General features: G+C 41.3%; 1 protein-coding gene, 1 non-coding gene and 1 pseudogene across 2 annotated transcripts in view; 1 reads left to right on the forward strand and 2 right to left on the reverse strand.

The window, feature by feature from the left end:
* Nucleotides 1–5,384, reverse strand: part of LOC103697680 — a 7,307-nt gene extending 1,923 nt beyond the window's left edge. Inside the window, exon 1 of the mRNA XM_008779585.2 lies at nucleotides 5,021–5,384. Within this exon, the coding sequence (XP_008777807.1) occupies nucleotides 5,021–5,130 (110 nt within the window). The 5' untranslated portion in view covers nucleotides 5,131–5,384. The remainder of the gene's footprint in view (nucleotides 1–5,020) is intronic.
* A 22,251-nt stretch (nucleotides 5,385–27,635) lies between these two features.
* On the reverse strand, nucleotides 27,636–56,371 carry LOC120110751 (annotated as a pseudogene).
* Nucleotides 32,927–33,035, forward strand: LOC120110955. Its single transcript, XR_005512075.1, has one exon. It is a non-coding gene; the product is annotated as a small nucleolar RNA R71 (small nucleolar RNA).
* Nucleotides 56,372–67,659: the final 11,288 nt, after the last annotated feature.

A 67,659-nucleotide genomic window follows, 5' to 3' on the forward strand; every position in this document is an offset into this window, starting at 1 on the left:
GGATTTCCGCCACTATACCCAACAAAGTAGCATGGCTATCTACCAGTAGCCCAAGTGGGTACACTACCAAGGCTGAAGTCAAGTCCCAAATCTCAATTAAGAACATGATGTGAATGTATATTAGGGACACCGATGACTTGGATTTGAACATATGCATGTATGTTGCATTTCCAATTTCTACTATAAGTATTTATAATTTCAATGTTATCCTTAGGTAATTTAACATCTATTATATACCCACACTATTCTTTAGACATGTAAGATAGACAAAATTTAAGTATATCACATTTCAACATCAAAAACAAACTCAAAAATCCTATTTTCCACTCAAAACTAAATAAACATCAGAAAAAAAAGGTTTTTTGTGTATGTGTACGAATGGATATAGTATGATACCAATATTGTACTATATCGGTCTTCCACTTATATGCAGTCTAATACTGAGACAACAAGCCTTGGTTATCGTAATAAATATCAAAAAATACTAGAACGATTATTGAAGAATAACAATGATATCTTAATAACATGACCAGAATTTGAAGAGCTTTTAAGAAAATTTCAAACAAAACTGGGCACAAGCAAATTTGATACCAGAAGCAGAAAATATTTATAGAATTTTAAAGGGCACGAACTCCTAATGGTCACATAAGCATTATCCAAATACCATAGATAGTCAAAGGCTCAAAGCTCTCAATCATTTAGAAACAATGGCTTAAAATTAGTTCTATACAGATTTCATGAAAAAACATGTAGAGGAGATGAGTCAAATCATAAACATTTGTTGTCCTTCAATTGTCAATATTTAATGGGTATCAGCTAAGAGTTTGTGTACAATGGCAGGGTGAAAATGCCCTGTATTTGGTGTGTTACAAGTCGCTCTCCTAAAACTAAGGTTGCAAAACCAAGATTACAAAGATACGCATTAGAGGATGGTACCAAATTAGGCCAGCTCTTCATATAATTCTTCCTTCTACATCATCCTTCAAATCCCAATGAACTTCATCAACAATATTCTTTTATGCACATGGTGGTGCACATGATCTTTTTTATCTTGGTTTTTCTTCCATAAGTTCTTTTTTACTTTATGTACTTCTGCTTCTTTATAAACACCAAACGTTACTTCTTTAAAAACATCAAACGTTGCTTTTTTCAGGCATTTGATGCCCCAATACATGCAAAGGAAACCAAAGAGACAGAAGAAAATTGAGTAACCAATAGATCATGATACCTCATCTGGACATATCTGATGCCTCTTTTTTATTACTAGTACAATCTAGAATTGTTGTTTGACTTTAGCATACCAGTGATATTCTAAGTCCAATTTTCACTTAGATTAGACACCTTTTAGCTACCAAAGTTAAGTATGGAAGAAAGAACAAGGGCAGATACAATTACAAGAGAAGAGAAGCAAAAATCACAAAATTCTTAGGGCATGGAAGCACCTATGAAATATTTCTACATATTAACATCCAACACCATAAAATAATAAAAAATCTACCTAACAAGTTAGTAAATTTAAATAAATTATGATACGAGGTTTCTTAAAATTGATAAAAAAAATAAACAACAGATCTATTATTGAACTATGATCAATTTTGGTTAAGTGTTGAAACCAGCAAAGTTACGTAGAAGGGGTTGAAGCATTAGACAATCTGCAATAAAGCAGGAGCAAGGTTTCATGGGTGTGACACCCTAAATTAAAGTTACTGACTATTTTCTAATTAGAGCTTTGATGAACATCATGATTAATCATAAGATTCTTTTTTAATAACACAAAACATGGCTGATTTTCTAGATTTATTGTAATCCATCTTCAAAATTTTCCTTTAAACAAGTTCAACAACCTCAATACTCTGGAAACAACTATTAAAAAAAATATCAAAAGAATGCCAAGAATGCCAAGGTATCGATCGTATTTGCAGTCCATATATAATCATTATCTATATTTTATTCTGTGAATAATAGTTTTTTTTAACTTTCAACATTTAACATCATTTACCATTTAACATAAAAAAACAAATAACATGAAATAACAAATAATATATATATATATTATTTTTTATTTTTCATTATTATTGTTTATTGTTCTTTTCGAAAGAGATAAGAATTGGTGAATCGGAAACAATTATTAATTATAAAAAAAATCTCAATTTGTTTGTTTTCTTATGGAACATACATATCAATATGCATGGATAATACCTTTTCTTCCACTTACAGTTACTATGTCAATAGGATTTGGACTTATACTTATTCCGAAAGCAACAAAAAATATTCGTCGTATATGGGTTTTTCCTAGTATTTTTCTGTTAAGTATAGCTATGGGGTTTTCGGCCAATCTGTCTATTCAACAAATAAATGGAAGTTTTATTTATCAATATCTATGGTCTTGGACCATAGATATTGATTTTTCCTTAGAGTTTGGGTATTTGATCGATCCACTTACTTCTATTATGTCAATACTAATTACTACTGTTGGAGTCATGATTCTTATTTATAGTGACAATTATATGTCTCACGACCAAGGATATTTGAGATTTTTTGCTTATATGAGTTTTTCCAATACTTCCATGTTGGGATTAGTTACTAGTTCTAATTTGATACAAATTCATATTTTTTGGGAACTAGTGGGAATGTGTTCATATTTATTAATAGGGTTTTGGTTCACACGACCGATTGCCGCAAGTGCTTGTCAAAAAGCTTTTGTAACTAATCGTGTAGGAGATTTTGGTTTATTATTAGGAATCTTAGGTCTTTATTGGATAACAGGTAGTTTGGAATTTCGGGATTTGTTCGAAATAGCTAATAACTTGATCCATAATAATGGGGTCAGTTCCTTATTTGCTACTTTGTGTGCCTCTTTATTATTTGTCGGTGCAGTTGCTAAATCTGCACAATTCCCCCTCCACGTATGGTTACCTGATGCCATGGAAGGACCTACTCCTATCTCGGCCCTTATACACGCTGCTACTATGGTAGCAGCAGGAATTTTTCTTGTAGCTCGGCTTATTCCTCTTTTCATAGACATACCTTATATAATGAATTTCATTTCTTTACTGGGTGTAATAACAGTACTATTAGGAGCTACTTTTTCTCTTGCTCAAAGAGACATTAAAAGAAGTTTAGCCTATTCTACAATGTCTCAATTAGGTTATATTATGTTAGCTCTAGGTATAGGTTCTTATCGAGCGGCTTTATTCCATTTGATCACTCATGCCTATTCTAAAGCTTTATTGTTTTTGGGATCTGGATCTATTATTCATTCAATGGAACCTATTGTTGGATATTCACCAGAAAAAAGTCAGAATATGGTTCTTATGGGTGGTTTAACAAGATATGTTCCAATTACAAGAACTACTTTTTTATTAGGTACACTTTCTCTTTGTGGTATATATATATATATATATATGGTCCTTGCCAACTTTATTTAAAATTTTTAAAATAAAGAAAGAACCCTGACGGACTCCGGTTTCAAAAGAAACAGGGGTCCAGAGGTTCTTATCGAACAGTTTTATTCCATTTGATCACTCATGGGTATTCTAAAGCTTTATTGTTTTGGGATCTGGATCCATTATTCATTCAATGGAACCTATTGTTGGATATTCACCAGAAAAAAGTCAGAATATGGTTCTTATGGGTGGTTTAACAAGATATATTCCAATTACAAGAACTACTTTTTCATTAGGTATACTTTTTCTTTGTAGTGTATATATATATATATGGTCCTTGCCAACTTTATTTAAAATTTTTAAAATAAAGAAAGAACCCTGACGGACTCCGGTTTCAAAAGAAACAGGGGTCCAGAAAGTGGAGCCCCTCCTCTGACCCTCTACGGCCCTCTGGCAGCCCTCCCTCCCTTCCTCCCCCTCGCTCTCTCACTATTTTCCTCTCTTTCTTTCTTCCTCTCCCTCTCCTGGCGGTTTCCAATTTTGAATGCCAGAACCATCTCGGTTCGCTGCCAGCACGGCTCGATACGTCCCAAATCAGGTGGTCCGGGACGGTTTTGCATTCTTTGATCTCATCATTTATTTTTTGTTAGTTATTGAAATACACCAGGTACTTCCTGAAAAATTAAACTAGTCTAGTTTGGGTCGCTGGCATGCCAAATCGAAAGAGAATATTCCCAAAACAAATGAAGTAAGGAAGTAATAACTCATAGCTAGAAAACCAAAAGAGGTTTGATTACATCAAAACATTACAGGTACTTGACTACAGGACATATATTCCCCAAGATGGAACTGTTGCCATGCCAGAGAATAAAAACATAACACGATGCATTCACCCAAGGAACCATCATAGTGGTTGAAGGTAATGATCAGTTAGAAATTGTGCAGAGAAGAGCCAGATCGTGGCTTGAGTCTTCCCTTTTAAACTTGACAACATTTTAAAAATCTAAGTGATATGGATCACAATTGTAATTTATTTGATTAACTAGTATATCTTCCACAAATATCGTCCAGCCCGATTTCACAATATATTTTTTGTTAGTGAATGTGTGTAATTTTATACCATTGGACTAATGATGAAATACTATCCAAGACTCATAACCAATTCCTAAAATAACAAACACAAGTATAGTGGTGAGGAAAAAGAAAAGAATAAGCAGGCAGCCTGCTGCATACAACAGCAGATTCGTCCAGGTTCATATGCTGACATCTTAAAGAGAGCAATTTCAAGCCTGAGATTTACAGTTAATTCAGAAATTTGAATTTTAGCCCAACTTTGAAGGAAAAAGAGAAAAGAAATTCCAGCTCTCAGCATGGTTAACTTCCCACACCACCAGTAACAACTTGATTTATGGGAAAGAAAAAAACAATTAGTTCTTACATTTTATCATTATTAAGAAGCAGCCAGAGTAACCCAAGTAAACTCATTTTTCCCTGGCAAACCAAAAAACATGATCCAAGAGGAGACATGTAACTAAGAAGATCCATATGATCAAATTCGATGGAGTTCAAAAGAACTAATTAAGAGATTTTAAGTAAACAGGAAGCAAATCCAAGAGGGGTGAGTTGGTGGGCACCTGGAAGGGATGTTGGAGGTGGAGGAGAAGAAGGCGGCGGAAGCCCACTCGTTCTTGGACCGGATCTGGTACTCCCTCAACTGCTCCGCCAGATTCGACCGCGTTATCATCCCCAAATCTCTTCCCCTTCTTTTCCGTTCCTTCTTTTTTTTCTTCTTCTCGGCTACCTGCAATCGATCGTGTTCTGTTGGAGAGGATGGAAGGAGCCGAACGCGACAGCGGTTTACGGCCGCCGGTAGCTCCTAAGAGATTCCAAATTCGAGCCTTCAGATATCGGAACGGAGGTTTTGGAACTCCCTGGAAAAACACGGCCAGCTTTTGGAAAGGATCGTACCGACATAAGGGTATTAGTGGGTCCGATAACCCACTAACCCCATCCAAATCCGATCCAAAAATTTAGGTTTGTAACCTACCGAGGTCCTGTTTGGAAGAGTTGTTGGCAGTAGAGCTTTTCGAACTAGAGCTATTGAAAGTAAAGTTTTCTGAAGTAGAGCTTTTATAAAAAGCTATTTGCTGTTTTGTAACTAAATTTTTAAAATGTTGTGGCACTTTAATATATATTTGGTAAATAAACTGAAAAAGTACTTTTGAATTTGATAGAATTATAACTCAAATCTTAGTGGATACATTTATTATGCATATATATATATATATATATATATATATATATATATATATATATATATATATATATATATATATATATATATATGAATGCTAAATATCTAATTATAACTAGATATGACTATTTAGTTGTAAATTGAGCGTAGGCGTGGGTTTAGATTTACCATATGTACTTTGGCTCCATTGATACTCATAATTAACAATAATTATTTTGGTGAACTATTAGTAATAATTTTCAAGTTATTCTTAATTTCTTTACCATGCTAACTTTTTTTAAGCAAAATGGTGGGAACTCTATACTATATCACTTCATTCCAAGCGGCCCTCAAACCAATAGTTATTAAATATAGACCAAAGGCCAATCCATACAAGAGGCCGGCTACCAGCTTTGTATTAAAATCTAAAATATTAAGAAAGTAGATGTAACATAATATTTGCATAAAATATTTAATTATTTACTTTAAACACTAAATTTTAACTAATTTCTTTAACAATATATATTTTACATTTCCTAAATAAAGAGGTCACTTATGTAATATCCCAAGCTGCAAAACTGTTAGGAAAATTTGGGCTAAAGTACTTCAGTTTTTTTTTTGCTAATAATAGAAAAGGCTAAAAGAAGTGTTATTCTTTTTCACTTGTGCATGTCTATAAACATCCTTGCAATCTAGGACAATGTGGGTGAGCAATATAAAGGATAAGTGAAGTCACTTTTGTTTTTGCCTTTGTCCCATACTTCGCCCAGTAATGCTAGAGTTGAAAAGACTGCTTTAACCTAGTATTATAGAATACCCTGCTTTAATCCCTAGCTTCACCCCTCATTAAAGAAAAGTAGTAGCCATTTTCTAATGGAGAATACTGCTGCTTCTCTTCTTGTTTTGCAAGGATGGTTGCCAGCAATTACTACTACCCATGTATGGATGAAGTGTGCAGTTATACCTATTTCACCACTACCTCATATATGGAAGATATATTGTAGTTATACCTATCTTACTACTATCCAGAATATGGAAGGAGTGGCACAACTATTCGGAATATGGGACTAGTGAAGGAAAGATAACAATCATATATGACAATAGTAATTCACATAATGCAAATTAATAAGGATAAGTGTCCAAAATGAGGAGTGGCACCTATCTTACGAGTTAAAAGGAACTACTTATAAATATCAAATTATAATATGAACAAATGGCCTTTTAGCCAATCAAAAATTCAATTTATTTTGATCCTTACTTTTGGAATAATATGTTTTAGTTTCCTAATAAGATTCTAATTTATCTGTAAGAGTAGCAATAGAATATATTGTAGGCACGCCCGTGCACAACCTACAGTCATGCTTATTTCTCTCTCTATTTTTTCCATCTTCTTATGTTTTGCCGTTGTGTTTGTAAGGGAAGGAAGTGGATGGTACCCAAACCCCCCTACTTGGTTGGTGAGGTAGCAATCACATTCATCCCTCATTTGCATTTAGCATTATCATTCTTAGGAACAATTAGGCGAAATAATTAGGATTAAATATTTGGATTAATATTAGATAGTGCAAGGATTGCCTCTAGGGGCTTGGAGCACAGAATAATTGTTAGACTTTGTTTCAAGGCTAAGAATGGCCTCCTATGATATCTCTAGGTTCTTAGAATAATTCAAGAAAAATTAATTGAAGACTCAAAGGATTTTAGAAATTATTACTATCTTGGCATATTTGTATTGTAGTTTATTAGTTCTTTCAGGATAATTTTGGAGTAGTTAGACTTGGTTGTAATCTGCAGTTGCAAGATATGTGCCTTCTACCTAACCAAAGTATTTTAACTATATATAAATATATATGAAACATATTTTGTAATAGTTATCATAAATATCTCAAAATTATATAGTCTTCTTTGTATACATGCAAATTAAATCAAGCAAGATATTATTATGTCATTGAAACGTTTACTGGAATTATTTGAATCGTTATTATTAGCAAGATATTATAGGATGAGCGGCCTTTTTTATTTAAGTACTCAGATCAAAAGATTTAAGTAAATTATAATTTATATTTTCAAGTTGTCCTTAATGGTTGGATTAAGCGGTTAGGGTTCAGGCATGACAAAATTTTCTACTCAAAATAAAAATATTAAAAATCAAAAAAATTTAGAAAAGATATTAAACCTTTTTCTTCAAAATAACATTACTTTTAAAAAATCAAAAATTTAGAAAATAATATTATATATAACATTATATTTTCTCAAAAATGATATTATATAAAAATTTTAAAAAATCTCCTTGCTCATCCTGTTTCTTTTTAATAGTAAATTTTTCAAACTCAGAAGAGTAGGTCATCATGTTAATTGCCTAAAGCAGCAATTTAAGAAAATTAAGCAATAACAAAACAATTATATACATACACTTAAGCTTAAGTATATTTTGTTATACAACATGGCAGTCTTGCTTACTTCGTTGCCACTCATGTGGCAGCTAAGCATCAACTTTTAAATTTCAACAATAAAATACTAAAGGTAAAAGTGACCAGATATGGGACCGAGCTTTGTGCCATATTCTTCATCAAATTATGCCATTTTTGCCTCGTCGAGGATTCATGTAGTATCAATACTAGATAATCAAGGAAGGATCTCCAACCTAGAAAGCTATAAAAAAATATAGTGCCAGTTTTAAACATACGAACAAGATGGTATGATTAGAAAATGTCAAAATATATAATCAAAAAATTTCAGCAAATGATGGACCACTATAAACATATCTCGTTAGCTTAGACTTTTGCTCTAATGAAATTTAATTGTAGGAAGTCTTAATACAACCTAGTCAGTATTGATCTAATATGGCATGTAATATTACCAGCATTATTTGATCAACAGCAAAACTAATCGGCAATATTTAGATAATTATATTTCTATTTGTATAGCTTCTCACCTTAGACTCAAGTACAACAAAGAGGGTCAATTATCTTAAATATTTTATTTTAAAGTTAAAATATATTTGAAAAAATTAGAATAGTAAAACTTCATAGATAAATTAAGAAAGAAATAAAAAATATAAAAAGGCATCCCGAACAAGTAACAGGATAGTGGATCAAGATGGCTACCAAAATAGGACAGGATGTGGGGCGTCCCATTCTGTGGGAAAATTGTGACACCTCTATCCCACATGAATTAAAAGCTCGCTTATTAGGCTAATTTGCAACTAGATCTCAACATATGAATCATGGATGGTCATGACTCTCTATTTGATTAGGGATGTATTCCAGTAATTTATATAACATGTAAGGCTGTAAATGGGTCGGATCGACCCGAGATCCGACCCAGCCCGACCCGCGTAGATCCGATCCGATCCGATCCAAATTTTAGGACCCGCGGGTCCGGATCGAATCCTAAAATTGGATCCGAATCATTTTCTGGGTCGAATCTGGATTCACCAAACGGACCCGACCCGATCCGAATGGATCCGAAGAGAGAAAGAAAGAGGGGAAAAAAGCAAAAGACTCTCGGTCTATTACACTGTTGATACCTTTGGTGTCTCGGTAGCCGGCTTTTTTTTTTCTTTTTTTCCTTCTGTTTTTTTGGTTTCTATTTTTTTTAACTTTTGCAGGGAGGAAGTGAGGGAACACCGAACTGAATATGGGTCATGTGCCAGTTTTCTGCAATGGAATTGGATTTTGGAAGAAGGTCTAGGATTTTTTTTGTTCTCGTGAGAGGGGAGCCGGGAGACACCAAGTTCCGTCCAATCAGTCATATGGACAAAGACTGGAGGACAACTGCAAGTCTTTCAAGTCATGGGTCACCCAGCACCTCATAATTATGATATGACCAAATTAGATTTGCCCAAATTTTTTTCCAAAAGTACAAAAAATTGGACCCGATTTGAATCCGAACCCGATCCGACTCGGATCCGACCCGACCCGATCTTCAACCGGATCGGATCTGGATCCAAAATTAGGACCCGAACAAAAAATTGGATCGGATCGGGGTCACCCAGGACCCGACCCGATCCGATCCATTTGCACCCCTAATAACATGGTAAACATTCTTCCATTTTTGAGTTGGTGTAGTTTCTTTTTTATTTTGCTAAAGAAAGAACCAAAATCAATAGGTTGTATTTATTATATTTTTTCTCAAGATATCAATTAAAATTTGAAGTAGGTGTGCCAGTGTGAAGATTAAGCGGTGAAAACATGTATAAACTAGTGGGATAACATCTACTACTCTGCTTATTCTTTATTTTATTTGGTTTAGTTGATCAAATAAGATGAGAGAAGCTGGGTTAATATTTAGTCTCTAACTTTTCCTTTCTTCCCACCTAAGGTTTATTTCTATTACTCAAACAAGCATGAAACGTATGCTTGCATATTCATCCATCAGTCAAATCGGATATGTAATTATTGAAATATTTTTTGCAGATTCAAATGATGGAGTTGCAAGTGGAAAGGCAAAAGGGAGCTTGACTGCAAGACCCACCTGTCGAGCAGGGATGAAATTCAGCCTTAGTGATTCGACGATGCTGAATGAAAAGGCCATCGCTCAATAGATAAAAGTTACTCTAGAGATAACATGTTGATCTTCCCAAGAGTTAATACAATATTAGATAAATTTATCTTTAATTTTTAATTTTATCAATAATGAATCAAAATTTTATCTCTATTTTTCTTCTACATGTGTCATGCTCGATCCAACAGTCCAAGCCAAGGATGTGATAGATGGCCCTACATCTATAGGGTTTAACCCCACGGGACATGTAAGGCTTACCTTTTTATTCATATGCATTCATGTCATTCCAAACCCGGACAATGGTAGAAACAAGTAATTTAATGCATCTATTCAAAAGAAATAGTCTACAATCACTAATCATAAGATTACGTCCAAATCAAATTTATTCAAGAAATAGCTAATCAAAGGTCTTCTAAATCCTAAGCTCCTCACTGCTCAATCCTAATCCCCATCTATTCCTCGGCATCTGAAGAAACTGGAAGAGAGAGGAATGAGCTTTATAGGCTTAGTAAGTTAGCAAAACCTCTAGTTCAATCAAATATGTTGTACAAGAAATATAAATTTTCAATTCACATGATTTCTCATAAATAACAACATGCTAATGAATACATAAACTATGTTATATCTATCAACATAGATTTCAAGATATATAATGGATTTGGTCAAAATAAATTTTCAAAAACAAATATGGATGGACCATCCACTCTCCCTCTCCTAATATTTACAACTATGGCCATAATCGGCCCGTGGCAAGCTCCGAAAGAGACTAGATCCTCACTAAAACATTCTGTTCATTGGTCATGCGCTAGTGAACACCCCATTGATGGCTCGAAAAAAACTAGCTCGAATATCTCATGAAAAAATATGCTTCCATCAGCATGTGCTAGCAATATGCCTCGACTAGCCAGGTCTAAAAAAAACTAGCTCTTGACTACAACATACCATCAGCCGGCATACACTAGTGATTACCCCACTAGAGGCCTGAAAGGAGACTAGATCTTGAGCCTATATGATCATAGTCAGACTAGAGAGATAACAAAATCAACACATAATATATACAATATCATCGCATTTATTGATGCCATAAAATATAGTTCATGCCAAATTAAAAATTAACATACTCAATCCAATTATTTTACAAATCATTTTCCCACATCGTATATATGATACTTAATTATGCAAAATATAATAGCAATAGATTAATTTTTAAATAATGCAAATCAGATGATAGAACACTAGGGGTGGAGGTAACTTACAATTTTTATTCTAAAATTTCTCAAAATTCACCGATCAGAAAAATTGTCCAGAAACCTCAAATAATCAAGTATCTTATTGGACTTCTACAAGGCATTATATAACTTGATATATCCTATGATAGGGTCTAGCCTATGTCTAGACCATTAAATCTAGCTTAACGTCCACTACAAAAATTCAGGTTCTTATCGACAAAAAATTCAGTCATAATTTTTTTTACTTTCATTATTAAAAGATTTTAGTAATGGTTGTGTCCACCCTTTGCTCCAAGATATCTGGACAATGGTGAGGGATGAAGGGGCTTTTCAGGCCAAGCATATTTTCTATGAAGCTAATAGGGTTGCAGATTGGGTGACCAGTTATATAGCCAGTCACTCCGATAGTACCCTATGGGCCCAAGATGAGAAATTGCCCCAGGCACTCCGAGGCATTTTGTTTTTTAATTTTATTAGGTGTATCCATACCCGTCAGGTATGATCCACCCGCCTTAAGGTATGATCCCCATTGGGCGACCAGCTCGGCTCGGCACCCCTGCCGAGCCGATTGCCTTGGACCAAATGTTCAACTTCCGTCTAACCCTCTAAGCCTGAGGGACCTGACAACTCCACTACAACCTGCCACTATCTCCAAGCCATCAAGGCATAAGATCTCCGCAGGTATTCGGCACGACCTGCCATTAATGCATGAGACCCCCTCAAGTCTCCGATGCACTCAGTCATTTAATGAACACAGCTCAAGGCGATCTCCGGATCACCGAACCATCAAAGTGTATGGCTTTCCCTGACCGCCGGTTCACTCGGTAATAAATGCACTTACCATCCACGGACCCCAGGCCTACCACGGCCGGCGGTTCAACCACCCCAACAGGTCCGATCGACCGTGACAACTCCCTGGTTCCGGTCTGATTCGGCCTTATTTTCCACCACGCCATTAATGGGCCAAATCGTGCCCAATTATTACAAAACAGGACAAACCTCCTGTCACCTCCCAGGTAACAAAAATCCTCCTATAAAAGGAAACCTAGGAGGAAAAGGGAGGGGGGGAGAAAAAAAACCGAAGCCTGAGAGAACCCTACTAGACTGGGTGGAAAGAAGTGAACAACACAGACAATTGAGAAAACTGATCCTCTAGATCTTATCCAAATATTCTCTCTGTCTTCTACACATACTCTCTTCCCTGCTCTCTCCACATATCTGCCCCCTCTGACTTAAGCATCGGAGGGCCGGCGCCGGGGAGCCCGGCCACCGGTTTTTCTTGCAGGACTTACGCCCCCCAGGAGGACGCCACCTGCCGGCACGCCATCGACCACCGCTCCTGCGGCGGAGCTCCGCCCTACAGGAGAACGCCAGTAGACGGCGCACAGTCATCCACCGTCCCTGCGACGGAGCCCCTCCTTCTCCGGCTTCGCGGCGGCCCCCGGGTCCAATTTCCAGCAACAGTTGGCGCTAGAGGAAGGGCCCGAGTTCGCTGCCATGAAGCTAAGAAGCAAAGGGGTTTCCAACGCCTCTCGACGTCTTCCACCCAGTCCTGAGCATTCCGTCCGGAACTCACCACCTCCGGCCGAGTCAACCCTCAGGTTCGGCCGGAGCAGTTTGATGCCCTGGTGCAACAAGTGCAAGCCTTGGCTACCGCTGTCCAAAACTTGCAACCCAGAGGCATCCCAACGGCACCGCCTCCTCCGGCTCCAGCTCAACCGGAGCCTCCTACAAGCAGACTTCCCCTTCGAGGTCAGGACTCCCAAGTCCAGGCCTCCCTCTGGAGAGAGCACCCAACCAGAGGCTACGGAGGCTGGCCACAGCCTTCAGAAGCTGAGTCGGTTTCAGGGCAACCTGCGCTCGAACGAACCGCTGCAGCGATCCTCCAGAATGATGAACTCGACAAGAAGGTCGAGAAGCCGGAGCGCCAAATCCAGGCACTCCATGGCAGAAAATCGGGGCGTGATGACGACTTTGAGTTTACTACGAAGTCGCCCTTCTCCCCGGAGATTGAAGATGAACCGTTTCCGCTACGGTTCAAGATGCCCCAGGTGGAGCCCTACAACGGCAAGGCTGATCCCCTTGACCACCTGGAGAGTTACCGGGTCTTAATGGCCCTACAAGGAGCCTCGGAGGCCATGATGTGCAAAGCTTTCCCGGCGACACTCCGAGGACCAACCCGGCTTTGGTTTACCGGGCTGAAGCCGAGTACTGTCTCTTTCTTTGAGCAGCTCGGCAGACAATTTGCTGGCAACTTTGCTGCCAGCCAACCCCAGCGGCGGACATCCGACTCCCTCCTAGACATTAAACAAAAGGAGGGAGAATCCTTCAAAGAGTACTTGGACCGATTCACCGCCGCAACATGGGAGGTCCGGGAGCTTGACCAGTCCATCGCAATGTCAGCACTAAAGACTGGAGCCCGGTCCTACAGATTCCTCTTCTCAATCGAGAAGAATTTCCCTGCGGACCTCACTGAGATGTTCGCTCGGGCGCGGAAGTATGCCAAGGCAGAAGAAGCCGTGGCGGTTAGGCGGGGCGGGACCAAGCAAAACCCCAAGAAGAGACGTCGCGAGGAGCGCGACCAGCCCAGAAGCCCATCTCCGCGACGAGCTAAGAATCCGCCCCGCCCGAAGAGTCCACCCCGGTTGAGAGGACCGCCACAGCAGAGGTCACCACCCCGCCCGAGGTTCCCACTGCAGGCCCGTGCACCCGAAGGGAGGTATGAAAAGTATACTCCCCTCAATGCTCCTCGGGCTGAAATCCTCATGGAGATTGAGAGTCGGGATTGCATCCGGCTCCCACCTCCGAAGCCAGACACCAGAATCCGGCGTGATCTTCGGAAGTATTGCCGTTTCCACCGGGATCACGGCCATGATACCGAAGATTGTTATCAGCTCCGAAATGAGATCGAAGCACTCATTCGCCGAGGGGTGCTCGATCAGTTTGTGCAAGGCCGGCGTGAAGAAAAGAAGCCAGCCGAAGGAGCAGCACAGCCTGAAGGTTCAAATGCCAACAGGCCCATCGCCGGCGTCATCAACACTATCCGAGGCGGGACCTCGGCTGGGGAAGCCTCAGGGGAAGAAGCCTCCTCGAAGCGCCCGCGCACCTCTGAAGCCATCTCCTTCTCAGATGACGATCTAGAGGGAGTCGAAATTCCCCATGATGATGCCATGGTCATCTCCATGATCATAAATAAATTTGATGTAAAACGCATCCTGGTTGATAATGGAAGCTCGGCGAATGTTTTGTATTTTGGTGCTTATTGTAAGATGGGGATGACAAAAGAACAGCTACGGAGGATGAATGCTCCGCTAGTTGGATTCACTGGGGATTCAGTTCCAGTAGAGGGCGAGATCGACCTTCTGGTCACAGCCGGGCTCGCCCCACGTGAAAGTACCGTGGGTATGAGCTTCCTTGTAATACGCCTGCCCTCGGTTTACAACGCCATCCTCGGAAGGCCAGGACTCAACGCCCTCCGAGCAATGGTCTCGACTCACCACCTGCTGATGCGATTCCCCACCAGCCAGAGAGTCGGTGAAGTCCGAGGGGACCAAATGGTGGCAAGGCGATGCTACCTAGCAACCCACGAGGCAAGACGACCAGCCGAGGTGCCTGCCCCAACGACTGACCAGCCCTCAACTGAGGTTATGAAGGCACGAGTCAACCCCCAGAAAGAGCGGGTAGAGCCTGGTGAGTTGTTAATTCAAGTTCCCTTACGAGAGAACTTTCCCGAGCTAACCGTGCAGGTCGGCTCTGGCCTTGGCGAACACGAGAGGAGTCGCCTTGTCAACTTTCTGCGGGACAATATGGATGTCTTCGCATGGTCGCCTGCAGACATGCCGGGGATAGATCCGGAGGTCATGGTCCACCGGCTTCAGGTGAAGCCGACCTGCAAGCCCGTGCGACAAAAGAAGCGAGGCGCCGCCCCTGAACGACAACGAGCAGCAGCCGAGGAGGTCGGCAAGCTCCTTGAAGCCGGCTTCATCCGGGAGATATCCTACCCGGAATGGCTCGCCAATGTGGTCCTCGTCAAGAAAGCTAGCGGAAAGTGGCGTATGTGCTTGGTCTACACCGACCTGAATAAAGCCTGCCCGAAGGACAGCTTTCCACTTCCCAGCATCGACCAGCTCGTGGACTACACCTCGGGTCACGAGCTGTTGGCATTCATGGACGCCTTTTCCGGATACAACCAGATCCGCATGGCGCCAGAAGATGAGGAAAAGACAGCCTTCATCACCGACGGGGGAACCTACTGCTACAAAGTGATGCCGTTCGGCCTAAAAAATGCCGGAGCAACTTATCAAAGGCTGGTCAGCCGGATCTTCAAAGACCAAATAGGCCGAAACATGGAGGTCTACGTGGATGACATGCTGGTGAAAAGCAAGGCGGCACAAGACCACATAGCCGACCTCAATGAAGCATTCTCCACACTCCGAAAGTACCAGATGAAGCTCAACCCAGCTAAATGTGCATTCGGGGTCACCTCCGGCAAATTCCTCGGCTTCGTCATTACACAACGAGGAATTGAGGCCAATCCAGAGAAGATCCGAGCCCTCCAAGGGATGACGCCTCCCAGGACGGTCAAGGAGGTACAGCGGCTCACGGGCCGAGTGGCAGCCCTCGGGAGATTTATTTTCCGCTCGGCCGAACGCTGCCTTCCATTTTTTGCAGCCCTCAAGAAGCCAAAGAACTTTTTGTGGTCGGACGGGTGCCAGCAATCTTTTGAGGAGCTCAAGCATCTTCTGGCTTCCCCTCCCCTGCTCACGAAGCCTCAACAGGGTGAGCTCCTCTACTTGTATCTAGCTGTCTCCCCTGTAGCAGTAAGCTCGGTCCTGGTCCGAGAGGAGGAAAAACTTCAGAAACCAGTGTATTACACCAGCCGGGTCTTAAGGGACGCTGAGATCCGATACTCCAAGCTTGAGAAGACCGCCTATGCTTTGGTCATCTCGGCTCGGAGGCTCCGACCCTACTTCCAAGCTCATACAGTGGCTGTGCTGACTGACCAGCCGGTCAAGCAGATCCTGCAGAGATCAGATCGTACGGGTCGGATCACTAAATGGGCCATTGAGCTTGGAAAATTCGACATCGAGTACCGGCCCAGACCGGCGATCAAAGCACAAGCACTCGCAGACTTTATAGTCGAGTGCACCATACCGGATGAGGTCGAGCCTGAACCTGAGCCACCGCTGGAGCAGACCCCGAGTTTGACATGGACTCTACATGTCGATGGCTCTTCAAACTCGGGGGGTAGCGGAGCAGGATTTATTCTCACCAGCCCGGAGGGGGTGGTCGCCGAGCAGGCCCTGCGCCTCGAGTTTCCTGCTTCCAATAACATGGCGGAGTATGAAGCGCTCGTCGCCGGGCTTAAGCTAGCCAAAGAGCTAGGAGTGAAGGACTTGAAGGCCTTCAGTGATTCTCAGCTCGTCATCAACCAAATTGTGGGCGACTTCGAAGCCAGAGACCCGACCATGCAGAAGTATCTCCAGAAGGTACGGAATCTCGCCTCGACCTTGGACTCTTTCCACATTCAACATATTGCCAGGTCGGAGAATCTCAGGGCCGACCAGCTATCAAAGCTGGCGTTCTCTCGCATGAGCGAGCTTCCCAAAGAGGCAGTACTGGAATATCTCCAAAAGCCCAGCATAGGCGAGCCCGAGCAGACCCTCTGCACCGAGCTCGAGCCAAGCTGGATGGATGAACTCATCAGCTATCTGCAAGACGAAACTCTCCCCGCTGATGAACGAGAGGCTCGCCGAATCAAGCGCCTCGCCACCCGGTACATACTATACGAGGGAAAGCTCGATCGGAGATCCTTCACCTCTCCCCTCCTCAGATGCCTTCGCCCAACGGAAGCTAATTATGCCCTGCGCGAAGTCCACGAAGGGATTTGTGGAAACCATCTGGGAGGGCGAGCATTGGCCCATAAAATTCTGCGCCAAGGATATTATTGGCCGACACTCCAGAAGGATGCTATGGATTTCGTCCAAAGATGTGACCGGTGCCAAAGGAACGCCAATGTTCAGCGCCGGCCCTCGGCTCCTTTGACTTCTATCAACTCCCCTTGGCCCTTTGCCCAGTGGGGAATTGACATTCTAGGGCCATTTCCACTGGCCACCGGGCAAAGAAAGTTCCTGGTCGTCTCCATCGACTACTTCACAAAGTGGGTAGAAGCCGAGCCCCTCGCCCGGATCACCGAGCAGAAGATGCAGAATTTCGTCTGGAAGTCCATCATTTGCAGATTCGGGCTTCTCCGCATCCTTATCTCTGACAACGGTCGCCAGTTCGACAACATCCATTTCAGAGAGTTCTACTCCGAGCTTGGCATTGACCATCGCTTCACCTCGGTCGCGCACCCTCAAACAAACGGAGAAACCGAGGTAACAAATCGTACTATTTTGCAGGGTCTCAAAACCAGGCTCGACAAATCCAAAGGACAATGGGTCGAAGACCTATACAATGTCCTGTGGGCTTACCGGACTACGTTCCGCGTCCCCACCGGCGAGACTTCCTTCAACCTAACATATGGGACGGAGGCCGTCATTCCACTAGAGATTGGGCTCCCCTCTCCAAGAGTCGAGCACCACGATGCCAGCTCCAACTCTTCGCAGCTCAGAGGCAACCTCGACCTGATCGAGGAAACAAGGGAGGTCGCCCGAGTGCGTATGGCGAGGTATCAGCAAAAGACAGCTCAGTACTACAACGCCAGGGTCAAAGTCAAATCTTTCAGACCAGGGGACCTTGTCCTAAGAAGAGCTGAAACCTCCCGACCAACTGAGCAAGGGAAACTGGCCCCGAATTGGGAAGGACCATACCGAGTCACGCGCATTCGCCGACCCGGAACTTATCAATTGGAGTCTCTAAATGGGACTCCCATTCCGCGGAGCTGGAGCTCTGAAAATCGCCGCGTGTACCACCAGTAGAACCCTAAGGGGTTTCCCATTATTCAACCATTGAATTTCATTTTGTGAATTTCATTTCACAATAAACTGATGGTTTGCGAACCTATTCCGAGCTCACCAATTTTCCTGATTATCTCATGGCATCAGGTTTATTCTTCTTCCTCGACCACGGTTGGGATGCCCCGATGCCTCGGGATGATGGAGTACCTGCGTGGACTCCCTGAAGATGTCCGTGAGATTCGTGGTGCACTCTCCATCAACCAACGAGCTCGGCTCGTTCTTCTATCCTGGCCACGGTCAGGATGCCCCGAGACGTCGGGAGGCCCCGGTTACCGGAAAGCTCGAGACGTCGAGATATGAGTAGCGGTCCTCTCTGACCGGACGAGCTCGGCTCGTGCTCCATCGATTATTGAGTAGCGGTCCTCTCTGACCGGACGAGCTCGGCTCGTGCTCCATCAATTATTGAGTAGCGGTCCTCTCTGACCGGACGAGCTCGGCTCGTGCTCCATCGACTATTGAGTAGCGGTCCTCTCTGACCGGACGAGCTCGGCTCGTGCTCCATCGATTATTGAGTAGCGGTCCTCCCTGACCGGACGAGCTCGGCTCGTGCTCCATCTACTGAGTAGTGGTCCTCTCTGACCGGACGAGCTCGGCTCGTGCTCCATCGACTATTGAGTAGCGGTCCTCTCTGACCGGACGAGCTCGGCTCGTGCTCCATCGACTATTGAGTAGCGGTCCTCTCTGACCGGACGAGCTCGGCTCGTGCTCCTACCCCGACCTCGGCCGGGATGCCTCGAGACATCGAGATGCCCCGGTTCATCGGGATGCCCCGATACGTTGGGATGTGGTCTTTATTGGCTAAACAAGCTCGGCTCGTTCTCTACCAGCTTCAGCCAATGAGCTCGGCTCGTTCTCCATCGCCGGATTTCTCTGCCGACGTCCCCAAAGAATGGAGTCCGAGCAGAGAAGCGTCGTCAGTCGCCTAGGCGCAAGGACGCACACGGTACAAGGTACCCATTTATTTAATGTTTCTACATTATCTATTCTATTTTTGGATTTCTCTGCCGACGTCCCCAAAGAATGGAGTCCGAGCAGAGAAGCGTCGTCAGTCGCCTAGGCGCAAGGACGCACACGGTACAAGGTACCCATTTATTTAATGTTTCTACATTATCTATTCTGTTCTTGGATTTTTCTCTGCCGATGTCCTCAAAGAATGGAGTCCGAGCAGAGAAGCGTCTTTAGTCGCCTCGGCGCCAGGACGCACACGGTACAAGGTACCCATTTACTTAACGTTAATGTCTTTATATCTATTCTATTTTTGGATTTCTCTGCCGACGTCCCCAAAGAATGGAGTCCGAGCAGAGAAGCGTCGTCAGTCGCCTAGGCGCAAGGACGCACACGGTACAAGGTACCCATTTATTTAATGTTTCTACATTATCTATTCTGTTCTTGGATTTTTCTCTGCCGATGTCCTCAAAGAACGGACACCGAGCAGAGGAGCGTCTTCAATCGCCTCGGCGAAGGAATGCTCATGACACCAGTACATTATTATACTAAGTCCGGTGAATTTCCGTCACGAGCTGACAAGCATTCGACCCATTCGTTGGAAACGAATCTGGTCCGCCCCGGCAACGCGAGGATCGAAGTTCACTAACTTCGCAAAAATTTAAAGTTCTAGAGACCGCCTTAGGGCTCGGTCGAATTCTGGACTGAGCTCAGAAAGACTCTCCGAGCCCAAATCCTTGGTATAAGCACAAGCGTTGCTATACCACTGGTTGAAGGACCGAGCAATGGAGCTCGGCAAGCCAAACTCAAATTCAAACCCTATGGCGGGTAAAGCTCAGGCCCTAGAGCCCATATCCTCGGAACCTAAAACGGATCCGAGCAGAGAAACTTGGACTACGATAGACGAGTTTTCCGAAAAAAAAATGTGTATATTCATTTCAAAAAGGCTCGTAGGCTAAATACAAAATTCGGGTTCGGCCCTTACAAGTACGGGAGGCCATCCCGACTTTACAAAACAAAACAAAATTACACTCTAAGGCCTGAGCCCGACCACTTCGGCTTCGGCAGTGTCGGGAGCAGCGGGCTCAGCAGTCAGGACCTCCTCGGCCTCGGCAGCGATGGGAGTAGCCTCGGGGGCGGCTTCGGTCGCCTCGGCCTCCGGAGCATCCGCCTCCGCATCCGGCCTTTCGACCCCTGCTCCCGGTTGGAGCAAGTTCACGTCAAAATCCGGGAGGAGCCGCCGCAATTGATTGCGGAAATCCCGGAAGCCCTGGATCAGCCCATTCACACCCTCCTCTTCCAGGAGGTCGCGGAACTCCTCCGACTCGCGAAAGAGCGCCACTGCGCTCTGAGCTTGCTCCCGAGCCTCGAGCTCCCGAGCCTCGTGATAGGTAGCCTTTTTCTCGAGGGTTTTTATTTCCCGCTCGAGCTCCGAATGTCGGAGGCGGGCATTCCCCACCTCCTGCTCGCGGGAGGCCAGCGCCTGCTCGACTTCGGCCAATCGAGCCTCAGCAGCGCGCAGCACGAACCTCGCCAACGCATGCGCGCCCTTTTCCCCATCGAGCTCAGCGGTAAGAGCTCGAATTCTTCCCTCGGATGCTCCGACCTTTTTTTGGAGCACCTGTCGTTCGGCCTCAGAGGCCTGGTACTTCGCTTCGGAGGCCTGGTACTTCACCTCGGCGGCCGTGTACCTCGTCTGGGCCTCGTCATACCCGCGCTGGCACCTCCGGGCCTTCTCCCGGTACTCTTGTACTAGGTGCATCAGCATCTCCGTCTCGTGCAAATGCTGTAAAAGGGACGAAAAGAAAAACATAAGGCGCCACTAGAAGAAAATCTATACAAATTACACAGGTGGAGAATTTTACTTACCCGGACGGCATTGCAGCGGGTAAAGTCCATGAAAGCATTGTAGCTCATGGACTGCATCGCGGCCCGATCGGCCGGGAGCAGCGCGACCCGAAAGATCTCACGCGCTACTCGAGGGTTTTCGAGGGCCGAATCACCCTCGACTACTGACCAGGTGGGTGCAAGGGGCACCCGTTCCCCCGAGCCCGATGGGCCCGGAAGGCCAGCATCGGCTGGCCTAGGCGGAGCCGACCCCGAGGCTCCCTGACTGCTCCCTGGCTCGGAGCTAGGGGGCTGGGATCGCACAAGCGGCCGATCTGACCGCCGCACAACTATAGCGGGGCGTGCAAGCACGGGACCCGCGGAAAGATGCCGGAAAGAAGGGACTTCGGTCTGAGGAAGACTGGAAGAATAGAAAGCTGGAAGCGGAAAACAATAGGAAGAGGACAGAGGGCCAGGGGAGAGTTTAAATAGACCTCCCCAACGGCCCGGATCAGCAAAAAAAAAAAACGCTGTATCCTGTTTAGATGACGACGCGTGTCGGTCCAAGAGACAGAACGACGCATTTAATTAGGGCTAGCGCTTCGGACGCCGAAGCGCCCCATCGGATCGTGCGGCCCCATCATGAGCCCACGACGCGAGGACGCTTCGCAAAAAGCATCCCAATAATGAGACTTTTCGGGAAGAAAGAGACGCCGCCTATTAAAGACATCTCGAAGCGCTCGATAATTCAAAATGCGCAATAAATTAGGATTTTCGAAATCCGTAATGACCCAACTGAAGCTACTTCCCACGCTCCAGCTGGTAGCCAACTGGAACTCGGAAGTCGGAGGGTAGTGTTGGGAAAAAAACCCTAAGTCATACCGTCACGGAGGCGCTCGGCCAAAGGGCGCCGGCCAGAAAGGCGCTCGGCCAAAGAGTGCCGACCGGAAAGGCGCTCGACCGAAGAGTGCCGACCAGCAGGGTGCTCGGCTAGAGAGAACCGACCAGAGAGAGCGCCAAGGAGAGGCGCCCAACCAAAATGACCAAGTAGGGATGCTCGGCCAGAAAGGCGCTCGACCGAAGAGTGCCGATCAGCAGGGTGCCCGGCTAGAGAACGCCGACCAGAGAAAGCGCTTGCCTAAAGAGCGCCGACCAGGAAACCAACCAAAGAGCGCAAGACGCTCGCCCAAAGGGCGTCGAGCAGAAGTACTATGAAGCAACCCCGCCACAGGGCGCCCCATTGGGCGACCAGCTCGGCTCGGCACCCCTGCCGAGCCGATTGCCTTGGACCAAATGTTCAACTTCCGTCTAACCCTCTAAGCCTGAGGGACCTGACAACTCCACTACAACCTGCCGCTATCTCCAAGCCATCAAGGCATAAGATCTCCGCAGGTATTCGGCACGACCTGCCATTAATGCATGAGACCCCCTCAAGTCTCCGATGCACTCAGTCATTTAATGAACACGGCTCAAGGCGATCTCCGGATCACCGAACCATCAAAGCGTATGGCTTTCCCTGACCGCCGGTTCACTCGGTAATAAATGCACTTACCATCCACGGACCCCAGGCCTACCACGGCCGGCGGTTCAACCACCCCAACAGGTCCGATTGACCGTGACAACTCCCTGGTTCCGGTCTGATTCGGCCTTATTTTCCACCACGCCATTAATGGGCCAAATCGTGCCCAATTATTACAAAACAGGACAAACCTCCTGTCACCTCCCAGGTAACAAAAATCCTCCTATAAAAGGAAACCTAGGAGGAAAAGGGAGGGGGGGAGAAAAAAAACCGAAGCCTGAGAGAATCCTACTAGACTGGGTGGAAAGAAGTGAACAACACAGACAATTGAGAAAACTGATCCTCTGGATCTTATCCAAATATTCTCTCTGTCTTCTACACATACTCTCTTCCCTGCTCTCTCCACATATCTGCCCCCTCTGACTTAAGCATCGGAGGGCCGGCGCCGGGGAGCCCGGCCACCGGTTTTTCTTGCAGGACTTACGCCCCCCAGGAGGACGCCACCTGCCGGCACGCCATCGACCACCGCTCCTGCGGCGGAGCTCCGCCCTACAGGAGAATGCCAGTAGCCGGCGCACAGTCATCCACCGTCCCTGCGACGGAGCCCCTCCTTCCCCGGCTTCGCGGCGGCCCCCGGGTCCAATTTCCAGCAACAATTTGCAATGATTTTTTTGATGATAAAAAAGATTAAAAGATTATTGGTAAATAACCAAAAATTATCCAATTGAATCCCTCTCCATATCTATCATCCGATAAGATTTGGATTAAAATCTTATAGATCTGAATATACGCTTTTTAATATATATATATATATATATATATATATATATATATATATATATATATATAAAGGATCAAACCTAAGACCTATTTGTGAGATACGAGGCTGAAGTCGGCAGCCCCAGCCGACTTCAGCCCCGATCATGATATGGGAGGAACCGGAGAGAGGATCGCCATCGCGATCCTCTCCGGCTCCTCCGGGGACATTTGGGGCAAGGCGCCGCGGGCATCTCGCGACACCCCCCCTTCGGTCACACCGCGGCCGATCACGGCCGCAGATCGCGCTCGACCGCCGTGATTTTTGCGGCGGAGGGCCGTTACGATGGGGCGCTAAAACCCTCATCTCTCCTTCACCTAGGGCCACCGCCGAGCCCCCTTTTCTTCCTCTCCTCCCTCTCCTTTTCCTCTCCTTCCTCTGCTCCTACTTCCCAAGTCGTCGGTGAGCCGCCTCAGCCAACCACCACCACCACCTGAGCCTCCCCTGCTTCGAGATCTTCTTCCTCTTTGGAAAGTGCCATCGCCGTCGCTGCTAGCTATCGGACCGAGCTGAGATCTTCCTTCCGCCGTCTCTGCCACCACCGGTAAGCCCTCTGCCATTTGTGCTCTTCGATCTTAGCCGGAGCATGCTTCCCTTCCTTTGTTTTGGCCTCATGAACCGAGACCATCTCGGTTGATTCTTGACTCCAGCCACCACAACGACCGCCGGCCGCAGTGGCGGCCGGCTGGCCGTCGACCGAGGGGTGGCCTCCGGCCATCCCGCCGCCCCCTTCCCCTTCCGCTCTCCCTCTCGGTCTTCCCCTGCCGTGGGGGGGGGGGGGTTGGGGAGGAAGAAGGCCCTACGGGCCGAACAGGGCCAAGCATGGGCCCTGTTCACCGTGGGCCCGACCTGGGCCCGGTTCACTGTGGGCCCAACTTGGGCCCAGTTAAAAAAAAGAAGAGAAGAAAATCCGAAATCCAGTTCAACTCCGAACCCGAACCCGGAGCCCGAATCCGAACCCGAACCCAAAACCCGAAACCCGAAATCCAAAACCCAAAACCTGAAACTTGAAACCCAGAACCCGAAATCCGAACCCATTTGGCCAATAAATAGAATTTTACAGATAAGCCCTTGACAGTATATTATTTCACAAAAGAGTATTCTGTAATTTATGTTTGGTCCCTATAAGAAAGATTATTACATAAATAATCCATTGGAGACCAACTTTGGGGGCCCTATTTGGTCGGGTCTATGTGGGCCTTGTTGAGCCGTGTCCAATAGTATTATTTTTGGATTTTGCTTAGTTCTGAAATTAACAAGAAATTAATTAAATTTAAACAGGTGAACCTTATCCGCCTATCTGAAGTTGGGATTAAGCGAGAAGAGGTAAGTAACTTAATACTTCAAGTGTGATTTTCAAATTATTTGATAAATAGATTAAATTCTGAAATATGTTTTGTATTTAGTAAAATGGGTCTGGCATGTTAAATTTCATTTGAAAATTATGCTATGAAATCCGTAAACTATGACTGAAATATTTATGAAACCTGTTTTTATATATATGTATTCTCAGCATGGCTATGATCTGTTCTGTTCTGTTCTGGCCCCGCTGGTGCAAAAATAAAACTGCTCTCCCAAGTGCAGGAGAATCGCACAAGTAGTATAACTTGGAAGTCCGAGGTCGATTCCTCAGGGAACGATCTATGGATTATCAGCGTAATTTTTCGATGTAATTTTTAGTTGATTTTTTTGAAATTAAAAGCAGCGAATAATAGATGAATTAAACAAAGTTCAATAAGATAGAGATGGTAAGGGATCCGGAATCCTCCTTGATAATATTACTTTCAACAAATAAACTCAGAGATTCTCGATCAAGGATCAAATAAAAAAAATAGTTCTAATCATGAAATATATCATTTGAATACACGAACTCAATGTTTAAGCATTCATCGTGTCAATTATGTCTACGACAAATCAAATATCAGAGCAATCCATGCATCAATAAATATAAAACATGATGAATCTATCTAATAAATAAATAGGAGAGAATCAGAACATATGAAAATATGTAACTCAATTAAAACCAAGGCTCAGAGTTTACTTCAAGAGAGTAACAAATCAAGGGTTCTCCCATCACCCTTTGCCAAAGAAATTAGCTTTCCATTACAACAATCACCTCCCCTTTTGTTTTTTTTCTTTTCTTTTCTTTTCGGAAACAGGGCATACCCTGTTTCCTTCTTCTCTTTTCCTTCAACCCCAGCAGGTGGCTCCTCTGTTTTTCCGAATGAGGGGTCCCCTTGCCTCTCCCAACAGAGAGAGCTTTATAGTTGGCATTCAATCCCCCTCTTTGCACTCGACGGAAGGGCTGCATCTCGGGCGGATCAGGATGCTGGGATTACGAGCGAATGGGGCGTGAGATGGGCGGAAGAGGAGCAGGCGCAGATCCAGGAATGGCTTGCGGAAGGATAGGCTGCACACGGACGCTGTGAAGGAGGCTGCGGGCAGATCCGGCATTGAGAACGGACGCCGAGGATCGTGCAAGGGAGGCTGAGGTCTGGGAGGTTCAAATGGATGAGAGCTGCGACAGGATCTTCGGATGCTGGGATCCTGGGACGCTGCTCACGGACGGCTGTAGGCGGGATCACATGCTGAAGAACGAAGATGGAGGAAGCTGGGAGGCGTGTGAAACGGGCGGAAGAAGGGGCGTTGATCGGGATGCTGGAGATGGAAATGGTTGCATCGCTGGAGGAGGCGGAATTGGTGGAGGAACGCGATCTCTTCCGGACGACCGCTGGGAGGTTTCACGGACACGGAAGCTAGAGCTGATCTTGGCTGGGCGGTGGCGGACGGCCGGGCGATGATCGTGGACTCGCGGATGCTGTGGAGCTGAGGAATCAGTGGATGAAGTTGATAGAAGGGGGATCTCGGGAGGTTGCACGGACACGGGAGCTGGGACTGGGAGATCATTGCGAGAGGAGCTGGACGTTGATCACGGGATGCTAGGATTGGGTGCGGGGATCAGATCACAGATCCTAGCTCACGGACGGCTGGAATCTTGAGTTGCATTGCGGAATTTGGGGAGTCGCTTGGGTGCACGGAAGAAGAGTCATAGACTCTGTTCTGCAGTTGGAAAGATGCATCCTTTTTAGATAAATTTATATAAAATAATGTTAAAATTATAATAAGTACTAAGGATAAAATATTAATCATGCAAATGTTAACATCTATTATTTATCATTATTTTGCTAGCATTAGGCTAAGTTAATTGGTACTTAGATCGCACTTTTGTGCTCTCATCATACCCCCCAACTAGCTTATTGCTAGTCTCTAGCAATTCAGAGTAAATAATTACAGGAGAGTACAAAAAAAAAAAATGTTGGTCAATTCTTTGACTTCTTATTAAAGCTAAAGACACAAAACTAAGATACGTACCCACTTTCGTAGGGCATCACGATTGCACTTAGCATGTGCAACAAGCCGTTAAACCCCTAGGTTATCCTAGTGGACGAGTGTTGTCTCGTGAGGGTTTGCAGTAATGTTACCCACAAATATCATTCATAAAATGATATACAATGAAATCTAAGTCAATACACATGTGATATATATATTTTTCTCAAGCTTGGCAACTATCAAAGCAAGGGGAATACTAAAGTGTAGTATGCATAAACAGAATGACTTTCTTAGAGCACTAATACCTCCACCACAATATGGTACCGCTTGAATTTTTAGGTGCACTACTCAAGTTTGTAAGTGTTTACTACAGTTTATCAGAACCTGATCTATCAAATTTTCAGAATATCACATGTTGTCTACATTCGTCAAGAATGGTTCGTATGTAAAGAAAGAGCTATCAATCCCAACTAAATATCCAAAGTACACAAAGGTCCAATACAATGGAGTCAAACCAGCCATTACCACATGTCACTGGGTTCAGCTCGACCAACCCTATTCATGCTTTTTTTTTTTTATATATATATTGGAAACACATATGGTGATTACAATAGTCCAACCCCCTTAGGCTCTAGCAAGGTCCATGTAGCGAGTTTTCGGCCAATGACTCCTGATCCAGTTGGCTCAAGGCATTAGGTGAAACACCCCTCGGGCTTAATTACTCGAACCAGACTACGCCACGAGGTTAGACTTGTCATCTCCTCATTTATTTATTTATTTATTTTAATTTTTTTTTTTCAAGATAGAGAAGGTAAACTGAACCATATAATGTGACTGCAACGTGACTATAGGTCAACCAAGGTCGGAACATAAGGCACTTAGATGATCTAGTCGGGGTATTCCATCTCTATCTTTATGTGGAAACCAAATCAAGAACCTTATAGTACGGACAAGGATACTCGTACTTCTTTTACAGATATGGCTTAATAAAAATGCATTAAACAAATGTGAACTCCTGAGGCCTTCCTATAATCATTAAATACATGTGCGGGGATCTAATAATAGGTCTCTGATCAGTCATAGTACGCATGTATTCCTTGCCTTAATAGTTACACAAACTCAATACAAAAATACATGTGCATTTGCTTAGAAAAGAATGCAATTTTTTTTTTTTTTTTCAAAATACTTCCCTCCCCCCAACTTAAACATTGCATTGTCCTCAATGTAATAGATACAAGAAAGCTATAATGAAAGACAGTAGAGAAAATAATATTGAAGAGAAGAAGAATACCTTGAACTGCTGATATCCAGAAAATAAAATCTACAAAACTAGAAAAATAATCCTAACTAATATACACATACCTTTGCCTTCATGCTCAGTCATAAAAAGGCTTCCCCAAGGAAAAGGAGTTCTCTTCATCTGCAAAATTCTCAAGAAAAGGTTTTAACCTATGTCCATTTACCTTAAAAATTCTACCATCCCGTGGATTCTCAATCTCAACCGCCCCATGTGGAAAAACAGTTTTTTATAATGTAAGGGCCTGTCCATCTCGATCGCAACTTACCAGGAAACAGATGTAAGCGGGAATCATATAAAAGAACTTTTTACAAAGGTTCAAAAGATTTTTTTAAAATTGATTTATCATGTAAGATCTTCATTCGTTCTTTGCAAATTTTAGCATTGTCATAAGCATCTCTGCGAATCTCATTAAGCTCGTTTAATTGCAATTTTCTAGCTAGACCGGCATCTTGTAAATCAAAATTCAATTTTCTAATTGCCCAATACGATTTATGTTCTATTTCTACGGACAAATGACACGCTTTTCCGTAGACTAGCCGGTAGGGAGACATGCCAAGATTGGTTTTGTATGCAGTACGATAAGCCCATAATGCATCTGATAGTTTCAAGGACCAATCTTTTCGTGATGGGTTCACTGTTTTCTCTAAAATACGCTTGATCTCTCGATTAGCTAATTCTACTTGGCCACTAGTTTGCGGGTGATATGGGGTAGCAATTCTATGGGTGACACCATATTTTTTCAATAAGGTTTCGAAAGGCTTATTACAAAAGTGTTTTCCACCGTCACTAATTATGATTTTAGGCATCCCAAATCGTGAAAAAATATTTTCTTTTAAAAACTTCAGGACAGGTTTGTGATCATTGGTCTTACAAGCAACAGCTTCTACCCATTTGGACACATATTCGACACCGACTAAAATGTACTCATATCCAAAAGACGGTGGGAATGGGCCCATAAAATCGATGCCCCAACAATCAAAAATTTCGATAATAGTAATGGGTTGAAGAGGCATCATTTGCCTACGAGTTAGACTTCCAATACGTTGACATGGATCACATGTTCTGCAGAACTCGTGGGCATCTTTGAACATAGTAGGCCAATAGAAACCACATTGCAAAACTTTTGCAACAGTTTTCTTAGAGGCAAAGTGTCCACCGCAAGCATCAGTGTGGCAGAAAGAAAGTACGCTTTGTATATCATGATCCGGTATGCATCGTCTAAAGATTTGATCATTGCAATATTTAAACAAATAGGGTTCGTCATTGTAATAATTCTTTACTTCGCGCAAGAAAATTTTTCTATCTGTCGACCCCCAATGCTCCGGCATCCGGCTTGTAACAAGAAAATTTACAATATCTGCATACCATGGTATACTAGAAAGTGCAAACAACTGCTCTTCAGGGAATGAGTCCTTGATGGAAAACTGTGGCACTGAATCATGAAAAACTAATCGTGATAAATGGTCAGCAACCACATTCTCTACTCCTTTTTTATCTTTGATAGTGATGTCAAATTCTTGGAGTAGAAGTATCCATCGTATTAAGCGTGGTTTGGCTTCTTTCTTATCCAACAAATATTTTAGTGCCGCATGGTCCGTGAAGATAACAATAGGAGCACCAAGGATATAAGAGCGAAATTTATCTAAGGCAAATACTACTGCAAGCAATTCCTTCTCGGTGGTAGTATAATTCATTTGAGCATCGTTTAAGGTTTTGCTTGCATAGTAAATGACATATGGCTTATTATCCTTGCGTTGTCCTAGGACAGCTCCTATCGCATAGTCGCTAGCGTCGCACATAATCTCAAAAGGTAATGACCAATCGGGTGGTCGAACGATGGGTGCAGTGCTAAGCATAGACTTTAACTTCTCGAATGCATCTTGGCAAGTTTCAGTCCAATTGAACGATGTATCAAGGGATAGGAGGTTACATAATGGTCGAGCTACGACACTAAAGTTCTTGATGAACCTCCTATAAAATCCGGCGTGACCCAAAAATGATCTAACATCTCTAACCGTCTTGGGTGCAGGTAGCTTAGCAATTAAATCAGTCTTAGCTCTATCTACTTCCATGCCCTTCGATGAAACAATATGTCCTAAGACAATTCCCTTTGGCACCATGAAGTGGCATTTCTCCCAATTCAGTATCAAATTCTTTTCCATACATCGAGCTAAGACAGCTTGTAAATGTGACAGGCAATCATCAAATGTGTCGCCAAAAACGGAGAAGTCGTCCATGAACACTTCCAAAAATTTCTCGTTCATGTCTTCAAAGATGCTGAGCATGCATCTTTGGAATGTTGCAGGTGCATTACACAACCCAAATGGCATTCGTCGGAAAGCAAATGTGCCAAAAGGACAAGTGAAGGTAGTCTTCTCTTGATCTTCCGGTGAAATTTCAATTTGATAATATCCCGAATAGCCATCGAGAAAACAATAGAAATCATGCCCTGCAACCCTCTCCAATACTTGGTCTAGGAAGGGTAGAGGAAAGTGATCCTTTCGTGTGACCAAATTCAGCTTTCGGTAGTCAACACACATGCGCCAACTCGTCGGGACACGAGTTGGAACTAATTCACCTTGTTCATTTTCTACTACCGTCAAACCCGATTTCTTAGGAACGACTTGAGTAGGGCTTACCCACTTGCTGTCGGAAATTGGGTAAATAATACCCACATCAAGCAACTTAAGGACTTCTGCCTTAACCACATCTCTCATTGTAGGATTTAACCTTCGTTGCATTTGCCTTGTGGTTTTGGCATTGTCCTCCAAATATATCCGGTGCGTGCAAATTAAGGGGCTAATTCTCTTCAAATCGGCAATAGACCACCCTAAGGCTCCTTTATGATTCTTTAGAACACCAAGTAATTTTCTTTCTTGGTCATGATTAAGATCAGACGAGATAATTATAAGGTAAGTGTCCTCGGGTCCAAGAAAGGCATACTTGAGTTCCTTCGGTAACGGTTTCAATTCGAGCTGGGGTGCTTGCTCACGGAATGGTACTATTTTCATCTCTCAAGGCGACAACCTCTCAAATTCTCCTACTTTTGGTCTCCACCCATTGACCATCTTGATATCCAGATTATCCACAATAGGTGTGACTGACAAATCATGGTCATCGGTTCCATTAGGACACCAATCAATTAAGCTATCATTGGATGGGTCGTTAATTGCTTTAGCTAACAAATATTCTTCTCCGATGGTTTCAACCCAATCAACCTCCTTACTCTCTTCGGAATCATTGGGTTGTTTGCACACATTAAATATGTTCAGTTCTAAGGTCATATTACCAAAAGAAAGCTTCATGACGCCATTCCTACAATTAATCAATGCATTAGAAGTTGCAAGGAATGGACGTCCTAAAATGATCGGAATCTGAGACTGTGAGTTTGAAGCTGGATGTGTGTCCAATACAATAAAATCAACAGGAAAGTAGAACTTGTCTACTTGGACTAATACATCCTCGATAATCTCCCTTGGAATTTTAACTGACCTGTCAGCTAATTGCAAAGTGACGGAGGTTGGCTTCAACTCACCTAAACCAAGTTGCTCATATACAGAATATGGCAACAAATTCACACTCGCCCCTAAATCTAACAATGCTCGCTCTATCCTAAAGTCACCTATGATGCATGAGATGGTTGGGCAACCTGGATCTTTATATTTAGGGAGAATGTTGTGCTGCAAAATAGCACTCACATTTTCAGTTAAAAATGCATTCTTCTTAACATTTAATCGGCGCTTAACAGTACACAAGTCCTTCAAAAATTTGGCATATGAGGGTACTTGTTTGATTGCATCAAGAAGAGGTATGTTGATCTTTACTTGTTTAAAAAGCTCAAGAATTTCAGAATTAGGTTCGAGCTTTTGCAACGGCTTTAACCGTTGTGGAAAAGGTGGAGGAAAAGGACATTCAACTTTCTTAGTAGAAGTTGGAACCTCAACTTCTTCTTTGTCCTTTTCATCAACTTTGGGAGCATCAGAATCAGAAGTGACCTGCGGTCTCAATGGGACGGTTTGATCAATGACTTTCCCATTACGCAAAGTCATGATGCTCTTTGCATGCTCTGTATGCGAACTAGAAGGAGCCGTATTATTACTACCGTGCATTTGTGGGTTAGGTTGGGGTTGAGCTGGAAGCTTACCCTTCTCTTGGGTACTTAGGACGGTAGTCAACATTGACAATTGGTTCCTTATGTCTTCAAAATTTCGAGTATTTTGAGCATTGATATTAGCTTGACCTTGTAGAAAAGTTTGTATGGCTTGCAAGGTATCCTCGATATTTGGCTTTTGAGAGGGTGGTGATGCAAAAGTAGGATGTGCAGGTGAAGGAGCTGAATGATGTGACTGTTGAGGATGATCATTTCTCCACCTAAAGTTTGGATGATTCTTCCAACCAGGGTTATAGGTATTCGAGTATGGATCGTTATAAGGCTTTTGGTAGGAGTTCATAGCATTTGTTTGATCGTGCAAGACTTCTTTGAATGCCGGTATGGTGGGACAATCTGTAGTAGTATGACCCGACATATCGCAGATACCACAACACTCATTTCTAAGTTCTATAGTCTTGACAGGCTCAATCTTCCTAAGCTCAATTTCTTCTACCTTCCTAGTGAGGGCTGCCATTTTAGCATGAAGATCATCCTCAGTTCTGAGGTTGTAAAGGCCTCCCTGTACAGAGCTAGTAGGCTTAGGCAAAGACTTGTTGTTTCTATCCCCGTTATCCCAAAGTTGGGCAGTCTCAGCAAGGGAATCCAAATACTCTCATGCCTCATCAGGTTGTTTTTCTAAGAATCTACCATTGCACATGGTCTCTACAAACTGTTTCAACTGTGGAGATAAACCTTCATAAAAGAAGCTAATGGTTCTCCAAGTTTCGAACCCGTGATGAGGGCATGAGAGAAGAAGGTCTTTAAATCTTTCCCAACATTCATAAAATGTTTCATTATCTTTTTGTTGGAAATTGCTGATATGTCTTTTCAAAAAGTTGGTCCTTTGTGTGGGGAAGAACTTCTTTAAAAATTCTCTCTGCATATCTTGCCAATTTCTTATTGATCTAGGTCGCAAAGAGTTTAGCCATGTTTTGGCCTTATCCTTTAGAGAGAAAGGAAACAATGTCAACTTGAGGACATCCTCGGTGACATTTGGCACTCTAAATGTAATGCTCAATTCTTCAAAATCCTTTAAATGAAGATACGGACTTTCGGACTCTAACCCATGAAACTTGGGCAGCAATTGGATTACCCCTGGTTTGATATCAAAATGTCCTACATTATCAGGAAAAATTATGCATGAAGGTTGACTAGTCCTAGCCGGTTGTAGGTATTGTCTTAGAGTCATAACATGGGGTTCTCGTTCTCGATTGTGGTGACTCCCCGCATCTTCATTTAGATCAGCCATCTCACAAGGTGTGAGATATTGCGAAGGAATTTCAGAGGTATGTCCTAAGGGATGATCTAAAGTTGTACGACTTAATCGACCGGTGTCGTCCCTATTCCACTTTAGCATGCAAAATATTTCCCTCTTTTTTTTTCTTTTTTTTTAAAAAAAATAAATAAATATAAGTACCAACTAAAGATACCCTAAAACGACATCCTAAAACAAAAATCCTATTCACAATCAAACATGCAACAAAACATTACACCTCAATTTCTAATGTTTTTCTTAAATTTCTAGACAGCTCCTAACTGGTTTGAAGAGGGCACCTAAGCCTCCAATCCGGTCTAATGAACTGAGTTGACCAGGTAAGCTCCCAGGTAAGTGGAGGGGTCACGATGCGTTCGCAAAGGTCCCACTTAAAACCCACTTGCCTCGAACAGATGAACTGTCTCCCTTATAGGGACAAAGCTTGCCTAGACATCAACTAAGCCACAGAGCAAAATTGGTGCAACTTTCGGTGGTCTTCGTCCTATTGAGCTCGAATGTCCTTAGGGGCCAACGTCTAGTTGATTTTAGTTAAGCTTAGGATATTTATGCACTGGGGTGATTTTTGGGCTAAGGACGAGTGATGAAATCCCGACCTTATCTTTTTAAATGGGTTCAGCCCTTAGAATATTTTATGCTGATGCCTTATACTATATGCAACAATCAGGTGATTTTTTTTTTAATGTTTTATGACATGACATTAAATTTCATTGAATAGGTGATCAAGCAAATTAATTATATATATATTTTTTTAAATTTTATGAGTTGACGTTTAAAATTTGAATTCTGAAATTTGAAATTTGAAATTTTAAATTTTAGATTTTTCCTCTTTTTTTTATTTTTGAATAATCACCCTTGATCTATTCTTAAGGTTTCTTTTCTTCAATTTTTAATTAGCAACAAGGGTTAATGAGATATAATAACAATATAATTCTGATTCTAAAAAATAAATGCAGAAAATTCAAAACAGAAATCAGCAAGGTTTCGTATTAATCTGATGGTCTTAAAAATATCAGAATGTCAATCAGACCGTTCAGATTATCTAACAGTGTGTCTTGCACTAGCTGACCAAATTTGAGTAAAATCAGACGGCTAATTTCTATGATATCAGAGTTTGATGCCAACTGTGCAGGGAATTAAAAATAATAGTAAAGATGCAATTTTTTTTTTTTTTCAAAAGAAAAATACTAACTACTAAGGTAAAAATTAAATCTAAAATTATACTAATAACTCAGCCGTTCCCCGGCAACGGTGCCAAAAACTTGGTGCAAAAATAAAACTGCTCTCCCAAGTGCAGGAGAATCGCACAAGTAGTATAACTCGGAAGTCCGAGGTCGATTCCTCAGGGAACGATCTATGGATTATCAGCGTAATTTTTCGATGTAATTTTTAGTTGATTTTTTTGAAATTAAAAGCAGCGAATAATAGATGAATTAAACAAAGTTCAATAAGATAGAGATGGTAAGGGATCCGGAATCCTCCTTGATAATATTACTTTCAACAAATAAACTCAGAGATTCTCGATCAAGGATCAAATAAAAAAATAGTTTTAATCATGAAATATATTATTTGAATACACAAACTCAATGTTTAAGCATTCATCGCGTCAATTATGTCTACGACAAATCAAATATCAGAGCAATCCATGCATCAATAAATATAAAACATGATGAATCTATCTAATAAATAAATAGGAGAGAATCAGAACATATGAAAATATGTAACTCAATTAAAACCAAGGCTCAGAGTTTACTTCAAGAGAGTAACAAATCAAGGGTTCTCCCATCACCCTTTGCCAAAGAAATTAGCTTTCCATTACAACAATCACCTCCCCTTTTGTTTTTTTTCTTTTCTTTTCTTTTTGGAAACAGGGCATACCCTGTTTCCTTCTTCTCTTTTCCTTCAACCCCAGCAGGTGGCTCCTCTGTTTTTCCGAATGAGGGGTCCCCTTGCCTCTCCCAACAGAGAGAGCTTTACAGTTGGCATTCAATCCCCCTCTTTGCACTCGACGGAAGGGCTGCATCTCGGGCGGATCAGGATGCTGGGATTACGAGCGAATGGGGCGTGAGATGGGCGGAAGAGGAGCAGGCGCAGATCCAGGAATGGCTTGCGGAAGGATAGGCTGCACACGGACGCTGTGAAGGAGGCTGCGGGCGGATCCGGCGTTGAGGACGGACGCCGAGGATCGTGCAAGGGAGGCTGAGGTCTGGGAGGTTCAAATGGATGAGAGCTGCGGCAGGATCTTCGGATGCTGGGATCCTGGGACGCTGCTCACGGATGGCTGTAGGCGGGATCACATGCTGAAGAACGAAGATGGAGGAAGCTGGGAGGCGTGTGAAACGGGCGGAAGAAGGGGCGTTGATCGGGATGCTGGAGATGGAAATGGTTGCATCGCTGGAGGAGGCGGAATTGGTGGAGGAACGCGATCTCTTCCGGACGACCGCTGGGAGGTTTCACGGACACGGGAGCTGGAGCTGATCTTGGCTGGGCGGTGGCGGACGGCCGGGCGATGATCGTGGACTCGCGGATGCTGTGGAGCTGAGGAATCAGTGGATGAAGTTGATAGAAGGGGGATCTCGGGAGGTTGCACGGACACGGGAGCTGGGACTGGGAGATCATTGCGAGAGGAGCTGGACGTTGATCACGGGATGCTAGGATTGGGTGCGGGGATCAGATCACAGATCCTAGCTCACGGACGGCTGGAATCTTGAGTTGCATTGCGGAATTTGGGGAGTCGCTTGGGTGCACGGAAGAAGAGTCATAGACTCTGTTCTGCAGTTGGGAAGATGCATCCTTTTTAGATAAATTTATATAAAATAATGTTAAAATTATAATAAGTACTAAGGATAAAATATTAATCATGTAAATGTTAACATCTATTATTTATCATTATTTTGCTAGCATAGGCTAAGTTAATTGGTACTTAGATCGCACTTTTGTGCTCTCATCACCCGCCAATGGGAATTATACGTTGGACATGTCGACTTATAATCTGTGAGGAACGGGTTTCGACACCGCGCCACCGGTGATTAGAATAGTGGTTTCTGGACACCGTTTCCACCGGTGACTAACAATAGTAGTTTTTGGCATTCTGTGCAACCCATGCCACTGGGTTACGTGGCCGTAGCCTATCATGTTGAGATTCTGGTATCAGAGTTTTTGAAAAAATAATAATAAATTTTAAAAATAGTAAAACAATGTTATTTATGATTTATTCCAGTCATTATCCTGTGTTTTGAACTGACATGCTCTGACCCCACTTTGGGGTATTTTGTTGCTTACTAGGCTAGTGTAGCTCATTATTTTATTTTCTCTATTTTTCAGATCCAGAAGCTTGATCGCACGGGATTGGGGAGTGCGTTAGATTTTTCGATGATTTTTCAGTTATTGGTATTTCAGTTAAATTAGTTTGGACATTTGATTTTCACTTTGGAGTACATTTGAATTATGTTACCAAATGTTATTTTGGAACTCTATAAGACTGCTTTTGACCAACTTAAATAATTATGTCATCTTTAAATATGTGTGATTGCTTTGATATGATCTGCTGCCTTGCACGCCTGTGCGGTCCGCCGTGCGGGCGTGCGGCGTCTGCCGCGCCTCGGGCTCGGGGCGTGACAGATTTGGTAGTATCAGAGCCTGGTTTCAGATTCATAGGTGTTGCCCAGTAGATACAACCCAAGAGGGGGGGGTGAATTGGGTCTTTTAAAACTTTTAAGCTACTTCTAGTACTTTTTGATTAATTATGCTAAGTTGTAAATATGCGCAGTGAAAGTTAAACTTAGCAACAGTTTGATGTATAGAATGTGACTTGATTAAATATGCTTGCAACTAAAGGATGTGCAGATAAGAGTTAAGCAAGCAGTTTATCTAAGTAAGTGAGTGTGTTGGTTAGACAATAAGCAGAAGCATTACAAACACAAACAAACATATAGTGGTTCGGTGCACCCCAGCACCTACATCCACTCCCCAAGACTTCTTGGGAATTTCACTATAATCCTACAGATTACAGACGGTTGTTTTACAAGCTCACAACCCAACTTGTTGTTTTACGAGGTCACAACGAACTCGGTCGGTTTTCCCAGGCTCACCGACTAGAACCACTCCGATTGTTTTCCCGGGATCACAATCAAACCCTTACACGTTGGTTTTACCCTCGGCTCACCAACAAACCTTACACCGTTGGTTTTTCCTTTGGCTCACCAACAAACCTTACACCGTTGGTTTTCCCTTTGGCTCACCAACAAACCTTAACCCCTTGATTCAATCCCGTGATTGAATCAAGTTACAAGATAATAAAACAAAGTTTAAAACAAATCAAAGCTTCTTAAACAAGCAAATGTAACAATATAAACAAATAGAGTAAAGTGAAGTCCTCAAACGAGTTTTGAAGATGAAGGAGCTCGACTTCTTCTTTACTTGACCCTCTTCTGATTTGGCACGAAGTAGAGGATCACCGAGGCAGCACACTGATGGAGAGGAAGCTTTGGGATTCACTTGGAAGCTCTTCTTCTCTCTATTTCTCTTTGGATGGCCCTTTTTGTGCTTATGGGAGATTTCCCTTGTAATCTCTTTCCTAAATGTTGTCTCCCACTTCCATACCTTCTCCCCTAGCTCTCCTCTTGTTTTTATAGCTTTTGATGGCGTGGAAACAAGAATCTAGCCGTTAGAGACAAAAATAGAGCCGTTGGACACAGTCTGCACTTCCTGACAATATTACCGTTGGGATCGGAGTCGACTCGCGCGATCAGGAGTCGACTCGCCTGTTGCAGGAGTCGGCTCGTGCTTTACTGGAGACGACTCGGCCACTGTTCCAAATTTGAATTAAAGTGCAAGCCTTGACTGGGAGTCGACTCGACTTAACCCGGAGTCGACTCGCCAACATCTGGAGCTGACTTGGCATCTTCGGAGTCGGCTCATCCCATGAATCCAGAGGACATACTTTCTGATTTTCTTCCTCGAGTCGACTCGGATTCTCTTGGAGTCGACTCGGATCTCAGAGGCAGTAACTTGGTTTTCTGTCTGTTGATGGTCGCGGAGTCTCGGAGTCGACTCGTGCAATGCGGGAGTCGACTCGAATCTCAGAGTCCCAAAAATGCTCTCTGACTTTTTCTTTGTGTTCCGCTGAGAGTCGACTCTTGCTTTCTTTGGAATCGACCTACCAACCATCGGAGTCGACTCGCGTTCCACTGGAGTCGACTCGAATCTCAGACCCGAAAACTGCTCTCTGACTTTTCTGCCTGTGACTGCTAGGAGTCGACTCATACTTCTCCGGAGTCGACTCATACTTCTCCGGAGTCGACTCGAATTCCACTGGAGTCGACTCGAAGACTGTTCTTTTGAATTTTTCTTTTGATTTTACCCCTCCAATTTGAATCCTTTGAACTTTAAACTTTGGGCCAATAAATTGTAGCTTTCTTCCAACTTGAGAGCTTTGGAGGCCTTCTTGTGTTCTTCCAACTTGCTATGTTCCTTGCAAAATAAATATCTTTCTCCTTGCAACATAAACATTAGTATCTATACTTCAAGGTTTTGTGATCATCAAAATCAATCTATGAATCAATCTTTGGGTCATCAATCTCCCCCTTTTTGATGATGACAAAACTTGGAGTATATGCAATATAAAAGATATTGATTTCTAGAAGTAATACATAGCTAAGTTGCATGAAGTAGAAAACATATATATTTAAAAACATACTTCATGATAATGCTTTAGATTTAATCAGCTTAACACAATCAACATATTTAAATTTTAAGCTGATTTGTATTCAATTCAAAGTAATAAAGCATTCTGAGTATATAGCATATACTTAGATATTTCTCCCCCTTTTTGACAACATCAAAAAGATAGTGAAACATTAAGTACAAAGATCAGAGCAGAACACATCGAGTGGGAATTCAAGAGGTTTTTTTAATTTGATACCACAGATAGTTTTCTAATCAAGTGTAGGTGGAATCTTCCTTAGGTTAATTCAAGAAGTACCACAAATGATATTCAAGGAAAAATATGAGTGGAAATCTAACCTCTCTTCACTAAGTATGAAAGCTTGTTCATTTAAGACCTTTTGCCCAATCTATTAAGTATTTTATCAACATGAGAGCAATTTAATTAATTTTCAGAGTAAAAGATCAAAACTTATATATTTGGAAAAACATATCATCATGTTGGATCATTAATTCTTAATGACTTCAAAGTTCTTTTATGATAATAAGAGCATTGGGGCACAAATACCAAAATATGAGTTTATGCAATTTTTGATATATCTTTGAGCTCTTTTAAAGACTTTCTTTTAAGCACAATTTGATACATAAAATAATAAATTGGCACAAAATAGAAGTTCTAAAGAGCAAGCCAATTAAAACTCATTAGTGAGGTTCAAAATAGATTTTCTAAGAGATACTCAAGAAAATTTAATACATTGTTCTCCCCCTGTTTTATTAAATTAGAGGCTCTTAAGATTTGTAATTTGGTTCATGAGTGATGCATAAGATATACTAACCAAATAACACGCCTCAAGGTGTATCATAAAGATTTTCAGATTTAAATTTCAGATGATACATATTGGAGAGTATTAGGATCACTTTTCATTTAGTATTCTTTCCCTCTCCTATAGATTTATGTAATTAAGTTCCATAAGACCTCTCCTTCTGAAATTTTCTTTCTCCCCCTCAATTGATCATTCCATTTAAGAGTTTAGAATCCTAAGATAATGTTCAACAAAATTGTCAATCTCAAAAATATATTTTCTATAAGTTTCAGCTTATTTTCATAAGACTCAAGGTTTGAGATAAGACAACCTTTATAGAACTCATCTCAAGGTAATTAAAGCATGTCTTGCAATATAAGGAGGTTCATCAAAATCAATCCATAAAATTCAAAGCATGCATCAAAATAAAGTGTCTTTGGGATAGGATACTGAATATCTAAAGCTCCCCCTCAAAAGATACATTCTTCTTTAATCATTTTAAATTGTTGAATTTCAGATTATAGTGATAAACGTGAATAACACTGAAATCCTGTAATATCGAGAATGTAGAGTAATCTAGTATTATTTCAAAATTTGTAGTAATTACTCTTTCTAATCCTTTACGAACAAGTTATGCTTTCTCTTAATCTTAGAGAAAATGTACAGAAATATCAATCAGAAAATGATTCATTTGAAGCTTAGTTTCTTTCAACCGCATTTACATTTTCTTTCTTTTAGAAACATTTGAGTGAGCTGAAATATTTCTAGTTTTAAGATCATTCACTCTATTGATGGAAGTTTTTAATAATGTAGGGGAGAAAAACATATAGATGATCATTGAGGTATATATATTTATAGAACTCAATTTCTTAATCATAGTTTTTCAGCAATGTATACATGAAACACAATAAATCCTTTTAATATCAAAATAAAATCATATATTTAGAAATTTTTGTTTGCAATCAAGATCATCGAAAGACACATCATTTGAACCAATATTAGTATACTTTGAAGATAAGAAATGATATGTTTCGGATGCGTATCGGAGCAATCAACCAAGGCATCAAAATTAATTCTGTTTTTCTTACATTAAGAATTTATTTAAAAATCATATTGAGTTTAAGCTTTTATATAAAATCAGATTCTGAATTACATAAGGATTTTCAATAGAGGCTTTCAAAATCATAATTTGAGATATGTATCTTCCACATTGTAGCTCATCTTAAATCATTACGATTGAAAACACATATTTCAAACATATAAGAGCATATTCAGAATATTTGTATTTATGTTGAATTTTGGTGTGAATTAGAACATTATATACTAAAATTAGGCAAGTTGAAAGATAAAACAAAATCAATTTATTTTTCCTAAATAGAGATATCCTTCTCTTCTCCTTTATTCAACTTCCAGGTTTTAATGATGATTGTTAACAACCAATCTGAAAATTTCTTTTCAATAATGCCAAACAAAAATTTTATGTAATATTCCAAACATTCAATCAAGTTGTCCAAGCATGGAGCATTACAAAATATTGAGAATCCATAAATCAAGACATCATACCATATGCAAAATATATCATGTGTTGAGTCATGCATTAAAATACTAAGAACAAGCATGTCAAGAATCAAAATCTATTCCTTTTCAAATAAACTCCCCCTATTTATATATAATCTTGCACTGATTTCATCCTTAAAGTATGTTTTCAAGTGTTTAAAAAATTGACTTGATTCTTCTTATATACTTTTATTAACTTTGTCTTTCATTTTTACTTTCTTATGCTCTATACTCTATTTGCTCCCTATCCGGTGGAGTTGGGAAGGGGCACGAGGTACTACCACTAGCCTCCCTCTTGTGCCGTCCCTAATATGCCCTACACCGAATAGTTGGGTCAAATAGTGCCGGGTACTACCACTAGCCTCCCCATTGGCACCATCCCTATGATGAGCAATATAGAAAGGTTAAAATGTTCACTCCAAACTCTCCCTGTTTGAGTGTAATTAATTATAGATTTTATCCCTTCCAAATGTGCCGAATATATTATGCTTGTTTTGCTTTTCCTTAAGATTGAAGTACTTGCCTTTGCTCAGATTTTTCATCTCTTGAACAATGTCCATTTTCTTTTCTTTATCTCTCTCTCTTTTTGTCATTCTCAAGTAATTTACATGAAAGAGTAGAATAAAGAGATAATCTTATGTATCATATAGATGTATATTATGCAAACAACATTTTCATTGTGCTCAAGGATTCATAACTTCTCACAAGTTATTTTACATCAAAATTTTAAGCATATACTTGTGTATTTCATGGTTATGACATAGGCAAAGATATATTTTAGTTTGGGCAAACCATGAAATAATTTCTAAAAGTATAAGTCAGTCAATACACATATAGACATGATATCAAAAATTAATAATTAAAGAATTTAATCATGCCATAATAAGATTTAAGTTACTGACTTTGCTCAACTAATTTGTGAGAAAGGTATCTAAATTACCTATTCATTATATGTTCTTCAAGCCAAACTAGATTTCTTATGTGTGAACTTTTGGCTGAAGAAGATCCTCTCTCTTGTTTGCATGTGAATCTTTAGTGTATCTTACATGAAGATATCCTTCAAGCATGTAAATTTCTCACTTTTCTTTCTTGAAGGAAGGTCATTAGTTTCTTTAAGATACAAAGCATTCATCCAACATATATATTTTTAACTAGATGACTCAATATAAGATATGACAATAGTTGCATGTTGAGTCACTTTACTCAAGAGATTACCTAAATATAAGCAAGCACATATCACTTGAACTAAAGAAATAGATTCATTAACCAAGATAGTTCAAGGACAAGCATGTGAGGCAATAAACAGATTTATCAAGGTCAAATCAATTTAGTTTAGATTCTATTTGCTTAAGATAATTATCAATAAGATGTGTTAACTAAGTTTTAATCAACTTATCTTAAACGTTTGTTTCTATCAAAATTCAGATTATGACGTATTTGTTATCAATAAAATATGATTAATTAAAGTTAGATTGAAGTCTTGCACAAGGTCACATAATGAGCATACAATCTGGTCTACTAGCTGTATGATAAAATAATTATTCTATCATGCTTCAATACAGCTTTAAACAATAGATCTACTTTGCTCATCCTTTACAATTTCTACAAGATGGGGTCATAGATATACCTTCTTCACGCCAATCTTCTATAAGAGTTTTCTTGTGGACTAACGTTGGTCAATGAAGATCCCCTTTCCTGTTTGTCTTAATTTGGAGTTTGAGAGAAGATGTTAATTCATTCATCATATTTCAAACTCACCTTGCAATATAACTATTCATATAGATTTTCATTGGTAGAACAAAAATGATGCCATCAATGTGTGCTATGAGCAAGCAAGATATCATAGACTCTTCTTTTTGATGCATAAATTTATCACTATTACTTTCTATCAACAAGGTTACCTAAGCTTTTCTATATCAAGCTTTTGATGCTTGTTTTAAATCACATATTGCTTTATCATATATGTAATGTGTAATTTTTAAATATGGTGGTTATTTGACATAGATCTACTTTTTAATGAAATAACCACATAGGAGTGAATTCTACACATTCATTTGACAGAATATAAAGCTCATGAGTCAAGCAAATGATAGTGGTGATCTTTACTTTTAATCATGCAAGAATCAAGATCTATTTCATCTTTTTTGATTCAGTCTTTTAGTAGTTATCAATTTTTCTTCATTAAGTGCATTTCTGAAAAACTCAATTTTGTTATAATTATTAACAAGTTTTCAGATTGTTATATGTAAAAGATTAACCATATATAATTTGATCTTAGTATCTTGACAATAAATCATTAGTCTCATAGAGAATAAGACGACTTGATATTTTTGCAACTAAAATCTTTTCATTGAATATTCTATATGCATTGCTTGATGAATGATATCCAAGGATAGACATATCTCTATCAGATTTGGCATTATTTTTCATAAGAACATATCAAGCATAACATGTACGACTGAAAAATATGAAAGATATGCAATGGTTCATTTTCCATTTTTCAAAAGATCAAAAGGAGTTTTCATCAAAAATAGATCTAAATAGAAATCATATGTATGACAAGCAGTGATGATAGCTTTTTTTAAAAAATCATTTAAGTAGATGACTATCATACACAATTGTCTTTTTCATTTCTTCAAGAATTCTATTAATCCTATTTTACTTAAGGTGTCCTTGGTGCTGAAAATATTATTTTTCTGTGCACAACTTAACACAAAATTGGTTTTCAATTACTATGCCATGATTTCATAGTTTGCAAACCTTTATCATTTGATCGCTTTTTGTGAGTTTGTGCCAATGCAGAAAATATTTTAATTTGAGAGCCAAGAACAAGGCTAATGTAAGCTTTTGAAAAAATTAGTGTTGGAAACAACATCTCTAGATTTAGAAATTATTTTTGTTTGTTTCCTTAGTTAGCATGCATAGTAAAACTTTGACCTTTAAGAGGATAATCTAAGTAAGCCTATGGCAAGGTCTTTTGAGATTAAGTACATACTAGCATGAGCTGATTTCATATGCCAAATATGGTTTCTTTAATCTTGGTATTCATAGTGCATATATTCAAAAGCATACCAAGTACACATTATCATATCTATGATCAATAAACAATAATGCCATAGATAAAAACTCTCAATCAAGCATATAGAGAATTCATAGAGTTATTCTTAATAAGTTGATTAATCATTTAGCACCTTATCCACTAGTGAGTAAAATGAAATGATTTGATTATATTTCCAAAAGTATTTTCTATATCACAAAATTGATCACTACTAGCAAATCATATCAAATACTAAAGCACAAATAATGATGAGATGCAAGAATTACTGATTTCATAATTATTTTTTTTGTTAATAACTTTTTAAGTTTCTTTATGTTCCATGGGTACCTTGGTACACCTATGTGTACATCCTCATTTTCTCATTTTGGGTACCCAAGCTTGCTTGAGTCCTTGAGAGTTAGGACATATGGTTCCTTTTGGAACCCATATCTGTTTAATAGTAATAACTTTACCATTTGATTTAATTATACTAGAACGATAGGTAAAGTTGTTATTCCCATCCTTTTCATTTTTGAAATAAGTTATCTTATTTAATGGTTTGCTTGGTAAATTGATAACCTTTTTCTCTAGAGATTTATGGCTAAGTGAAGGAGTCAAGCTAAATTTTGATTTATCAAAATCAGCATGTTGGCTTTCAAACATCATTTTTAATCTTTCTGAGCTTACGGTGAATTTGTTAATGCAAGATTTTAATTGATTAATTTATTCGCTTAAGTTTTGATTTTCTTTAATTAAGCTATGATTTTTCTGAATCAATTCTTCTGAAAATGACCTTAAGCATTCATTTTCAGAATTTAGTTTCTCTTGTATTTCATCATTAGAATTTCTTTCTTTTGAAATTTTCAGATTTAGTTTCTTAAGATTTTTATTCTTTACAGCTAATTTTCTACATTCACCATACAAATCATGAAAAACATTTAATAATTCATCATAAGAAAATTCTTCTTGAAAATTATTTGATGTAAGAGTAGATTCAGTTTTTACCTTGTCTTCTTGTGCCATAAAGCACAAGTCAGTTACCTCTTGTAGTTTCTTGGAGCTAATATCATCATTGTCGCTCCTAACTTTTATTTTCTGGCTTGACTCTTTCTTGGTCAAGGCTTTCTTCCTTTCTTCTTGCTTCCTTTTCTTCTTTGTCTTTAGGAAGCTGATTTGCCTCGGAGTCGACTCGGACCTTATTGGAGTCGACTCGGTGAACTTGAGAGTCGACTCTGAGATACTTGGAGTCGACTCGACTGAGGGAGATTCAACACCCTTTTCTGCAGTCTCATTGTTAGTATATATTTGAAGCACATGTGAGCTAGTCTGAGATTTATCATAAATATTTTCTAAAGTATCCCAGATCTCCTTAGCAGATAAGCATGCAGAAATTTCATTAAACTTCGTTTCTTGAATAGCACAATATAACATGTTCATAGCATTAGCGTTCAATTGTGCTAAGTCCTTTTCATTAATAGTTTGTGAGAGTGTGTGAAGGTCATTTGTTATGATTTTCCATAAATAATAGTTTTGTGATTGAATAAAAATGCGCATGCGTATTTTCCAATGTGTATAGTTTATGCCATTAAATAGTGGAGGTGTATCAATTGATTGTCCTTCTCCTAGAAAACTATCTATTTGACTTGTCATGATCTTTGGCTCTTGATCGTGAGATCAATAATTAAACTTAGAGCACCTGCTCTGATACCACTTGTTGCCCAGTAGATACAACCCAAGAGGGGGGGGTGAATTGGGTCTTTTAAAACTTTTAAGCTACTTCTAGTACTTTTTGATTAATTATGCTAAGTTGTAAATGTCACGACCCCCGCCCCGTTCCCGGCGGGCCGCCGCGACGGTCCTAGGGTGCGGGTAGGCATAAGGCCACCAGCCACCGCGTAGAACCCTACTACCTATCAATCATCAATAGATCTTGAAAAATTTGGCATGATACATGCACAAAATGATCACTTTTCCTATAGTGACCTGTCAGGATTATCTCAATACATACAACACACTACCTGTCAGAGCAGCAATCACATAATCCGTCACATAATGAACCTGGACAATATATATTAATACATTATCTCAGGCATATAACTCATCTGTATAAAAATCTGGTTCCCATTCCATCCATGGTCAAACCCATATCCACAACAGGATCTATGACTGTAACTATGCACTATATATAATAGAAGGTTTATAATACACCAAAAGGGTATAAACCTCTATCTACATTGTACTATACTATGGAGCGGCACAGCTAGCAGGCAATCTCTAACCCTGCTCCTCTCTATACAATACCTGCCCTGCAATCAAAAACACCAAACTGGGGAGTGAGTATATAAATACTCAGTGAGTGGAGTAGAGAGTACTATGCACATGAGACAGAATATAATCATGGCTCGAGATGAAATCTCAAGATCAATAACAAGATGAACATGATCTCAACATAGAGAATATGGAGTAAATCATCAATATCACCACAATCAATATCAACTCATCTGAAGCATATATGGAATAATCAAGTAAACATATATGCTACTCATGAATATGCTCAACAGATCATAATGCTGGAACATACAAATCAGGTGTCAATATGCTGAAATCATCACTAGACAGCTATCGGGAGGTGGGTTTTACGCCCCAGGCGAACCAGCAACAACTCCCTACTGCCATATGCATATATCGAATATGACACCACACCAATATGTAAATCATCACTAGACAGCTGTCGGGAGGTGGGTTTTACGCCCCAGGCGAACCAGCAACAACTCCCCACTGTCACATGCATATGCAGGATAAGATACCACACTGATCATGTAAATGCTGGCCAGTATCCAGAACAGAAATCCATCTCACATCTACATACTAAACGGCACCTCGCGGGAATTCTACATCCGCGGAAAGCCATACTGCACCTCGCGGGGTCTTACTATGCCCGGCGGCAAGCAGAATATAAGTCGTAGGACCGGCCGATCCTACGCCTAGGGCCGTGTCCCCCCCTAGGAAGGGACTGGGCTCCACCCACCCAGAAGGCTACTATGTGCACAAAGGCCGATGTTCAACCCCATCGACTATAGGTGTCCTGCAGATACTGCCAAGCCATGGATAAATGCCATAATGCACCCTCCCAATACTCTACTAAAAAGGAGCATAATTAAGACTACCACTCACTCGACTCCGACCCAATCATAAACTAACATTAGGGTTGGGAGTGAGGGGTCAAGGGTGTGCAATGCAACTCAATATACCACTGAAATGGGCTCTACAAATCTTTGAAATAGAGGAAATGGAATCAATTTACAAAAGAAGTCATTTCACAATTCAGATCAAATTTAACTACTCATAAAGGAGTATAATCAAGGTTACCACTCATAAGTCTTTGAAATATAGGAAATGAAATCAATTTACAAAAGAAATCATTTCACAATTCGGAATCAATTTGATTACTCATCAACCCCTCGTAATTCCTCTCAATGTTCCCTCAAATGCATGTACAGAATAATCAAGCATAGAGAATCAAGATTATAGAGGAATCTACTATAACAATTAATCAATAAGCTCAGGTGGAATCAAGTCACACTTGGCAACATTTATGAAAATGAATAAGGAATGTGCTCATGGTGCAAAGTACAAACTCCCACTCACCTGCCAATCCGACACGGCCTCGATACGCCTCTAGAATTTTACAGTAGGCAGCAGGGGACTTCTTCCTCTTGTTCCCTAGCTTCTTGCCCAACTGTGACATGCATTTACAATACATTTAGTTTTGTATCAAGGGCTATAATCTACGTGCCAATTATAATATAGGGAACTTTAATTGATTCAACTCCCCCATTCCCTAAATCTTTTCTTTTCTTTCTTCTTTTTCTTTTTAATTAATTAACTCACCATTTATGTGTATTAGGGACTCCTTTGCATGAGTACAAGGTCCCTTTTAGCTTGATCTAGGCTTAATACTCTATTATAGCATGAAATCCCCTATTTTCCACCCGGATGAACAGTAACCCGAACTGACAGTGGGTTACTTCATTCCGGTTTTGATCCACTTTCAGGACTCCAAATTTGATGAAATTTTTACCTAACATTCTACACTCATAGGGAATTCCAAAGAGGTAAAATGCATTGCTATCGGAGGTCGTTTGGCCCCCTAAATAATTCGCCGAAGTTGGGACTTCGACACAATTTTTCCGTAGTGTCGGAAAAATTTGTCAAAATCCGATTCTTCCTTTTTTAACCGCCTCTACAACCCTTATCCGACCCCTCTAGACTATATCCACCCTTTGTATAGCCTAATGTCATCAAAAGACTAGATAGGGACGGATATTTACCTTTTTCTTTTTGGAAATCGAGGTCTTTGCGTAGAGGGGAAGGAGATCTACGTTTTTCCCTTCAGCTGGAAGTGCAATCGGGACTCCCTTTCCTCCTCGAATCCCTTTCCTCTTCTTCTTTCTTCTTCTTCTTCTTCTCTTTTTCCTTCTTTCTTTCCTCTCTGCGTCTCTGACTCTCCCTCTCTGTTACTCTCTCTCAGTTTCCATCCCAACGCCAGCCAACCAACTCAAAACCCTCCAATTAAGTCACATCAAAACACTATTTACCCTTTGTTTAATATTATTAAATTCCCATTTTGCCCCTAACACTTCAATATATCTACTGTTATGCCATTAACTTTTGATTCCTTTCCAATTTTACCCTTACCACTTCAACGCATCTACAACTATGCCATTATCTTTTCATTCCTTCCAATTTTACCCCTTATATCAATTTTAAAGAACTATTCTATCCCTTTTTATAAAAAAAAAATTTTGGGGTTGTTACATCCTCCCCCCCTTATATTAAATTCGTCCTCGAATTTAAAAGGGTAAATTACCTGATTACTCAAAGGGGTGACTGTATCTGCTCTTCATATTCTGCTCGGTGTGGTATTGGGAATCAAATAAATTGGGAGTGTTTTACCTTCTATCTCTACCACATAGGTAGGATATACATACTTCGCTTCTATACTATCCCCTACAGGTGTACTAATAGCTAAGGGGATATGCATTAATATCTTATCCTTAGCTAACTTTTTAGCAAAATAAGGGGATACAAATGAATGGGTAGCTCCAGAATCAAATAACACTCTAGCTTTAATCTTATCAATGAAGAGCATACCTGTCACAGCTGCATTCGATGCCTGTGCCTCTTGTGGATTTACCGTGAATACCCTTCCTTGCCCTCTGCCTACTGGAGCTGATGGCTGAGATGGTCCAGCATTCTGCTGTGACACTGGTGTCTGACCTCTGCCTCTGCCTACAGGCCCCCTACTACTAGGCCTGTCCATCTGCACAGAAGGATAGGATTCCAAGGGCACAAACTGCTGGGTGGCACCCTGCGGGCATTCTCTGACAAAATGACCCGGCTGTCCACATCTGTAGCACACTCCCTGACCCATTCTGCATCTGCCAGGGTGCTGCTTCTCACATATGCCACACACTGGCCATGATTGAAACTTGGATTCAGTTCTGGCCATAGTGACCGGAGGACGAGGTACTGATGGTAGAAAAGTATCTTGTGATTGACCTCTTTCCCTCCATTTCCTCTTACGTGGGGCAGGTGGAGTTGAGCGTACAGACTGCTCCGTCGGGCCCTCCGAGAGATCTACTCCCTCAGATCTACCTCTACTGCTTTGCTCCTTCCCCACACTCATTTTTCTCTGTTCTCTTTCAGCTCTTTCCTCTTTGTTTCTGGTCTCCCACTGTTTTGCTTTATCTATCAGCCTAGACAAGGTGGGGACCTCTACTGCCAACACCGCATTATAAAGCGGGGAAATCAGACCCCGCCTGAATCTTTCTATCCTGACAGCTTCAGTGGGGATGATGTAAGGAGCATACTTTCCCAATCTAGTGAACTCACGAGCGTACTCAGATACGCTCATTCCGGGCATCTGCTTCAGCCTCTCAAACTGAAGAGCCCGATTCTGCCTCTCAGCAGGAGACAAAAACTCATCCATCACTGCTTGCCTGAACTCTTCCCAGGTTGGAGGATTCCTACTGTACAATCTGTCCTCCATATGCCTCTGGTACCAGTCCCAGGCATCTTCCTTCATTGTAAGCCCTACAAGTTCTATAGCTCTTGCATCAGAACAGGGCAGTCTCCGTATCATCTTTTCAGTCTCCTCCAGAAATCTCTGAGGATCTTCACCTTCTTCCCCCTTAAACTCCGGAGTTCTGAGCCTCAGAAATTCCTGTACAGTAATCCTCTCATCATCTAGAGCCCGCCTGGCCAAACTTCTTGGCACAGGTACAGGAGGTGGGATGGATACTACTGACGGGGCAGGAGATTTCTCCCGAGCAATCTGCTCCCTCAGAGCCTGATTCTCCGCCAGTAACTGTTCCATCAATGTATCTCTACTTCCTACATCTCCTTGATCATCAACCCTCCGTCTATCAGCAGGAGGAGGTTTTTCTCTTTGGGGCTCGACATGTGCAGAACCCGCATCCAATGCTATATCTGGCTCCATCCTCCTTCCAAGACGAGCAGGTCCTCTCCTAGGAAGTATTCTTTATATCTCTCTAAAAAAGTCAAAAAGAGAGGATGGTCGTTACACACTGAGTTATGATATATTTTACTGAGTTGTAAATGACTCATAAAATAACATACAGAAAAATCCTATGCTCCATAGTATAATCCTATACTTAATCCTGACTCACCCTATTGCTCTGACAAGACTCTCTTAACCTTTGCTCTGATACCAAGCTTTGTCACGACCCCCGCCCCGTTCCCGGCGGGCCGCCGCGACGGTCCTAGGGTGCGGGTAGGCATAAGGCCACCAGCCACCGCGTAGAACCCTACTACCTATCAATCATCAATAGATCTTGAAAAATTTGGCATGATACATGCACAAAATGATCACTTTTCCTATAGTGACCTGTCAGGATTATCTCAATACATACAACACACTACCTGTCAGAGCAGCAATCACATAATCCGTCACATAATGAACCTGGACAATATATATTAATACATTATCTCAGGCATATAACTCATCTGTATAAAAATCTGGTTCCCATTCCATCCATGGTCAAACCCATATCCACAACAGGATCTATGACTGTAACTATGCACTATATATAATAGAAGGTTTATAATACACCAAAAGGGTATAAACCTCTATCTACATTGTACTATACTATGGAGCGGCACAGCTAGCAGGCAATCTCTAACCCTGCTCCTCTCTATACAATACCTGCCCTGCAATCAAAAACACCAAACTGGGGAGTGAGTATATAAATACTCAGTGAGTGGAGTAGAGAGTACTATGCACATGAGACAGAATATAATCATGGCTCGAGATGAAATCTCAAGATCAATAACAAGATGAACATGATCTCAACATAGAGAATATGGAGTAAATCATCAATATCACCACAATCAATATCAACTCATCTGAAGCATATATGGAATAATCAAGTAAACATATATGCTACTCATGAATATGCTCAACAGATCATAATGCTGGAACATACAAATCAGGTGTCAATATGCTGAAATCATCACTAGACAGCTATCGGGAGGTGGGTTTTACGCCCCAGGCGAACCAGCAACAACTCCCTACTGCCATATGCATATATCGAATATGACACCACACCAATATGTAAATCATCACTAGACAGCTGTCGGGAGGTGGGTTTTACGCCCCAGGCGAACCAGCAACAACTCCCCACTGTCACATGCATATGCAGGATAAGATACCACACTGATCATGTAAATGCTGGCCAGTATCCAGAACAGAAATCCATCTCACATCTACATACTAAACGGCACCTCGCGGGAATTCTACATCCGCGGAAAGCCATACTGCACCTCGCGGGGTCTTACTATGCCCGGCGGCAAGCAGAATATAAGTCGTAGGACCGGCCGATCCTACGCCTAGGGCCGTGTCCCCCCCTAGGAAGGGACTGGGCTCCGCCCACCCAGAAGGCTACTATGTGCACAAAGGCCGATGTTCAACCCCATCGACTATAGGTGTCCTGCAGATACTGCCAAGCCATGGATAAATGCCATAATGCACCCTCCCAATACTCTACTAAAAAGGAGCATAATTAAGACTACCACTCACTCGACTCCGACCCAATCATAAACTAACATTAGGGTTGGGAGTGAGGGGTCAAGGGTGTGCAATGCAACTCAATATACCACTGAAATGGGCTCTACAAATCTTTGAAATAGAGGAAATGGAATCAATTTACAAAAGAAGTCATTTCACAATTCAGATCAAATTTAACTACTCATAAAGGAGTATAATCAAGGTTACCACTCATAAGTCTTTGAAATATAGGAAATGAAATCAATTTACAAAAGAAATCATTTCACAATTCGGAATCAATTTGATTACTCATCAACCCCTCGTAATTCCTCTCAATGTTCCCTCAAATGCATGTACAGAATAATCAAGCATAGAGAATCAAGATTATAGAGGAATCTACTATAACAATTAATCAATAAGCTCAGGTGGAATCAAGTCACACTTGGCAACATTTATGAAAATGAATAAGGAATGTGCTCATGGTGCAAAGTACAAACTCCCACTCACCTGCCAATCCGACACGGCCTCGATACGCCTCTAGAATTTTACAGTAGGCAGCAGGGGACTTCTTCCTCTTGTTCCCTAGCTTCTTGCCCAACTGTGACATGCATTTACAATACATTTAGTTTTGTATCAAGGGCTATAATCTACGTGCCAATTATAATATAGGGAACTTTAATTGATTCAACTCCCCCATTCCCTAAATCTTTTCTTTTCTTTCTTCTTTTTCTTTTTAATTAATTAACTCACCATTTATGTGTATTAGGGACTCCTTTGCATGAGTACAAGGTCCCTTTTAGCTTGATCTAGGCTTAATACTCTATTATAGCATGAAATCCCCTATTTTCCACCCGGATGAACAGTAACCCGAACTGACAGTGGGTTACTTCATTCCGGTTTTGATCCACTTTCAGGACTCCAAATTTGATGAAATTTTTACCTAACATTCTACACTCATAGGGAATTCCAAAGAGGTAAAATGCATTGCTATCGGAGGTCGTTTGGCCCCCTAAATAATTCGCCGAAGTTGGGACTTCGACACAATTTTTCCGTAGTGTCGGAAAAATTTGTCAAAATCCGATTCTTCCTTTTTTAACCGCCTCTACAACCCTTATCCGACCCCTCTAGACTATATCCACCCTTTGTATAGCCTAATGTCATCAAAAGACTAGATAGGGACGGATATTTACCTTTTTCTTTTTGGAAATCGAGGTCTTTGCGTAGAGGGGAAGGAGATCTACGTTTTTCCCTTCAGCTGGAAGTGCAATCGGGACTCCCTTTCCTCCTCGAATCCCTTTCCTCTTCTTCTTTCTTCTTCTTCTTCTTCTCTTTTTCCTTCTTTCTTTCCTCTCTGCGTCTCTGACTCTCCCTCTCTGTTACTCTCTCTCAGTTTCCATCCCAACGCCAGCCAACCAACTCAAAACCCTCCAATTAAGTCACATCAAAACACTATTTACCCTTTGTTTAATATTATTAAATTCCCATTTTGCCCCTAACACTTCAATATATCTACTGTTATGCCATTAACTTTTGATTCCTTTCCAATTTTACCCTTACCACTTCAACGCATCTACAACTATGCCATTATCTTTTCATTCCTTCCAATTTTACCCCTTATATCAATTTTAAAGAACTATTCTATCCCTTTTTATAAAAAAAAATTTTGGGGTTGTTACAGTAAATATGCGCAGTGAAAGTTAAACTTAGCAACAGTTTGATGTATAGAATGTGACTTGATTAAATATGCTTGCAACTAAAGGATGTGCAGATAAGAGTTAAGCAAGCAGTTTATCTAAGTAAGTGAGTGTGTTGGTTAGACAATAAGCAGAAGCATTACAAACACAAACAAACATATAGTGGTTCGGTGCACCCCAGCACCTACATCCACTCTCCAAGACTTCTTGGAAATTTCACTATAATCCTACAGATTACAGCCGGCTGTTTTACAAGCTCACAACCCAACTTGTTGTTTTACGAGGTCATAACGAACTCGGTCGGTTTTCCCAGGCTCACCGACTAGAACCACTCCGATTGTTTTCCCGGGATCACAATCAAACCCTTACACGTTGGTTTTACCCTCGGCTCACCAACAAACCTATCTCCGTTGGTTTTCCCTTTGGCTCACCAACAAACCTTACACCGTTGGTTTTCCCTTTGGCTCACCAACAAACCTTAACCCCTTGATTCAATCCCGTGATTGAATCAAGTTACAAGATAATAAAATAAAGTTTAAAACAAATCAAAGCTTCTTAAACAAGCAAATGTAACAATATAAACAAATAGAGTAAAGTGAAGTCCTCAAACGAGTTTTGAAGATGAAGGAGCTCGACTTCTTCTTTACTTGACCCTCTTCTGATTTGGCACGAAGTAGAGGATCACCGAGGCAGCACACTGATGGAGAGGAAGCTTTGGGATTCACTTGGAAGCTCTTCTTCTCTCTATTTCTCTTTGGATGGCCCTTTTTGTGCTTATGGGAGATTTTCCTTGTAATCTCTTTCCTAAATGTTGTCTCCCACTTCCATACCTTCTCCCCTAGCTCTCCTCTTGTTTTTATAGCTTTTGATGGCGTGGAAACAAGAATCTAGCCGTTAGAGACAAAAATAGAGCCGTTGGACACAGTCTGCACTTCCTGACAATATTACCGTTGGGATCGGGGTCGACTCGCGCGATCAGGAGTCGACTCGCCTGTTGCAGGAGTCGGCTCGTGCTTTACTGGAGACGACTCGGCCACTGTTCCAAATTTGAATTAAAGTGCATGCCTTGACTGGGAGTCGACTCGACTTAACCCGGAGTCGACTCGCCAACATCTGGAGCTGATTTGGCATCTTCGGAGTCGGCTCATCCCATGAATCCAGAGGACATACTTTCTGATTTTCTTCCTCGAGTCGACTCGGATTCTCTTGGAGTCGACTCGGATCTCAGAGGCAGTAACTTGGTTTTCTGTCTGTTGATGGTCGCGGAGTCTCGGAGTCGACTCGTGCAATGCGGGAGTCGACTCGAATCTCAGAGTCCCAAAAATGCTCTCTGACTTTTTCTTTGTGTTCCGCTGAGAGTCGACTCTTGCTTTCTTTGGAGTCGACCTACCAACCATCGGAGTCGACTCGCGTTCCACTGGAGTCGACTCGAATCTCAGACCCGAAAACTGCTCTCTGACTTTTCTGCCTGTGACTCCTAGGAGTCGACTCATACTTCTCCGGAGTCGACTCATACTTCTCCGGAGTCGACTCGAATTCCACTGGAGTCGACTCGAAGACTGTTCTTTTGAATTTTTCTTTTGATTTTACCCCTCCAATTTGAATCCTTTGAACTTTAAACTTTGGGCCAATAAATTGTAGCTTTCTTCCAACTTGAGAGCTTTGGAGGCCTTCTTGTGTTCTTCCAACTTGCTATGTTCCTTGCAAAATAAATATCTTTCTCCTTGCAACATAAACATTAGTATCTATACTTCAAGGTTTTGTGATCATCAAAATCAATCTATGAATCAATCTTTGGGTCATCAATAGGGCTATGTTTGAAACAGTCATATTTGAGCCTAAGTTTTAAGATCCTTAGGATTCGTTGAAAAGTTGAGAGATGGGGTAGTAACTAGACAAAGAGATAATGTTCATTTGTTTTGTTAACTATTTTGTATTATTCTGTTTGGATAAATTTTTAAAATTTATATATTTTCACTGAATCAGAATGCCGCCTCGCCGTGTCCGTAGCTTGAATCGGATGGTTGGGCGTTCTCGGGGAAGAGCCCCCACTAACCAAGCGGGCGAGGCATCGCATAACTCAGGGCCCCAGGGTCAATCAACTCCAGAAGCTGCCGTCGGAAATCAAACTCGGGTGCTCGAACTGATCGAGGAGGTCGTCGGGTTAGTACGCCAACAGAGGCAACAATCTCAGCAACCAATCCAGCAGGATGTTGCTCCTCCTGAGCAAAGAAGAAGTATAGCAGAATTCAAGAGAATAGCACCTTCGGCTTTTAAAGGCACTACTAGTCCTCAAGAGGCCGAAACCTGGATAGATGAAATGGAGAAAGCCTTCAGAGCAATGGAGTGCACCGATAAAGAGAAGATCAGATTTGCCACCTATATGCTTCAGGACCGAGCTCATCATTGGTGGATGTCTGTGGAGCGCACATTGGCACCCGAGCAGGAGGCACTTACCTGGCAAAGATTCCGCACAGCATTCTACTCCAAGTATTTTCCCTCCAGTCGCCTGAGGGAGCTAGAAAGGGAATTTTTCAATCTGAATCAAGGAACTATGACTGTGGATGAGTATGAGGCAGAGCTTGACAGGCTATCTCGGTTTGCTCCCACCCTCGTCATGGATGTAGAGTCTCGGATGAGGAGATTTGAAGAAGGATTGAAGCCTCACTTACGTCGAAGTTTGGCCGCAATACACTCGACGAACTATGATGATCTGGTAGACAGGGCTAAGAATCTGGAAATTGTCTGGAAAGAAACATATGATGCCAAAGATAGAATACAAAAGAAGAGGAGTAGAAATGATGATACTTGTTACGGGAGAACTTAGCCACCATGCCCCACGTGACCGGCACGCGCGCCTAGGAAGACTACGGCAGCCCCTTGATCCAGCAATCCGACCCCGAGTCGGACATCTTCGGCTCCGCAGCCCGACCCTGAGTCGGCTGCCCCTTAATCCAGCAATCCGACCCCGAGTCGGATATCTTCGGCTCCGCAGCCCGACCCCGAGTCGGCTGCCCCTTGATCCAGCAATCCGACCCCGAGTCGGACATCTTCGGCTCCGCAGCCCGACCCCGAGTCGGCAGCCCCTTGATCCAGCAATCCGACCCCGAGTTGGACATCTTCGTCTCCGCAGCCCGACCCCGAGTCGGACATCTCTCGACAACGACAGGCTATTCCCCAGAGGCACGCCGCGGCCCTCTGCTCCACTACACCCAGCAACGGTCGTATCCGGCGCTGCTCCACGATCCCCTGTAACAGCCGTACAAAGCGGAGCTCCACTACGCCCTGTCATGGCCGTACCCAGCGCTGCCCCACGACGCCCTGTAACGGCCATGTCAGTGGCAGCTCCATCGTGCTACACGATGACCAACCCCCCAAAAGGACCCCCCAGCCTGGTATATATGCGGCTGGGGGGAGAAGGGGGGAGGTAAGCGAGAACTTCCAGAGCATTCTCTTACTTGCTACTATTATCTCTCCTTCTCCTCCAATCTCCTCTGACTTGATCGTCGGAGGGCCCCCACTACCCCAGTGGTGGTGCGAGGCTTGCTTGCAGGTTTCCCGGTGGAAGGTGGAGCGCAATCAACACCAACCAAGGCAACTCAAACGGAACCCCGTTCACACCGCTGTGCCAATCGTTCTCGGTTTGGACCACCAGCAACAATACTCATAGTGGACAAAATTTCTGCAGGACTGCAAAATCTCATAACCAACCCTGGCAATCAGGGGAGCAGGGATTCTATGAGAAGACTACTCAGCATCAGCAAGACAAGCCTAAGTGTGATGCATGTGGTGGTATGCATAAGACTGAACATTGTAGACGATTATCCGGCGCCTGCTTCAGATGCGGCCAGCAAGGTCATAAGGTAGCTGAGTGTCCTCAACAGGACCTTCGATCATTTCAGAGGCCTCAAGCTACAAGGACCCAGCAAGTGCAAGGTTCTCCCGCTCCGGTTCAGTTTGCTCAGCCTTCTTCTCCTAAGCAGCAGACAGGAGGGAGACCGCACACACAGGGTCGTATTTATGCACTGACTCAGCAGGATGCTCAGACATCCAATACTGTGGTGTCAGGTATATTACTAGTTGCTTCTGTTTATGCTCATACACTGTTTGATTTTCGTGCTACACATTCATTGTGTTATCGATATTTGTGCGAAAATATGACCTATCTTGCGTGCCATTAGAGTATGATTTGCATGTTAACACCCCTACCGGAAGTGGGATGAAATTCTAGAATTTTTCTTTGGCTTTACCTAGAATTTGAAATTTTAGATCTTTTCAAATTACAATGCAGATTGGTATTTTAATTGGAAGTGATTTAGTAAATTATGAGAATATTGGTTGCTTAAATTATTTTAAGCTGGTCAGCGATATTAACTTTGTGATTTGGAAATAGTTTCTGATGGTTTTTCTTATTAAGGAGAATTTCAATGTCAAAGAAAAGAATAGTGTTTTTGATTTTGACTGATATGGATATCATGGTATCAATACTTTGCCTTCTTAGACCTGCTTTTGTGATTTGATGCAAATCATTTTTGAGATAAATCGTTGCTATCTAATGATCATCAGTACATGTTCATTTTGTGAATCATATTCTTAGCAATATAATGATTTGACTCTAAGGTTGGTCATTATCCTTTGAGGAATTAGCACACTACCTTGATAAGTGTATGAGATCTATTTCATTTCAAGTTCTATCCCAAACGCAACTAATTTTAATCAATCTTGCTGTGAATCGATCCTGATCCGATCTCGAGGGAACATGCATCAAGATGATAATTTTAATCTAAGATTACAGTTAGTCACTTATCTAGTGCTAATCTTGCAAGTTTATATGAAAGTTTTGATAATTGATTCAAAGTTATCTATCACACTGATTTTTATCGAGGAGAATGAGATTTTGGATTTATATTATTCAATAGGCTGAGCATTTCTAAATTTGAAAGACCTAGATCTCTTAAATTTCGAGGACGAAATTTTCTTAAGGGGGAGAGAATGTGAGATACGGGGCTGAAGTTGGCAGCCCCAGCCGACTTCAGCCCCGATCCTGATATGGGAGGAACCGGAGAGAGGATCGCCATCGCGATCCTCTCCGGCTCCTCCGGGGACATTTGGGGCAAGGCGCCATGGGCATCCCGCGGCACCCCCCCCTTCGGTCACACCGCGGTCGATCACGGCCGCAGATCGTGCTCGACCGCCGCGATTTTTGCGGCGGAGGGCCGTTACGATGGAGCGCTAAAACCCCCATCTCTCCTTCCCCTAGGGCCACCACCGAGCCCCCTTTTCTTCCTCTCCTCCCTCTCCTTTTCCTCTCGTTCCTCTGCTCCCACTTCCCAAGTCGTCGGTGAGCCGCCTCGGCCAACCACCACCACCACCTGAGCCTCCCCTGTTTCGAGATCTCCTTCCTCTTCGGAAAGTGCCACCGCCGCCGCTGCTAGCTACCGGACCGAGCTGAGATCTTCCTTTCGCCGTCTCTGCCACCGCCGGTAAGCCCTCTGCCATTTGTGCTCTTCGATCTTAGCCGGAGCATGCTTCCCTTCCTTTGTTTTGGCCTCATGAACCGAGACCATCTCGGTTGATTCTTGACTCCGGCCACCGCAACGACCGCCGGCCGCAGTGGCGGCCGGCTGGCCGTCGATCGAGGGGTGGCCTCCGGCCATCCCGCCGCCCCCTTCCTCTTCCGCTCTCCCTCTTGGTCTTCCCCTACCGTGGGGGAGTTGGGGAGGAAGAAGGCCCTATGGGCCGAACAGGGCCAAGCATGGGCCCTGTTCACCGTGGGCCCGACCTGGGCCCGGTTCACTGTGGGGCCAACTTGGGCCTAGTTAAAAAAAAAGAAAAAAAGAAGAGAAGAAAATCCGAAATCCAGATCAACTCCGAACCCGAACCCGGAGCCCGAATCCGAACCCGAACCCAAAACCCGAAACCCGAAATCCAAAACCCGAAACCTAAAACTTGAAACCCAGAACCCGAAATCCGAACCCATTTGGCCAATAAATAGAATTTTGCAGATAAGCCCTTGACAGTATATTATTTCACAAAAGAGTATTCTATAATTTATGTTTGATCCCTATAAGAAATATTATTACATAAATAATCCATTGGAGACCAACTTTAGGGGCCCTATTTGGTCGGGTCTATGTGGGCCCTGTTGAGCCGTGTCTAATAGTATTATTTTTGGATTTTGCTTAGTTATGAAATTAACAAAAAATTAATTAAATTTAAACAGGTGAACCTTATCCGCCTATCTGAAGTAGGGATTAAGCGAGAAGAGGTAAGTAACTTAATACTTCTAGTGTGATTTTCAAATTATTTGATAAATAGATTAAATTCTGAAATATGTTTTGTATTTAGTAAAATAGGTCTGGCATGTTAAATTTCATTTGAAAATTATGCTATAAAATCCGTAAACTATGACTGAAAAATTTATGAAATCTGTTTTTATATATATGTAATCTCAGCATGGCTATGATCTGTTCTGTTCTGTTCTGGCCCCGCCAATGGGGATTATACGTTGGACCTGTCGACTTGTAATCTATGAGAAACCGGTTTCGACACCGCGCCACCGGTGATTAGAATAGTGATTTCTGGACACCGTTTCTACCGGTGACTAACAATAGTGGTTCTGGCATTCTGTGCAACCCATGCCACTGAGTTACGTGGCCGTAGCCTATCATGTTGAGATTCTGATATCAGAGTTTTTAGAAAAATGATAATAAGTTTTGAAAACAGTAAAATGATGTTATTTATGATTTATTCCAGTCATTATCCTGTGTTTTGAGCTGACATGCTCTGACCCCACTTTGGGGTATTTTGTTGCTTACTAGGCTAGTGTAGCTCATTATTTTATTTTTTCTATTTTTCAGATCTAGAAGCTTGATCGCACGGGATTGGAGAGTGCGTTAGATTTTCCGATGATTTTTCAGTTATTGGCATTTCAGTTAAATTAGTTTGGACATTTGATTTTCACTTTGGAGTACATTTGAATTATGTTACCGAATGTTATTTTGGAACTCTATAAGACTGCTTTTGACCAACTTAAATAATTATGTCATCTTTAAATATGTGTGATTGCTTTGATATGATCTACTGCCTTGCACATCTGTGCGGTCCGCCGTGCGGGCGTGCGGTGTCTGCCGCGCCTTGGGCTCGGGGCGTGACACTATTGGATATTTGCCTACTACTTAGCCGCTAAGACAACATTAGCTTCTTGTATAAAATTGTGTTTTATTATACTTATTTACAACTTTCATATTATAAAATATACCCATTTCAAATATATTATGACAATTTATATTTTATTAATTAATTATTTTCATAGAAAAATTAAGCATTTTCTTTTTGATAATATATAAAAGATAAATAAGTTTATTTTATTATTTATAATATTATGAAAATCTTTCACTTAAAATATTTAAAGTATTAATAATTTTGCATATTTCTAAAGTTGTATATATTTTTTCTAAAGTTTTTTAAAAGCAGATAATTCATGATTTGTTTATTCATATTGTAATTAATAAGTAATGGTATTCAATACAAAATACTTTTTAATACTTTATATTATTATTTTTATTTAAGTAATTTTAATTTTTATATATTTTAATACAAATCAGGTTGAATCAATAATCCAAATCCTTAGTTAAAACAATCTCCATATAAGTTTTTAATAATTATGTCTTAGACATGGTCATGGTGCATTGCTTGCAACATTATTAGTGGATTTTGTATCAAATTTTTTTCTTCTAATTATTAAATTGTCTTGACTCATGTAAGTTGTTCAATAAATAGATTGATTCAAATCAAGTTAAAAATAAATATTTAACTTATCAAAAAATTTTAGATAAAAATAAAATATATAATCAATTTTATTAAATTCAATTCTGATAGGGCACATGAATTTCAGCAGTTTGACACATTTTCAAAACCAATCAAGTATCAAATCAAAATTATATGATATTAGCTATATTTGATATCTTTCAAATATCTATTTAAATTCTCATGATGGTTAGTTTGGTTTTAACAACACAATGACAAAAAATCATGATCCATATTTTATTTTAGTGAATAACACATGCACTATAAAAATATTACTATAATTTGATATTTTGCTGATGATATTGCCATTTCATCATTAATGTATAAGATTTTAGTGACAACATAATATATAAATAGTAAAAATATAGAATTTTAATGACCACTCTATAAATTCATCATTAATAGTATATATCTATAGTGACTATTTTAAAATATCATCACTAAAGCCATATACTTACTTTAGTGATGAATCATAAAATTGTCATTAATATACTGACCAATATTGCTTTTTGTATTAAAAATTATAACAACATACTGCATCGTCACTATAGGCAGAGTTCTAATGACCACTTTATAATCTTATCACTAAAAAATATATAACTATAGTGACTATTTTAAAATATCATCACTAAAAACATAAGTTTTAGTGATAAATTATGAATTTACCATAAGTGATTTGACAAATACGATTTTAACACCAAACTTATGACAACATAATATATCATCACTAAAAATATAGATTTTTATTAACCACTCTATAAGTTTGTCAATAAAGGTATATATCCACAATATCCATTTTAAAATGTCATCACTAAAGATATAAGTTTTAGTAATGAATCATAAAATTGTCATTAGTGAGTTGACCAAAATTAATTTTGGCATAAATATTATTTTCCCAACTTAAAAAAGCTCTATTTAGTGATGAATTTTTTGTGATAAAATGAAAAATAATCACAAAAGATATATATTTTGTGGCGGTATTTCTTTTCATCGTTAAAGATACAAAACAAAATAGTTTGTTGTGACCACTTTTTATTTTCATCACTAAATATGAGATTTTTTGTGACTAGAATTGTATATCATCACTAAAAATTCGTCATTAAAACTCTAAATTCTTGTAGTGGTCTAAGGCTCTCGATCATCCCTTGATCTAACAATTTATTAACACAGACATTTCATAATAAGATGGAGTTCGTGGTTATTTCAATGCAAGGGGATCAGTCTCGATCATGCCTCCTCACTATCCAAATCTAGATTTCCATCTAATCAAATTAAAGTTCCCGAGTTAGATATAAGTTATCAATTAAGAGAAAATTAGACAAATAAAAGGGATTTTGGTCAATTTGGGTCTGCTTACAAAGATAGAAAGAAGAGAGAGGGACTTTGTCTAGGTTCAATCAAGGCCTAGGTTTGATCCATTGATGTTATGGATAAATCCCGGTATTTGGTCCATGAGTCAAGAAAGAGAAAATAAGTACAGGGAGAAAAAGAGAATTTATAGAAAAAATAAATAAAGAAAAATGGGAAGAAATAGAGACAAATTAGAAGAAGATGAAAGTGAAGGAGAAAAGGAGAGAAGAGAAGAGACTAGGAGAAGGTAATGGAAGCCGGGATGTGATAGTGCTGGAGGAATTGGTGGCTATGGGCCATGCTAAATGGTGGCTGCCAGCGATGGTGGTGACCGGCGAAGATGGCAAAATAGAGAAAATGGGTCTTGGTTTGGTTAAAAATAGAGGGATGGAGCTTTGGTTCTGGTCGGCTTATTGAAGAACCACAAAGAAGAGGTCAGAAGAGGGGGAGGGCGATCGATTAGGTGGTGTGGGTTTGCGACAAGGTGGCTGTGCACTTCTAACCGTATATACATAATTCAGAGCAAGGGCGAGGAGAGGGGCAGTGCCTTAGGCCTGTTTCGGTGGCAGCTTCTTCGGCCAAAGGGGGCAACAAGAGGGTGAGGGACTCATCAGCGAGTAGCGGTGGCAATAAATGTCGGCTAACGACAGTGGATTCCAACAAAAAAAATGTGCGGCAACACTCGAATAGGTAAAATAGTGCAAAATGGGGTTTAGAGAGAGAAAGATAGGGTTTTAGATGGTGGCGCTCAATCGTAGTGGCACGGCAGGCATCACAGATGAGGAAGAAGGGATGAAAAGGGTTCTAAAGGCCCGACGGTGGATCATACAGAAAGGGTGGGGGATTTAAAGAAAGGGTTTTTGACGAGATAGCTCAGCTCAACGACAGATAAAATTTGTCGTTCATCAGTTACAGCAGCTCCAATGGCTGACAATTGTTCGTACCGGGCCCACGGAATACTCACAAGCCAGGCTCCGTGGCTTTATCTCAATGGTGGGGGCTCGAACAGAGAAAATTATTTTTCTCTATTCTAATCATTTTTTTATTTTTTTTCAATTGAAGTCGGTTGGGCCTGCCGACCTCAATTTGAGATAGACCTATTTTGGGCCAATTCTCACGAAGCTTGTATGCTATATGCATAAATATCACAATGGTATCCATATCTAAGACTGTTGATCAACATCATATTGGCCCGTGTGGGATGGATGGAACCATCATATATAATGCTCACAAGTCTCATGAATAAAAGATGCATTGGATTATCTTTTTTAAGTAGTAGAGCTGAATCTCTAGTTTTTGGATACTAGAGGCTTAGACCTTATAAAGATACAGAAAGGCTTTGCATCTGCCCCTGGGAAGTAGCAGCAGCGGCAGTTGTTGTTGTCGTTACCACTGCTGCTATGATATAAAATTTCAGTTTGTTTCTCGTGCAAGAGCAAGAACTAGCCTCAATACATTGTATCTATTAAAATCTGAAGTGCTGTCAATGAGAGAAAATTAAACGGTGGAGACATGTAAAGATTTTGGGATGACATCTACTGCCAAGCTTGATGGACATTCAGACTCTTACAGCATGACAGAAGAGAAATTTATTAGGTCTATTTTTTAATCATTTAACAAAATAATTATCTCTATTTATGTTCCATTGAAACTTCTCCACCATAAATTGTATGCCTGACAGCCCTGCAAGGACATGGATGCCATTTATGAAATTCTTAAACTCATCGTACCGGTATATGTGGGGCGTTGGTGTCACAATTTGGAACCGCACTCAAAAAAAACTAGTCAAAAAATATTATTTGGTGTAATAATTCAAGGCCTCATCCAAAATTGCTAGTCAGAAAGTATTATTTGAATTTCTTAACCTAACGAATAACCAGTATGAGACTAAACGCATGTTTGTACAGGTCCTTACATACTTCCCCGTTTAAGCTCTGATATTCTCATCAGGCTAAGAATTTAAATCCATTCAAATTTAATCACAAGTGTCGCAATCAATTCGTGCTACAATGTCCCCTAATTCACATGGGCCATGGGTCGGGTTCGCTCTAATACCATTTTGTACAAATCCAGAATCTTATCCAAAAAGGCTAGCTTGAAGATATTTTTTGGGTTACTTGGTCTTGTATAAATCCTCAAGATCTATCTTATGAATAACCGATATGAGACTAAATACACGCTCGTACGGATCCTCATATTTGAATTTCTTGATCTTGTTCAAATACTTAAAATCTATTTAGTGCATAGCCAATGTAGGACTAAACTCACACCCATATGAATTTTCATATGCTCCTCTTTTTTAAGCTCTAGAATTTTTTCCAAACTAAGAATCCAAATCCATTCAAATCTAATTTCAAGCATCATGATCGGTATGCAGTCAGTTTTTATAAATTTGTGATGCAGTATTTTTTAGTCCATGTAGATTATGAACTAAAATAGTTCTGATATTATTTAATAATTTAAAATTTTATCTAAAAGGTACGGTGAGAAATTATCATTTGAATATTTTGATTTCATACAAATATTCACAAGATCTATACATAGGTGACGTGGAACTAAATATGCGGTCATGGATGCTGACGGTTGGCATGATCCGACATGTCAAGAGCCGAGGGTACATTGGATTCCCAGCCCTAAGCGGGAAGCAGACAGCAGATGGGGATCTGAGTCCCCCATTCGGTTTCATCTTCAGAGTAAAAAAATATACTCTGACACGCAAATACTGCGATCCATGGTACTTTTTTGCTGTGTAAGCATGTGCTCGGGCCCAGGTATCAAGCGTTTAATGTACGTGAAAGAGATTATAATTCCATACTTGGATCTCGGCCAAAGCCAAAGGACATGCCCCTCAGAGCACTCCATGCAAAGGGGCTCCGCATAATGATGATGGATAGTTACAGTACACCACTCCACTTAAGCATCTCATCGCCCTTACTTCGAGAGAAAACTCAAGCATCAAAAATAAATAAATAAATAAACAGTGTGACTGACTGAATTGCATCATCACTCAGTGAAATTTTGCTAGAAAAGTTTAGAGTTTGCTCCCTCACTCCTTTATCAACTTTTTTTTTTTTTTTTTACTTTGTGCGCGCATAGCGTGAATTACCGTGGTATCGAAAAAAGAAAAAAGATTTAGGATTAAATGTGTTACTGGAAACTGGATTTGGAAGCGACCCGGACTAAGAAGGAGGAGCTTCGGCAGGAAATGCGCCGGTGGACAGCTTTTTCCTGGAGACCTGCAAGAAGCCGGTAGTCGGAAGTTTCGGCGCTGGCCCTCCGATGCTTAAGTCAGAGGAGGTTTTTTTGGTGGAGCTAGCAGAGAGGTTACGTAAAAGAAAGATTTTTTTTTCGAAGGAAGAAGTCTCCGCATTTTATAAGAGGGGTGTATGGGTTACCTATGACGTGACTGTGCGAATTAATGAGTTACCGTAATGATTGGACGTGATCGTGTGAATTTGAGTTACCGTGGACGGCCCGAGATTTTAAGCTGGCTGGAGGTCTGTTGAGATCGTGCGCATTTAATCATTGACAGTCACTGGGGCGGAGATCATGAGATTGGGCCTCGGATGAGGAGGGGGACTTGATTTTCGGTGGAGTGGAGGGGTCTGCTTCTTCTGTTGACTGGGTCTTTTTTGGGCTTGAGGTCGATCGGGCTCAACTTAATCGAGATCAAGGCTGCAAGCTCTGAGGCCGGGCGCGTTGAGGTTGGGCATCTTGATGTCAGGCGCCATGAGGGTTGCCGCCGTCGCGCTCGCCATCAAGTGCCGGTGATATATCCACGTGCTTTGAGCAATTCATTTTTCCCCCAACAAAATGCTTTTGAGGTGAGCCATAGGGTGATGCCATTTGCGTGGCAGATAGGATGGCTGATTGAAGGACTGTTAAATTGATGAGTGAGTGAAGTTTTGCTCTCAGATATGCTCTCTTTTACTAGGTGATGCAATGAGAACTTTCTATGAAAGCATGGGGGAGGTTAAAAGGCTTAGGCTTAAGGATTAGAACAGGTAGAAACGTAGTTGTAATCAATCACAAGGAGTGATTGACTCTAGGCATGCCACTTGCCATGTTCATGGTTATCCACCTTAGGTTTTGTCAAATGAACAGCACGCAATTGTGGCTGCTTGTGATTGCAGATAACCATGACTTGTCCATCAGACATATGACCAATTAGCCAAATTTATTAAATTAAAAGCAATTATGGTGAGC

The sequence above is a fragment of the Phoenix dactylifera genome, chromosome 5 (assembly GCF_009389715.1).
Source record: "Phoenix dactylifera cultivar Barhee BC4 chromosome 5, palm_55x_up_171113_PBpolish2nd_filt_p, whole genome shotgun sequence".
NCBI lineage: Eukaryota > Viridiplantae > Streptophyta > Magnoliopsida > Arecales > Arecaceae > Phoenix > Phoenix dactylifera.